The sequence below is a fragment of the Pocillopora verrucosa genome, chromosome 2 (genome assembly GCF_036669915.1).
Source record: "Pocillopora verrucosa isolate sample1 chromosome 2, ASM3666991v2, whole genome shotgun sequence".
Taxonomy (NCBI): Eukaryota; Metazoa; Cnidaria; class Anthozoa; order Scleractinia; family Pocilloporidae; genus Pocillopora; species Pocillopora verrucosa.
In genome coordinates, this window is record NC_089313.1 from 2880737 (window position 1) to 2951238 (window position 70502).

Below are 70502 nucleotides of genomic sequence, written 5' to 3' on the forward strand. Positions count from 1 at the left end.
TTTTGTGTCCAAACATACACTAGTGATATATAGGTTGCTTCTATTGGTCAATTCTACGATGAATCCTCTTGTGTACGCGTTCCTCAAAGAAGATATCAAGAGGGAATCAAAAGCTTTTCTTTGCCGTAAGAGGCACGTAAAAATACTTCCCTTCCAGGTTCATCCAGAGTTACAAGTTAGGACTGAGAAGATTTCCTTTTAGTAATGCTGACACGTCAAAGTATGAGATAATGCAAAATGGCCTGTGAACATTTTAAATACATTTGAATTTACTACTAGTTGTAGTGCTGTCGATTCATGGAAATAAAGCGAAAGGCCATTGAGCGATTTGAATGTTTTTACATGCAGTATTTCAACAGGTCGGTGGTTAACTTCACCCCTCAATCTGTCTCCTTCTCAAAATTATTTTTTGGTGCCGAAGACAGGCTAGGCCCTGTTTGGTTCAGTGATGTTTGGGCCATGTTGTATTTGCCCATCATTTAGATTAGTCCTCATTCAGTTTGTATGAGTTCATGGATCTTCTGTTGCCACCATTTTTAGCAAAAAAACTAAAGAAGGCTGAAATTGTGTTAATACAAGCTAAACGTGTGCAGATGAATAAATCTTTAGGATTGATACTTACGAATGCTGATGTATAAAACTTACAAAGATAAATTTCCTCCACTGCCAATTTCTAGCTATCATCTTTTAGGGGACAGATATGGAAACGCAGGAACTGAAAATAAAGAGAAACGAAAGAACGAAGAAAGGAAAAAAGTTACTATTTCAGTCCTCAGGAGCTACGCAATATTTATCATAAGGGTGCCCTAAATAAGTCATTAGCTTCAAAAGGGAACAAAACAGTGAGACAAATATACATGCGCTTTCCCTTTGTGGGATGCCGATATTATTAAGTTTTCGCAGGAGCAAATTGAATGTTTCCAACATACTTAGGGACAAATACACTTTAACGGTGCATTTGTTAAGCTACGTGTCGCATGATTATGCGTTCTTTTACCAAGTAGCTGTTTTACTCTCTGTTGAACAAAAAATAAGTGTCAAAAGTCTCTAAAAGTTGGTTCTCTTTCAATATGAAACCAACCTTTCTGCCAACAGCTGCATACATTTGAAGGGTCAATTAAACATGATTCCATTAGCTGTCAGGAATTTTCCATCGAATATTTGGAACGCCTCTGGAGAGCAAATAAAAACCTCTTTTTTCGCCGTTGCATATTTATATTAGCTTGCGAGAGCAGATGCCTTTTCAGCTTTTGACGTCAAAATAACACGCGGAAAGTTTACTAAGTGCTCAAAGTGATCAGAAAACTAGGAATGCTTATTCCCTGTTTGGGATCGTAAGCTGCTGTATCCGTCTTCATTTTCGTTTAGCACTCGCTATAACAATCCAAGAGACAGTCTTCTTGTGCATTTTTATGAACGAACATTTTGTTTTAAGCATTATGTACCCGGAAAAGTAGGATATATATATACTTTCGCTCCTCAGCCAACACTCCGGTGACTCGAGTGACATTTACACTGTTGCCATTCAGCAGAATATTGGATGAATTTGGTATTTCATATATGTTAATATTGCAGTTTAATCAATTAATCCACTCTTCTTCCTTCCACATTATCTTTATAGCAATTTTCTTCTTTTCAAGGCACAAAGTGATTTTATAAAAACTTTGATATATGGCAGAGAAAGAAAGTGGGAAAACTCTCCCATATCACAAGATATTTGAAGATCTATCGTGAGGTTAATAACTGTACTTGTTATCATATTCATTTCATGTTGCGGACTAGCAATCAATAACATAATCTGCGTCTCCTTAAATCTTCGTGTTCCTTCTAAACATGAAATACTGGCATTCCGTTCGTTAAATTTGGCCAATTCTACGCTAAATCCTCTAGTGTACGCGTTCCTTAAAGATGATATCAAGAGAGAATCAAAGGCTTTGCTTTGCCGCAAGAGGAACTAAAACTACGTCCCTTCCAAGTTCATCCAGAGTGACAAACTGCGTGAAGAATTCCATCTAACAATGAAGACCATAAAATAGGTAATGAACGAAACACGACCAATGAAGTTTGTCAAATTGGTTTAATTCTAACCCTAATTATGGTATAAAAATAATTCAGGAAAAAAAAGCGTTAGGCTACGGAAGGATTTCAATTCAAACAATTCAAGAAGCTATCTTCTTCTGCAATCTTGTGAGCAAAGAGCCTTTTTCTAGCGCTATATGCCCATTAAATGTAGAGAATATTTTAATTAGGCTAAGTGAAAGTTGTCCTATTTCCTTACTCTCTAGCGACGTAACTGATATTTCAGCTGTTGTCACTAAGCAGAGTGGTAAATCATTTATTTTCAGTATAGGCTACGAATTCAGTTCGATCGACTTGTACACTTTTCTTCCCTTCATATTCCTTGTCACCGAAGAAATTTTTTCTTTTCATAGTACAGCATGATATTATGCAAACCTTGACCTAAGGCAGAGGATGGCCTCCGGCAATTCATCAACTGAAGAAAAGTAGCAAATGGATTCTTATTCCGGAAATATTAATTTAATTTTGAAATATTAGGTGACAACTATGAATATACGAAAATAATGCATGTTAACTGCAGTTTAAGAAATGAATCGGAAAGTGATCTTCGCGGTAATGAACACTACTTAAGCGGTAGTGAAAATAAGGCCTGAAAAAAATCCAGACAAATCATAGTGACACTATGTTTGGTGATTGGCTGTCGAAATCAAACGTTACTCTTCATCGCTTTGCTGATTAATGTATTTGAATAAAAGGCAATGGCATAAAATGGGTATGCTCTATTAGTGTGCAAGCTTTTTGTTGTCCATGTTGACAAAAAGGTACATAAATGCCAAAACTGTGAGGAGAAAAAACTTAAAAAATGAATGACGTTACCTATTATTTTTAATTGGAGCGTTGCCAGAAACTTCTTTTGATTGAAATTTGTTGTCCAATTGCCATTAACTGATATCTTTAAGCTCTTTCAGCAGCCGCATGCAGAGTTGTATCAAAGTGGTCTCCTCCGACTCGCATCTGAAAACTCGTTCTACTACCTGATATCTGCTTTCTTCAACGCTATAAGTCGACAACCAAATTTACCGTATCAGAGCAGATTCAGTGAGACAACCAGTAAAGGATGAATTTTATCCGGTTGGTTTTTCTGTTTTTCACCTTCTTAAGTTTGGTTGGAAACAGCTGGGTTATTTTCATCATCGCAAAAAGGAGAAGATTACGGACAACAGCCAACTGGTTCATTCTTTCCTTGGCGGCGGCTGATCTGGGTGTTACTTGTGCATTTTCGACCTACATGATCTGCGAAGTGATTTTGGATAAGTGCAAGGAAATAATACGCGTAATTTTCGCCTTTTCCTTCGTGAACGTCTCCGCCACGGGGTTGATCGCTATGGTTGCGGAACGCTATGTAGCAATCGTGCATTCGCTGAAATACGTCCGTGTCTTCACGACCGTCAGAAGAACATTTCTTATTATTGGGGCATGTTGGGGATTTCCATTTCTATTTACCGTTTTGAAACGCGCCTTGCGTCTTGCCGAACGCAGACATTCGGTTGTAAAAAATCATATATTCGATATTATTTACACTTTGCTTTTTGTAGTGTTACCAACAGTGCTTCTCTTGACAGCACATTTTCATATCCTATTAATTGCTCGCAAACTATCTCTGCAAATGAGAGCTCTCATGAAACAAGTTAGATTTAATATAACTGCAAACTCTTTGAAAATAAAGGAAATTCGAAACGTGGGAGTAAAAGCATCCACAGTGAGGTTGGTTTCTGTACTTGTTGCTATTTTTACCGCTTGTTATGGAATACGATTATACGTCTTGCTTTGCCTTGACTTCAAAATTTGTTTTGTGTCCAAACATACACGAGTGATATATAGGTTGCTTCTATTGGTCAATTCTACGATGAATCCTCTTGTGTACGCGTTCCTCAAAGAAGATATCAAGAGAGAATCAAAAGCTTTTCTTTGCCGTAAGAGGCACGTAAAATACGTCCTTTCCAGGTTCATCCAGAGTGACAGGTTAGGACTGAGAAGATTTCCTTTTAGCAATGCTGACACGAGAAAGCATGAAATGATGTGAAATGGCCCGTAAACATTGTGACTACATTTGAATGTAATACTAGTTGTAGTGCTGTGTATTCATGGAAATAAAGCGAAAGGCTATTGAGCGATTTCAATGTTTTTATAGTATTTCAACAGGTCACCCCCTCAATTTGTCACCTTCTCAATTTATCTTTTTGTGCCGAAGACAAGTTAGGTCCTGTTTGGTTCAGTGTACATAAGTTCATGGATCCTCTGTTGCCACCACTGTCAGCAGAAAAACCTAATAAAGAAGGTTGCGATTGTGTCAATATGAGCTGAACAAGTGCAGATGAAAAAATCTTCAGGATTGATACTTACAAAAACTGATGCATACAGCTTACAAAAATAGTTTTTTTCTATACTGCCAATTTCTAGCTATCATCTTTTAGGGGACAGATATGGAAAGGAACCGTGCCTATGCAGGAACTGTAGCTATACGAAGGTAGACTGACAAAATGAAGAGAAACGAACGAACAAAGAAAGAAAAATTACTATTTGAGTCCTCAGGTGCTACGTAATATTTATTATAAGGGCGCCTTGAACAGTTCATTAGCTTCATAAGGGAACAAAACAGTAAGAAAAATATACATGCTTTCCCTTTGTGGAGAGCCGCTATTATTAACTTCTCGCAGGAGCGAAGTGAATGTTTCCAGGATGCTTAGGGACAGGGACACTTCAAGGGTACATTTGTTAAGCTATGTGTCGCATGATTGTGCGTTCTTTTACCAAGCAGTTGTTTTACTCTCTGTTTAATGAAAAATAATTGTCAAAAATCTCAAATTTAGTTCCCGTACGATATTAAAACCAACTTTTCTGCCAAAAGCTGCATACATTTGAAGGGTCAATAAAACATGTTTCAAAAGCTGTCATGAATTTTACCATCGAGTGTATGGAATGCCTCTAGAGAGCAAATAAAAACCTCTTTTTTCGCTGTTGCATATTTGTATTAGCTTGCGAGAGCAGATGCCCTTTTAGCTTTTGACTTCAAAATAACACGCGAAAAGTTTACTAAGTGCTTGAAGTGATCAGAAAATTAAGAATGCTTATTCCTTGGTCCGGGATTGTAAGGTTCTGTATCTGTCTTCGTCTTCGTCTAGCACCCGCTATAACAATCCAAATGGTAGTCCTCTCAAGCATTCTTATGAACGAACAGCCTGTTTCAAGCATTATATGCCCGAAAATGTAAGAGATATTTCAATGAAGTAAAGCGAAAGTTGTCTCATGGCTTGCACAATAAACAAAATATCGCTCCTCAGCCAACACTCTGGCGACTCGAGTGACATTAATACTGTTCAGTGCCATTAGCAGAATGTTGGATGATTTTGGTATTTCATATATGTTTAATTGCAGTCTAATCAATTGATCCACTTTTCTTCCTTCCATAGTATTCCTTGTCTTTACAGCAATTTTCTTCTTTTCAAGGCACAAAGTGATTTTATAAAAACTTTGATATATGGCAGAGGAAGAAATTGGGGAAGCTCTCCCGGTCACGGACATTTGAAGATTCACTGTGAGGTTGGTAACTATACTTGCTATCATATTTATTTCATGTTGCGGACTAGCAATCCATAACATGATCTGCGTCTCCCTAAATCTTCGTTTTCCTTCTTAATATGAAATATTGGCATTTCGTTTGTTAAATTTGGCCAATTCTACGCTAAATCCTCTTGTGTACGCGTTCCTTAAAGATAATATCAAGAGAGAATCAAAAGCTTTGCTTTGCCGCAAGAGGAAACTAAAACTACTTCCCTTCCAAGTTCATCCAGACTGACGCGTGAAGAATTCCAGCTAATAATGAAGACCACAAAATAGGTATTGAACGAAATACGACCAATTAAGTTTGACAAAGTGGTTTAATTCTAACTACAATTATAGTACGAAAAATAAGTCAGAAAAAAAAAACGCAAGGCTACGGAAGGATTTCAATTCAAGCAATTCAAGAAGCTATCTTCTTCTGCAATTTTGTGATCAAAAAGCCTTTTTATAGCGCTATATGCCCATTAAATGTAAGGGATATTTTAATTAGGCAAAGTGAAAGTTGTCTAATTTCTCTTACTCCCTGGCGACGTAACTGAGACTTCTACTGTTGTCACTCAGCAGAGTGATAAATCATTTAGTTTTCAATATGGGCTGCGAATGCGAATTCGATCAACTAGTACACTTTTCTTCCCTTCATATTCCTTGTCACCTAAGATATTTTTGGTTTCATTGTAAGGCATGATATTATGCAGACTTTGACCTAAGGCAGTGAATCGTCCTTGGGAAATCCATTAACTGAAGAAAAGTAGCGAATGGATTCTTGTTCCAGCAACATTAATTTAATTGTGAAATACAAAGTGACGACTGCAAATATATGAAAATCATATATGATCTTCGCAATAATGAACACTACATAAGCGGTAGTGAAAATAAGGCCTGGAAAAAATCCAGGCCTGTGCGGGATTTGAATCCCACGATATATGCGGTACCGGTGCAATGCTCTATCAACTGAGCTTACAAGTCAACTGGGATTTGGTCATTATGTTGGTTCATAATAAACCCGTGAAGTGATGACTGTAAATAAATGTGAACTGCGGCTTAACAAATAAATTTGAAAGAAATCTTCGCAGCAATTTTCAGGACCTATTTTTACTATTGCTTAAGTCGTGTTAATTACTGAAAAGAACTACAAAACGTTGGTAAAATGACTTCAAACAAATAATTCATGAGAAATTTAATACATGAATACAAAGCTACTCAACGCTTTCGTGCACGGCTATTAAAGACGTAAAAGGGGATCAAAAGCTTCCCTTTACCAACTATACCACAAAACCAATTCAAAACTAACGTCTCCCAGGTCACAAGACGTGTGAAGATCAACCCATGATAATGGTGAGAAAAAAAAGGAATAATACTCAACAAACGATTCGAGGCCTTGAAAAATAAACTCAAGTGCAGGGCAAATGAAGAAGCGTCTCTTTAAAGTTATCGTACGAACAAGATTGATTGTTTCCAAGGTAGCCAACGGATGAAGACTGATGGAGAGTGCATTCATCAAACCTAAAGTGGCTTAGCTGTGTCTTTGCATTCTTATTGTTCATTGAGTTTTTTCATTGAATAAAAATCATTTTAAAAATTACAAGGGTTTGTTTTCTGTAAGTTTTGAAAGCTTCCTTTCTGTCAATAGCTGCATACATTTGATGGGTAAAGACATCATGCTTTCATTAGCTGTCATAAATTTCTCAAAAAGTGATTGGAATTTTCAATGGAAGGGAACGCTTCTCGAAAACTGATGAAAAGCTCAATTTTTCGCCGGTACACATTCATATAAGCTTGCACAACAGTTTCTGTATTTCAAAATTGCTCGTGGAAGTTTAGTAACTGCTCAAAGTGATCGGTAAATTAAAAATGGCAGTTTGCTGGTCTGGGATTTAGGCTGCTACATCCGTCTATGTTTAGCACCACCTATAACAATTCAAGAAACTATCCTCTGTGATCGAACTCGAGCTGTTGCCATGTTAAATGATCCAAGATGCTAGGGACATACAATAAAAGCTCTCAATATAGACTGCGAATGAAAGTTGATCTATAAATCTACCTGTCGTCTGTGCATATGCTTTGTCACCAAAGGACTGTCTGCTTTTCAACGTACAGAATGATTATACAAACTTTCAACCATAAGGCATAAGATCACCTTTAGGCAATCCATCAACAAAAAGTAACCTGTGGATCAGTGTTCCGAAAACAATAATCTGATTTTTAATAGGCTAAGAATAAGCATAACGAACTTGGACAAATAATTTGAGAGAAAGCTATTTCAAATGCCCCTGGTAGAGTACACATTTATTTTATCGTGGGTGTCATGGAGAAAATAAGGAAAAGTCCATCAAATGTCAGCAGGTTTCCATATCAGTGAACGGCCACTTTATTTTCGATGAGCAATTTTCTGTTTTTATTAACACTCCTTCCTTTCGTTTTAACTTTTAATGAACTTTTAAGTAAGTACGTCTTGAGTTATTATCTTAGATATAAATGAATATTTAGTTTTGCAATGTAAAACTATACATTAATAGTTAAATTTAACAGTTTTTTAGAGGAATTAGAGTGGTTGTGCACAATTCTTTTAGTTGAGGTAGGAAGCCTTTGTTCCATTTCAGTTTATTCATAGCACCGGGGTGTGTCGATAATGTAATTTAAAAAGTCTTACTGATTGGCTATGGGTTGGCAAATTGTAAATGGGTTCAAAATTATAGCGAACTTTCATTGCACGGTAAACGATATTTGAAATATGTTTATTCTTGATGGAGGCAAGACACACCATGCAGATCTACCACGCCAAGTGCACATAAAAAGGGAAAACATATACACCATGAAACACCCAATGAGGACAGATTTATTTCCGCCTATTTCTTACGTGGTTTTTCATAACCATGTTTTTACTACGTCCTACTTTTTTGACGAAAACGCTTTTTACATCTAGGCTTATCAATGAGTAGCCCACGAGCTGGCTTTGATGCTACGTCACGACCAGCTCGTGTCTCATGGCTTCGCCGCTTCTGCCGCAGCCCTCGCAATGAAGCGCTTATCGAGGAATGTTCGTAGGCTTGAAAGTAATGAAGCAAAGATCCCAGCTGGTGCAGTGATCCATCTCACAAGTGTACCTCATTCATTGGGTATAATAAAGGTTATTCTGCATTGCCATGAGTTAAGCCTACGTAATTACCCCATAGGTGGTTAAGTTAAGTCGTACGACCGAACCCAAACAAATATTTTCCAAAAATAAAACCCTTCTGGTTTGCGCTTTGTTGCAACTTCTCAGTCTAAATTACGCTTACCAGAAGATTTGTTGCGTTGTATCAATGATGCTGCCATTTTACTAAGAAGGTATATCCAACGAGGCTGAGAAAAAATGTGTCACAAGTCACTATGTTTGGTGATGATGAACAGGTAATTGACTGTGGAAATCAAACGTTACTCTCGATCACTTTGCTGATTAATATATTTGAATAAAAGACAATGCCATGAAACGGGTATGCTCAATTAGTTCGCAAGCTTTTAGTTATCAATGTCGACAGACATGTTCATAAAGGAAAGCACTATATAACATCGTCCTAAACCAGATGAGCCCACGACATATCAGCGGCATCTTGTATGAGTATCCGCAGTTTACAATGTGACTTCCGCTTTTTCTTGTTGACGCGTACTCACAGTGTACTCGAGTGTTAGGAAGTTCGCGTAGTGCGTCTGAGCCAGTTTCTGCCAGATTTGAACAGAAAAACAGGTCCTTTGTTGGACTGTAATGATACTTTGATGGCGCTGTTAACGAAATGTTTGGCCGGTTCGTAAGTTGTCAACCTGGTTTCGGTTGATCTGATTGATTGGCAACACCTCTTTGAAAATTCTACACACCATCGACCTAAGCCTCATAGCTGCCAAGTGAGCAGAAGAAAAATGACATCAAAATACTCGAGAAAGATAAGTATTAATTTTAATTGCATTTGTGTTAAACTTATATGTAGAGAAATTTCTGAAGAGGTACTTAATCAGAAGTTTATCTCATGATAAGCCTTCAAACTTGTATTAAATAAATTGATGTACATATTTCACAATTTTAAGATGATTGTGTGATGACAATACACCGACGGTCAACATTCGAATATTCAGCTTGAGCTTCCTCCTAAATGTTAAGTATTTCAATTTGAACTTGTAGAATATAACCTATGGATTAAATGTGGGTCTATAAGTATCATCCATGAAATTCTTACAGGCAATTTTCATCATGATATTAAAGCACCCCAAACTCAAGAACAAGGAAAAATAAGTTACGCAGAAAACTGAGTTAGGCAGAAAACTGACGGAGAAATTCATAGTTTTCATAATTTTGAATTCATTCATAATTTTGAATTACAAATCATTCAGACCATAGCCACATATAGACTTTTAGATTGTCACTGCTTTTCTTTTGGTGATTGCATGATATGGTACCCGTCTTGACGTTCTTGGGAAAGGAACCATATCATGCAAGTCCAGGCAGTTGATGTAGTGTTTGCGCATTTTCTCTTGATCATATGACTGCGCTGTGGGGTCTAGGCCATGGCATAAATCTGTAGCAAATGCCAGTGCAAACAAGCCACAGTCATTTGAATTTGTTTGCTTTTGCACTCTTTCATTAGAAAAAGTGACTGTAGAACCAGTATACAATAGCATGCGACATGAATGATCAATGGCAACCGCGCTTACATTTTGATATAAGCTGTCATACACCTTGACAGTTCCAGGACTAGTAGCTATTGTGCTCAGGCAAACCCAGTGTGAGCCAGTGTTTATGATCTGTACAAACTCACTAATGGCTGGAGTGACTAATGCACCCACAATAACAGGGTCCCTTAGACCATCTACAAGAGGGAATTTTTGTTTTAGGAGGATCTGACCAGCATGTATCTCAGAATCACACAGCCATGTTGTCTTGTTTAAAATGTGATCCTTTGAATCTTCATACAGTGTCAGGGTTGAGGTTGGGTCCTCAGGGTCCTGAAGATGCAACCATGACTTTGGATCAGGAGAGCTGTCAGCAATAACTAAGACAGGAATTTGCTGGTTGTATTCTTTTGTAATGCCAGATGATAGGTTAGTAGAAGTTGTATCTTGCATTGAGTCATCACATATACCTGTGTTGATGGAGATAGTTGTGCTTTTGAGTGAGTGAGTGGCATTTTCTTTGATGAAGGGATGAGTATCTTGTTCAGCAGAGGTCTCCTTATTAATGGCTATTGCTTTCAGGGTGTCACTCTTTTTCCCAGGGTCCTGTGGATGCAACCATGACTTTGGATCAGGACAGTTATCATCAGTTAATGAGACAAGAATTAGCTGGTCACATTCTTTTGCAGTAGATAATATGGTAGTGGAAGTTGTCTTTTGCACTTTTGGTTCATCACATGTACCTGAGGTGATGGGGATAGTTGTATTTTGTGGTAAGGGTGTGATATTTTCGTTAAAGAAGGGTTGGGTATCTTGTTCAGATGTGGAGGTCATCTTCAGGGTGTCATCCTTTTCTTCTTTTTCTCTTTTATGAAAACCTCTTTTGGATTATTGGCAAGATTATGACAGATATTGAAACTTTTTTTCTGAGACTGTGGCAGAGTGGCTGGTTTCTTTGGCTGGCAAGGTAACTGAATAGGATGACTGTTTTTTCTTTTAAGTCTCAATCGGAGCGGCAAATGAGCATACTTTTTTTTTGGCACTGAGGACCTGTTTCAAGTGGTGCCTTTTTCGGTTTTGCCATGATGTTTTTCTTTGGCTGAGTAACCTCCATGAAGATACCATTTTCTGATGGCACAAGGGGACGGAAGTTCCCCAGTGCCTTCTGAAGGTCTTGCTTAAGTGATTCTAGGGCTCCACCATCAGCACAAAGGTAGGTGAGATCTCGAATTTCTTTCAACAACTCTCTGCAACATCTTCCTTCATTCTGCACGCTTACTGACTGTTTGGAGCTCTTCCCATCAACCTCTGCTTTTTTTCTGAATCTTCATGTGCTACGGACTCTTTGTACTTAATGTACATTTACTGCTATATTCTGTTGATCCTTTTTCTTTCTCTTTTGGGTTGAATCCTGCATTATGGTACAGTCAGTGGAGGAACATCCCTGGAAGATAAAGGTGGAACTACATTCGGATCAATCTGGAAATAGGGGCTTGAACTGTAGTAAGGAGACATTGCTTCCCATCCCCATTCTGGAAAATGTTTGTAGATAGCCACAAAATGCTTGCATGGCCAGTGATGTCTTTGCCAGTCAGGACAAGTGCAGGAAGGCATGTTGCTGCAATCACCAAAGTGCACATGGTATGAAATTTATTGTCACTTTGGCTTTTAACAAGGAACTGGCCATCTCCTTCTTGAGAGATGTCTTCTTTTGTTATTGATTGTGCATGTGTAAGGCGTTGACAGCAGTGGGTAATAAACTGTCTTGGTCGATTGTGTAACCACCTTGGAAGATGTGAATTGTACTGGCGATAAGCACTTGAGTTACGCATGTTATTTTCAGCATACCTAGGGAAGGAAATTATAATCCAGGTGATGTTATCAACAGAAGGTATGACTTGGTATTTTATTACTGACTAGTTCATACCACACAAGGAATGTGGCACTCATCTGTAAAATAGCCAAATGGGAAGTTATGTTGATTTTATATTACGTCATACATGCATATGTATTGGAAGAAATGATACAATCTTCATAATTTAAGTATCATGTTTTAGTTGCAAGAACATTAGAGAGATTTCTATTTAAATGGTAGTAAGCTTCAATAAGTTTTATTATTTGAACTCAATAGTATTGGGATCAGGAAGACAAATTACAAATAAAACAATATTCTAAATTATGAGTTGCAGTTGTTTGCAGTGCTATTGTTGTTGTTGTTTTGCTTTTGTTATGCTTTGGTCACCTTTGTGTGACCCAGAGTAAGCATGACACCTTTATACATCCTTCTCACTTGTAGAAAAAACTTTTATATATCTACATTCTCTGAAAACACCTTAGGCCTAAAATCATAGTCATGTGATATCAATATATAACACACTGAGATCTAAGGTCAAGATGAGCTTTTGATTCCTTACCTTCTGTACTCATTTGGCAGAAATTGTGTCACTAAAACTGTGATGACACCACTTAAGGTCTTGTCTCTATTGTCTGCAAGAAACTGGTGCTTATATGTCCTATTCTTTCTTTCCACACCATTGGTAGTGTTCACTTTCACATTGAAGCGGTCCTTCCTGTATGCCCAAACCCAGCGCTGCCAATAGAAACAAAGTGTCCAAGTAAACTTCATGAATATAAACTGCATGTAATCTGATTTTCACCTTGTGGATCTCCTTGTAAGAGCATCTTGGACTCATCTCAGACTCATGCTGAATGATTAATGGCCCAAAATGACATCATCCAAGGAGATGGCCTGTTTGATGTTTAAAGTCAGAGCGACAAGGATTTTAAGTGAACATAATAAGATGTGTGTAATTTTTAAGCCAAAAATCTTGAATTGTTGCTGGATAATTTATAAGGGATAATTCCACAATTATTATTATGTATGCAAGGGATACACTTGCCTGTCTTTCGGGAAGCCATGTTGTGTTCATCCACTTTTGGAGTCTTGTATTGGTCCTCCACAGTTCACTGTCTTGAAGATCTCTAAGTGCTAAATTGAAGTCCCCTTCTGTGGAAGTTCTTGCAAGGTTTCGCAAACTGTTCAGGAGGTTGTCTTTCTTGTCTTTGTTAATGCCATTCTTTGAGTTGTTGATCCACCGTACCCATGCTTGTTCTCGATGGAAATCACAAATATACACAAGACAGCCTGGAACAGTTATAAAACTGAGTTGTAAAATCTCTCTGATAAGAATACATGCTGCCAACCACTTCAGCTAACACAAGGCCTATTGTATGCTAAAAATTAAACTACCAACGAAGGGTGCCTAGCATGACCTGTGAGCCATGGAGTAAAATAATAATACTATTACTACTACTACTACTAAAAATAATACTAATAATGCTAATAAATAATAATAATAGTAATTTATTATTATCATTATTGTTGTAATAATAACATTGATTTTTTCCAGGAATCTAAAATACACATTGACCCTTTTGCTTCCAAGATCTCAATGTTAATTATCCTTACCATCATCTACACATTTTTCTTATTTTTTAATTGATTCTAAAAGATTTCCAAAACTTTCTAGGACCAGAAGCCTTTTTCCAGGACTTTCCAGTTGTGGAAATGCCAAAATAAAATTCGGGACTTTCCAGGTTTTCCAGGACAAGTATGAACACTGTTGATATTTTCATGAAATTAAAGTAATGATTTTGGAATGTCTGGAGAATTACTGGTAATTGGCAATAATTTATTGTCATTATTTTCAGGTTAGTCCTGTAAGAAAGAATTTTTTTTTTTTCTTTTTTTTGGGGGGGGGGGGGGGGGAAGAACTTATTCCTAATAAGTATTGCCTCTCTATATTTCCCACATGAAATAAAGAAAATGGTTATAAAATGGTTATTATCGATATTTACCAGTATATGTTTACATGCTTACTTGGAAACAGCCTTTCAATGGCATTGATCTCAGCCTCACTGAAGTCCACCATAAAGAAATCAGGGTTCCATGTTGGGTTCCAGTCCTTAATGAGCTGTAGAGCTTCATTAATGGCATCTGCATTTTCCAGCTGAACCACAAAAGAAGCAACAACACAGTAATCTACATTGGTTTTCACACACAGAAAGAATGTGGGGAGGGCATAGCGTGAAGTTTTGTATGTTGCATCCAGTAGGCAAATTTTTCACCACCATACTTTAAAAGCAGCTCTCTTTGCCACTTCGTCTGGTGAACAAGGAGGAGGTTGTTGGATGGATCACCTACTTATTTTAATTACATCAGTGCTGTCTTCTTCCTTCAGTGACTGTGGTTGTTGATAGGACTCACTATCACTTGTAAGGCAGTAAGGCCTGAAAAAGAAATTATCATCTGGGCTTTCTTCTTTCCACTTCTTGATTTTTAAGTCAAGGTTTTCTTGATCAATTTGTGAATGTCTGCACACCACTGTGGCATGATACATGTGGTTCCTGACATCCATGGTTGTTGGGAAGAACCGTCTGTTGGTTAGATCTGGAGGCTGTTGGCCTGTGAAAAGTTCCTTCTTTACATAATGATGCAGGTGCCGTTGCATTTCAGAAACACAATTAACACCACTTCCAACAAGCTCATGAATTTTTTTAACCAGTGTCTCATCAATAGGCTGAAGTAGCCCAGCAGTCTGATTACACAACAAGAAAGAAAGAATAATTGCTTTATTATTTATTCATTTAAAAAATTACACAACCTCATCCCCAGGTTTTCTTGGTCAACGGTTCAATAACCTGGAGCCAGCTGCTTTTGATGTCATTGGTTCAATATGAGAAAATTTTTTCCAAATTTGGTCAACAGCAGCTGGTTATGATGAAATATGCGAGTGGTTTTAACCTATCAGAAACAGGGAAATATTTTGAATGAATAATAATGCAAATTATACCAACATTACTATCGGCAGTCCTCTGGTAGGGCTTTTCAGTAATAGTTACAGAATGTTATAATTACAGATTACTGAACACTGTATTTTTTAAGAAAATCCATTTAAAAAGTCCATGACAGCATTCCATTAAAACAGTCCCAGTGGAAATCCCTCTCCGATAAAATTGTGATATTATAGTCTTGACATTGAGTTTGAGGAATAACTGCCAGTGTAGCTAAAAGAAGCTGTACATGTAGTACATTTAATTGGTCTTTTGTTGTGATGTATAATCTTTATTCATTCATTCTTTATATATTCCACATGACAGTGGAAGCAGCACAGTCTACAGTAGACTGATGATCTGTGTTAAGTTAAGTCACCTTAAATCCCCCACCAAACTTCAGTTTCCTGATTCCAAAAAAAATTTAATTGATGGCCAAGTACTTACCCTCCCCATGGGGTGAAATAAGTGATCCGTAGGTTTAGGAAGTAATATGTAAATACGCTCCTCTGTAGCTATTGTTTGCTTCTTTTCTGACTCTAGGGATGTTCTCAGAAATTTTGACATTGTCTCCCTTCTACTCTTTGTGTTCTCTGAAATCTAATGATACAATGTTTTAATTAAAATAATATTTGAAAAATTGGTTTCTAAAATATTCACTCTGTTTCCATTACAGGTAAATTTGTTTCAATTCTGCACAACGAAATGTCCAGGTTGTCTTATCATATGTCCACTTCACCTACATGTAACACAAGGCCCATGGGATTAAGCACCCTTTATTAGGCTAGTGATCATTCATGTTAATGGTAGTGCCCCCTGAACCCTTATTCAATAATTTAAATAAACTGACCTTATTTTCAGGATACTTGATTATTTTCCTTAGGTGGATCTTTGCTGGACAGTCACATTTCTTCGTATCCTGTACTATAAAGCGCTGTTTGGTGTGTTTATAGCAGTGATCAGCATTCTCCTTCTGAAACCAAATAGATTTATTGGATTGTTAGATAGAGCAGTCATATGGGAATAGTCAAGTTATCAATAAACTTAGAAGTAATGAAAAGTATCCTTAAAAAATAGTACTTGATTCCTACCTTGTAAACTGCAGTCACAGTGGTCCTTTTTTGCGACTTTGCTTATTTTAACAAATAAAATGTGATATGTCCTTTTACTTGCAAGTGGTAAAAAAGAAAACATTATTGCATGCTATTAGCCCTGAGGGAGAGGTGAGTGCTCACCAACTTGCTTAGAAAAATCAGTTGGGACTTACCACCTTGTTAGCTTAAGAGCAAATAGGTGAAGGTAAATCAATAACTATGTAATGCCCTATATATGATATCCTCTTTGGGAGTCCTTAAGTAATAATATCATCTTGTTTACATTCTTATTTAGTTAATTATTATGCATGCTTACATCTTTTTGTAGTCTCTTTTGAGCCTCCTTCCTTTTGAGTGCCTTATTTCTGTCTGGCCCATTTTGGCATTCTAAAACTTTGACCCCCACAATTTGGAATGGGATGCCATCAAAACTTAGTCTGCATCCTGTCATCTCCTGTGAGTCAGCCCATTGTATACGGTGGTTCTTAGCATTTTTATCTGCATTTTTTTTACTCCTACGTTTTTATGTGAGAAGAGGAACAAGCTAAGTTAGCAATACGATACATGTACACAAACACATACGTACATATGTACACATGGGTGCTTAAAATGGGGGCCTGAAAATCAAGCCTGCCCCACCCAGATGTAGCCCAAGGACTGGTGTAATGGATGGGGATGCTGGCAGCTGTGTGTCAATAGCACTGAGTAGGGTTTTGACACTTTAAGCTTGATCTTAATTAATTAAGCATTTCTTGCCAACTCTTGCTGCAGGCTCACAGTAAATTGACACTTGAAGCTAAGTTGAATTTTAATTACATTTAATTTTGAAAGTCTAACTGACCAGTGTAAACCGAAGAATAATGATGTGTACATGTGTATTCTTAAGATATCAATAATTATTGGAAAAAAGTTAAATCCCTTTTTTTATTTTGATTTATCTATATTTCATGTTAATAACACGATCTCACACGCCCCTGGCTTTAAATACCTATAGTGTCTAAATAAAGTTATACTTCACTTTACTTTACTGTCAGTATGGTTTGTTTTGTAAATCTTTACATGTGAGCTTACTTACCCAGCCTACTGCAATTTGAAAATCCTCCTGTTTGTTTAAATACAGTGAAGCGTGTCGTCGTAGCTATCTCGTACTGTTTTATGAGTTCGTCAGCGCTGCTTTCATCGTTAACATACCCGGAATAAGGGTCAAACTGTACGGTCCATCTTGAAGCCCAAGGTGTACTGTTATCAGCCATGTTTGTTCTTCTACCAAACATTTAGATTTCCCGCCATATTTACCCGCGAGCCGCAAAACATAAATGCATGAGTGTTAAATATTAACTGGACCACCCCTTGGCAAATATATTTATTAGTAGCAAATAAGATGTTGAACAAAAACCAAGAGATCATGGTCAAATAAAACGTAAAGATAATTTATTACAAACAAAAGAACTGTATGTTTGTTCCAATCGAAAGATTTTACAGTGCAAAGTTATGCAAATGATCTTTGACCTGAATCTGCTTTTGGTCGATGATAGCGAGGTCAGAGGATAACATCGACCGAAACTATTAGGCCGGTCATATTTAAGTGTCGATCCTCCTTTTAACGCCTTTATAACAGCTAGATTTTTTCTTAAATATGTGATCTAGACAGAAATTAGTTTGTACAAGTTATGGGAAGAATACTTTCGCAATAAAATATTGAAGAATACGACGCTTTATCGTCAGTCAGTCACACAGGTCACGGTCTCTTGATTCGCCGGAAACGAGCAGAAAAATAGAAGACTCTCGCTACGATTCCGCTGACGTGTCATGGGCTCATCTGGTTTGGGACGATGATATGTATTGCCCTCGGGGTGTTGTCAATTAATCAGATCGACCGAAACCAGGTCGACAACTTACGAACCAGCCAAACATTTCGTTAACAGCGCCATCGATCAAAATGTCATTACACTCCAACAAAAGACCCGCTTTTCTGTTCAAATCTGCCAGAAACTGGCTCAAACGCACTTCCTATTCCATGAGTACACTGTAAAATACGCTTAGTGCTTTCCGTTCATAAATGCTAAAACTGGGCAAGAAAAGCCAATGTGACGTCACCTATTATTATTAGTAGGAACGCTATCAGAGAGGTCTAAGCTAATGAAGAAAGACTTCTTTTGTTTGAAATTTGTGGTCCAATTACCATTAACTGATATCTCTAAGCTCTTTAGGCAGATGCATGTGGAGTTGAATTAAAAAGATCTCCCACTCGCATACTGTTCCATATCTCCTTTCATCAACGCTTCAAGTCGACGACAAATTTACGCGGTTATCAGATCAGATTCAGTAATACATCAAGAAAGGATGGATTTTATTCGGGTGGTTTTTTGGTTTTTCATCTTCTTAAGTTTGGTTGGAAACTGTTGGGTTATTTTCGTCATCACAAGAAGAAGACAATTACGGACAACAGCCAACTGGTTCATTCTTTCCTTGGCGGCGGCTGATCTGGGTGTTACTTGTGTATATTTCTCGACCTACGTGATTTGCGAAGTGATTTTGGATACGTGCAATGAAAAAGTTGCTGGGATATTCACCTTTTTCTTCGCGAACGTCTCCGCCATCGGGTTGATCGCCATGGTTGCGGAACGCTATGTTGCAATTGTGCATTCGCTGAAATACGTCCGTGTTTTCACGACCGCCAGAAGAACATTTATTATAATAGGGGCCTGTTGGGGATTTCCATTTCTATTCACCGTTTTGAGACGCGCCATGTATCTTGCCGACGGCAGACATTCGGTTGTTAAAACCCGTATAGTCGATGTTATTTACATTTTGCTTTTTGTATTGTCACCAACAGTGCTTCTCTTGACAGCACATTTTCATATCCTATTAATTGCTCGCAAACTCTCTCTGCAAATGAGAGCTCTCATGAAACAAGTTAGATTTAACATAACTGCAAACTCTTTGAAAATAAAGGAAATTAGAAACGTGGGAATAAAAGCATCCACAGTGAGGTTGGTTTCTGTACTAGTTGCTATTTTTACCGCTTGTTATGGAATAGGTTTTTACGTCGTGAGCTGCAACACCTTGGAAACTTGTCACGTGTCCGAATATATAAGAGTGATAAATAGGTTGCTTCTATTAGCCAATTCTACGTTAAATCCTCTTGTGTACGCGTTCCTCAAAGAAGACATCAAGAGAGAATCAAAAGCTTTTCTTTGCTTCAAGAGGCACTTAAAAAAACTTCCCTTTTAGATTCATCAAGAGTGACAAGTTTGGAGAATTCCTTTCAGCGATGCTGACACGACAAAGTATGAAATCTGATCATGCAAAATGGCCCGCGAACATTGTGAATACATTTAAATTTAGAACTAGGCGTAGTGCTGTTGATTCATGGAAATAAAGCGAAAGACTATTGAGCGATTTGAATGTTTTTATAGAATTTTAACAGGTCGGTAGTTAATATCACCCCTCAATCTGTCACCTTCTCAATTTATCTTTTTGTGCCAAAGAAAGGTTAGGCCCTGTTTGGTTCAGTGATGTTTAGGCCATAACTGTTTTTTTTCCCCCATCGTATAGAATAGTCCTAATTCAGTGTCCATGAGTTCATGGATCTTCTGTCAGCAGAAAAACCTAGTTAATATAAGCTGAAAACGTGCAAATGAATAGATCCTCAGTATTGGTACTTACGAAAACTAATGCATACCGCTTACAAAAATAACTTTCTTCTCTACTGCCAATTTTTAGCTATCATCTTTTAGGGGACAGATATGGAAACGCAGAATCGAAGGTAGACTGACAAAATGAAGAGAAACGAACGAAAGAAGAAAGGGAAAAAAAATGCTATTTCCGTCCCCAGGAACTACGCAGTATTTATCATTGGGGCGCCTTGAAAAAGGCATAAGCTTCATAGGGGAACAAAACAGTAAGACAACTATACATGCTTTCCCTTTGTGGAGAGCCACTATTATTAATTATAAGTCCTCGCAGGAGCGAAGTGAATGTTTCCAACATGCTAAGGGACACAGACACTTCAAAGGTGCATTTGTTACGCTACGTGTCGCATGATTGTGCCTTTTACCAAGCAGTTGTTTTACTCTTTGTTGAATAAAAAATAACTGGCAAAAATCCCTGAAATTTGGTTCCCGAACAATATAAAAACCAACCTTTCTGCCAGCAGCTGCATACATTTGAAGGGTCAATAAAACATGTTTCCATAAGCTGTCATAAATTTTTCCATCGAGTGTTTGGAACGCCTTTAGAATGCAAATATAAACCTCTTTTTTCGCCGTTGCATATTTATATTAGCTTTTGACTTCAAAATGACATGCCAAAAGTTTAAGTGCTCAAAGTGATCAGAAAATTAAGAATGCTTATTCCATGGTCCGGGATCATAAGCCGCTGCTGTATCCATCTTTGTCTTCGTTGAGCATCCGTTACAACAATCCAAGAGGCAGTCCTCTCATGCATTTTTATGAACGAACAGCCTGTTTCAAGCCTTATATGTCCGGGAATGTGAGAGATATTTTAATTAAGCAAAGTGTGACTTGCACAATAAACAAAATATTGCTCCTCTGCCAACACTCTGGCGACTCGAGTGACATTTATACTGTTACCACTCAGCAGAATGTTCGATGATTTTGGTATTTTATGTATGTTACTATTGCAGATTGATCAATTGATTCACTTTTCTTCCTTCCATATTATTCCTTGTCTTCACAGCAATTTTCTTCTTTTCAAGGCGCATCTTGATTTTCTAGAAACTTAGATATGAGACAGAGGAAAGCCTGAACTTCTGATAAACATGTCGTGGGAAAAATTGGGAAAAGTAAAGAGCTTATTTTCCCCATTGCTTATATCAGCTTGCGAGAGCAGATGCCCTTTCGGCTTTTAGGTCCAAACTAACAAGCAGAAAGTTGACTAAGTACTCAAAGTGATGGGTGAATTAAGAAAGGCCATTTCCTAGTCTGGGATCTTAGGTTAGCTGATGCATCCATTTATGTTTAACAACAGATATAACAACACAAGAAGCTGTCTTCTTCTGCAGTCTTGCGATCAAAAAGCCCTTATCTAGCCTTACGTGCCCATTAAATGTAGGGGATATTTTAATTAGGCGAAGTGAAAGTTGTCTAATTTGTCTTACTCTCTGGCAACGTAACTGACATTTCTATTGTTGTCACTCAGAAGAATGATAAATTAATCATTTATTTTTCAATATAGCCTGACAATTCAGTTTAATCAACTAACACTCTGCTTCGCCCCCTCGAGGCCTTGAAAAATAAGCTTAACTGCTGGGCAAATAAGGAAGAGTCATTTCAAAGCTATCGTACGAACGAGATTGATTGTTTCCAAGGTAGCTCACGAATGAAGACCCATGGAGAGCGCATTCATCAAGCCTAGAGTCGCTTAGCTGTGTCTTCCCATTCTAACTGTTTATTGAGTTCTTCATTGAATAAAAATCATCTTTAAAAAATTATTATGGTTTGTTTTCTGTCAGTTGTGAAAGCTACTTTTCTGTCAATAGCTGCATACATTTAATGGGTAAATAAAACATGCTTTCATTAGCTCTCAAAAAGTGATTGGAATTTTGAATTGAAGAGAACGCTTCTCGACAACTGATTAAAAGCTCAATTTTTTGCCGGTGGATATTCTTATAAGCTTGCGAGAACAATTTCTGTGTTCAAAATTGCTGGTGGAAAGTTTAGTAAGTGCTCAAAGTGATGGTGAATTAAAATGGCAATTTGGTAATCTGTGATTTAGGTTCAAGAAACTATCCTCTGTGATCGAACGGACTGTTGTCATGTTAAATACTCCAAAAATTGTTATTTTTAATGGGCTAAGAATAAGCATAACGAACTTGAACAAATAATTCCAAAGAAAGTTAATTCAAATGCCACTGGTAGAGGAATAAGCATGTTTATTTTATCGTGGGTGTCATGGAGAAAACAAGGAAAAGTCTATCAAATGTCAGCAGGTTTCCAAAATAGTGAACGGACAACTTATCTTCGATTAATAATTTTCTGATTTTTATTAGCACCCCTCTTTTCGTTTTAACTTTTAATGAACTTTTAAGAAAGTAAGTCTTGAGTTATTATCTTAGACATATATGAATATTTAGTTTTGCAGTGTAAAATTATACATTAATAGTTTAATTAATACAGTTTTTTAGAGGATTTAAAGTGGTGATGCATAATTCTTTTAGCTGATGTTGGAAGTCTTGGTTCCATTTCAGTTCATTCATAGCATGCGTTTCGATAATGATAATAAAAATATGTGACAAGGTATCACCGACACAAGACACTGTTTGGTGATGATCAATAAGTTATTGGCTGTCGAAATCAAACGTTACTCTCGATCGCTTTGCTGACTGAATAAAAGGCAATGACATGGAACGGGTATGCTCTATTAGTTTGCAAGCTCGTAATTGTCCATGTTGACAAAAGGTCCATAAATGCCAAAACTGTGCAAAAAAAAATAACACTTAATGACGTTACCTATTGTTGTTAGTAGGAACGCTATCAGAGAGTTATTAGCTGATGAAGAAGGACTTCTTTTGATTGAAATTTGTTGTCCAATTACCATCAACTGATATCTTTGAGCTCTTTAAGCAGCCGCATGCAGAGTTTTATCAAAGAGGTCTCCTCCGACTCGGATCTGAAAACTCGTTCTACTACCTGATATCTGCTTTCTTCAACGCTACAAGTCGACAGCAAATTTACCTTACAGGAGCAGATTCAGTGAGACAATCCGTAAAGGATGGATTTTATCCTGGTGGTTTTTCTGTTTTTCACCTTCTTAAGTTTGGTTGGTAACAGCTGGGTTATTTTCATCATCGCAAGAAGGAGAAGATTACGGACAACATCCAACTGGTTCATTCTTTCCTTGGCGGCGGCTGATCTGGGTGTTACTTGTGCATTTTCGCCCTACATGATCTGCAAAGTGATTTTGGATACGTGCAAGGAAGGAGTAGGCGTGATTTTCGCCTTTTCCTTCGTGAACGTCTCCGCCATGGGGTTGATCGCCATGGTTGCGGAACGCTATGTTGCCATCGTGCATTCGCTGAAATACGTCCGTGTCTTCACTACCACCAGAAGAACATTCTTTATTATTGGGGCCTGTTGGGGATTTCCATTTCTATTCCCCGTTTTGCAACTCGCCATGTATCTTGCCGGCGGGGTAAGACATTCGGTTTTAAATTTCCCTTTATTAGGAGTTATTTACATTTTTCTTTTTGTAGTATTACCAACAGTACTTCTCTTGACAGCTCATTTTCATATCCTCTTAATTGGTCGCAAACTTTCTCTGCAAACGAGAGCTCTCATGAAACAAGTTAGATTCAACATGACCGCAAACTCTTTAAAAATAAAAGAAATTAGAAACGTGGGACTAAAAGCATCCACAGTGCGGTTGATTACTGTACTTGTTGCTATTTTTACCGCTTGTAATGGAGTAAATTTTCACATCCTGATCTGCCACGCTCTCAAAATTTGTCATGTGTCCCAACATACACTAGTGATAAATAGGTTGCTTCTATTAGCCAATTCTACGTTGAATCCTCTTGTGTACGCGTTCCTCAAAGAAGATATCAAGAGAGAATCAAAAGCTTTTCTTTGCCGCAAGAGGCACTGAAAATTACGTCCCTTCCAGGTTCTCCAGAGTGACAAGTTAGGAGAAGATTTCCATTCAGCAATGCTAACACGACAAAGTATGAAGCGATGCAGAATGGCACGTGAACATTGTAAATACATTTGGATTTAGTACTAGTTATAGTGCTGTCGATTCATGGAATTAAAAGCGAAAGGCTATTGAGCGATTTGAATGTTTTTATACTATTTCAACAGGTCGGTAGTTAATTTCACCCCTCAATAAAACATGTTTCCATAAGCTGTCAAAAATTTTCTATCGAATTTTTGGAACGCCTCTAGAGAGCAAATAAAAACCTCTTTTTTCGCCGTTGCATATTTACATTAGCCTACAAGAGCAGATGCATTTTTCAGCTTCTTTTTTTCCAAATAACACGCGGAAAGTTCACAAAGTGTTCAAAGTGATCGGAAAATTAAGAATGCTTATTCCCTGGTCTGGAATCGTAAGCTGCTCTATCCGTCTTTGTCTTTGTCTAGCGCCCGCTATAACAATCCAAGAAATAGTCCCCTCGTACATTTTTATGAACAAACAGCCAGTTTCAAGCCTTACATGCCCGGAAGTGTAAGAGATATTTCAATTAAGAAAAGTGAAAGCTGTCTCATAACTTGCACAATAAACAAAATATCGATCCTCAACCAACACTCTAGCGACTCGCATGACATTTATACTGTTACCACTTGGTAGAACGTTCGATGATTTTGGTATTTTATATATGTTACTATAGTTGCAGTTTGATCAGTTGGTCCACTTTTCTTCTTCCCATATTATTCCTTGTCTTCAAAGCAATTGCAGTGCATTCATCCATTGTAAAGGTATACTTCATTACTTGGAGATAACAAGAGTAATTCTGCGTCCTCATGGTTTTAAGCGTGCGACTACTTCTCCTAACCCTTCTAGTTTGCGCTTTGTTGTCGATTCACAGGCTACATTGTACTGATAAAAAATTGTAGTGTTCTATAAATGACTTTTTTTGAAGCTACTCCTGGATTAGATTGTATGAAATATGTACGTTTGGTCAGGTTAGAAGTAATTAAGGTTATTATCTACACAATCCACTTTTGTTTGGTGACTACCACTGGGTGATTAGCTGAAAAGACCAAGGGCAACTCTGTTTGTTGATTGATTAATTTGAATGACAAAAGTGATAGCTTACAAAGGAAATTTTCTTTCTTATTTTCCAACTTTCTGGTTCAGAGCAAATAACAGCTGGTCAGTTGAGTGCAATATCTTCTTTATCGACTTTTGACATTAAAACGTATCTTTATATGCCTTCTTTTGTCACCTTCACCCATTCCTGGTTTGGACCCTGTACGATGAGAAGCAAAACTTCTGTCAACAGCTGCATCCATTTGATGGGTCTTGCTCGAAACATGCATGAACTTTCAACTGAAGTGAACGCTTCTCGACAACAAACAATTTCTTTTCGCCAATGCACATTCATATTAGGTAATTAAGTGTTAACAGCTGAGTTGAAAACGTAAATTGGCCACCGTAAAGAGTAAAAAAGCTGACGTTTCGAGCGTTAGCCCGAAGAGAGTGATATGTTAGGGTGACGAAGGGCTAATACTCGAAACGTCAGCTTTTTTATTCTTTACGGTGGCCAATTTACGTTTTCAACTCAACTGTTAACACTTAATTACCTGCTACACTCCCCCACCGACGCAGCACCGCAGTTTCTTTTGAAACTTACCCCGTTTATTCATATTCATATTAACGCGCGAGAGCAGATGTCTTTTCAGCTTCTGCTTTCAAAACTATACGTGGAAGGTTTAGTAATAACTTAAAGTGATCGGTAAAATGGTTATATGCTGCACATTTTTCTAATTGAACGAAGATCTCTTTATAGTCCATTTGAGTCCATTAATATTTATGGGAGATGTTTCGAGAACAATAAAGAATTAGTCTCACTAGATGGCTTAGAGATGGCAAATTGCACAGGAGTTAAAAGTTATGTGAACTTTAATTACGAAGTAAATGATATTGAAGAGTGTTCCTTTTTATCTTCGAAAGCGTAGAAGGAAGAAGAGGAACTATTTTTTAATTTAATAGTTAAATGTAAGATGCTTAAAAACACAGGGTGTATCATCCAAATGTTGGAGCCCAAAAGCGAGATGAACTCAGCTTTACGGAATGAATCCTGACATCAGAACTCAAATATTCCTTCCGAGTAAGATGACGAGCTCTTGGCAGGTTGGTGTGTTTTGTAACTAATTGTATTGTTGGTACTATTTCGCCGTTTCAAAAGCAGAATCCTAAACATGCGATCGTTCTTTTTAATTTCTTTCACATTTTCTTACGATTGGTCACATGGGGTATTCAGTCCTAAATGACCACTTCTTACCTGAAAACTGTGGCGAAAAAGCCATGTATTTTTAGTAAAAAAAAATTAGTTGTCCTGTTGCGATGACCAACCAATCAACTCGAAAATCGATTTCATATTGTAAGTGCAAAACCCATTGACTGCCTTTCTGGTAATTTTTCCGTCGATGTTGTTTTCGTCTACCTTTAAATGTTGTGGATATTTTACTTTCAAATAAATAATGAATTGAAGAATAAAATTACCAACGAACAAAATATCTCTTCTCGTAACGTATTCCATCGCTTTTACATCTCCAAATCTACTCTCAACTGTGATAACTTCCCTCGCTTAAAATCAACTCGAGATACGAGATGTCAAATCGGTCATAGATTGTAAAAGAGGTTTATGAGTAAAGAGCTTTTTAACTTGTCTTTGTTTATTTCCTCGCACCCTAATACATACAGCTAGCAGTGTTCGCAGCAGCGCGCCAAGAAACCCCGGCAGGAAAAAAGCTTCTAAAACTCCATTTCTTTAGTTAATGATCGCCTTAAACTAAATTGCTTTCTTAGCAATTAGCCAATTATGTACTGCAGGCGAAGGATGCGGTACACTTCGTTATATTTCTTTACGGGTCAATGTTCTAGAAAAAACTTGAGCGTTCTGCTGCGCTGTGTGATCCGTGAGCGTTTTCATCGTGGTTTGAACTTGCTGTTTGCGGTTTAATTCCCCGGAGTGGACATACCGTTACTATGTTTTTTTTAGCGTTTAAAATCGACTTTGATTAAAATACATGGTTTTGGTGAAAACCCTCATCCTTTTCAACTCCCACGACTGTCTTGTTGTGTGTATCAATAGAATAGGTAAGCAAATTTGCAATTAATGTTTCGCGAGGGGCTAGAGAAAATGGTTGACTCCACGAGAGTGAAGCCAACGCTTTTAATAAGGTCGTTTGTTAACTGATTTATTTGAATAAAAAAAAGTGATGCCTTAGACAAGGGTATGTTGTTTATTATTTGGCAAACTTTTAAACATCTATGTCAGCAATAATGCAGATACTGTCCAGAAATATGTCAGTGACGATATTTATAATTATTGCTAGGGCGGCTGTAACCGAGCAATTGGCTGGTGATGAAAGGACTTTTGTGATTAAAATTTGATGACAGATAAGCATGTAAATGACATCTTTAAACTCTCTAGCCAGCCAGCCATAGAGTTGTATTGAAAGAACTCGCCTCCGAGTGGCATTCTGAAAACCCTTTAATTAAACGCCCTTGCTTCTATCAATGCTCCAATGTAAATTTTCATCATCCATCCAGATCCATATACAGTTACGAAATCAAAAAAAGGATGGGTATTGACTGGATTGTAGGTTGGTTTTTCACTTTCTTTGGTCTGTTAGGAAACACCTGGATTATTTTCATCATCGCTAAAAGAAGAAGGCTACAAACGACCACAAACTGGTTCATCCTTTCCTTGGCGGTGGCCGATCTGGGTGTTACTTGCGGATATTTTCCAGCGTCCATGATCTGCAATGTGCTTGTGGATACATGCAACAACGGCCTTCGCCTCATATTCGCGAACTTTTTCAGTGAAGTTTCTGTCACTTGCTTGATCGCTATGATTGGTGAACGCTATATCGCTATCGTACATTCGTTGAGATACATCCATTACCTGACCACTTCTAGGGCAGTCACCGTTATCACGATCTGCTGGGCATTTCCTTTTCTTTTAGCCATTTTCCGGCTTATGGTCTATCTTGGCAGCGGTGAGGATTTAATCGCAGAAACGCCTGTATTCGCTTTCATTCACATCATGCTTTTTCTATTCCTACCAACAATATTTCTTTTCGCAGCACATCTCCATATCCTATTAATTGCTCGCAAACTCTCTCGTGAGATGAAAGTTCTTTTGAAACAGGTGAGATTTAACGTAGCAGCAAACTCGGTAAAAATAATGGAGGTTAGAAATGTAGGATTAAAAGCATCCACAGTCAGGCTGGTAACTGTGCTTGTTATCATATGTATGGCGTTTTACGGAATAGACATCCATCTGTCGATATGCTTTTATTTTAATCTCTGTGATGAGTCCTATTATGAAACAGTGGCAGCTGAAATGCTCCTCTTGACCAATTCTACGTTGAACCCTCTTGTGTACGCTTTTCTCAAAGAAGATATCAAAGCAGAATCAAAAGCTTTCCTTTGCTGCAGAAGGAAACTGAAACGATGTCCTTCTCAGCTTCATCCAGAGTAACAAGCCGCGAGATAAATTCATACCTCGGTGACTATGAAAATGGGTAAAAACTGACACACGACTGAAAATATCTGTGCTCAAGAGAGTCTTTGTTGCGTGCTCTCCCCAAATATGCATGATAGATGACTTTTTTGCATAGGTCTTTCATCGCCATCATTGTCCGAATAAAGGCCTGAGAAACAATGTAACTGCAAGTGATCATAAGATGCTTCGCGAAAACCTAAGGATTCCCCTGGATTGAAACCGATTAAAAGCAAAGAACTTGTAAACAACTGTACTTTCTCTATTGTAAGCCTTGAGCCATCTGTTACAGCGATGAGAACTGAACACTGAGAATTTGTGTATAATTACAAGAATGTAGAGAGACGAAATTAAACAAATATTAATGTCCATGAGAGAGGAGGAGGGTATGTGTACGCAGATTACGTAGTTTCAAGGACTAGTGGCTCCCGTCTTTGTGTTTTGTTGTCGCTTCGCAGCTTAAATATGCGCATAAAAATATGTTGCGTTATGTCATTCAACGACTTTTATAAACTGCAGCTCTGTAGGATCGCATGAGATATGTATATACGGCGGGTTAAAATGAATCAATACCGACATAATACATTTTGTCTGAGTGATTGGCTGACATGAAAGGAAGTAACTGTGTTTGTTGATTTATTTAAATAACAAAAGTGACAAAAAACCAAATATACAGAAGCCGAGCAAATATAATTTGCTGACCACACTTAACGATGTTAATAGGGCACAAGTCAGAGACCAATTGGCTCTCCAGAAAGTCGCACTCAAACGTGTGTTAAAAGAACTCACCCTCGTGTTACAATCTAAAAACCCGTCAATTTAATACCTTTGCATCCATCAACGCTCCAAACTCGTCGGCATATTTTCATTATCAATTCCAAATTCAGCCTCACAGCGAGCAGAAGATGGATATTCACTGGATTGCCGGTTGGTTTTTTACTTTCTTTGGCCTGTTGGGAAACACCTGGATTATTTTCATCATCGCTAGAAGAAGAAGATTACAGACAACAACCAACTGGTTCATCCTTTCCTTGGCGGTGGCCGATCTGGGTGTTACTTGCGGATATTTTCCAGCGTCCATGATATGCAATGTGCTTGTGGATACATGCAACAACGGCCTTCGCCTCATATTCGCGAACTTTTTCAGTGAAGTTTCTGTCACTTGCTTGATCGCTATGATTGGTGAACGCTATATCGCTATCGTACATTCGTTGAGATACATCCATTACCTGACCACTTCTAGGGCAGTCACCGTTATCACGATCTGTTGGGCATTTCCTTTTCTTTTAGCCATTTTCCGGCTTATGGTCTATCTTGGCAGCGGTGAGGATTTAATCGCAGAAACGCCTGTACTCGCTTTCATTCACATCGTGCTTTTTCTATTCCTACCAACAATATTTCTTTTCGCAGCACATCTCCATATCCTATTAATTGCTCGCAAACTCTCTCGTGAGATGAAAGTTCTTTTGAAACAGGTGAGATTTAACGTAGCAGCAAACTCGGTAAAAATAATGGAGGTTAGAAATGTAGGATTAAAAGCATCCACAGTCAGGCTGGTAACTGTGCTTGTTATCATATGTATTGCGTTTTACGGAATAGACATCCATCTGTCGATAGGCTTTTATTTTAATCTCTGCGATGAGTCCTATTATGAAACAGTGGCAGCTGAAATGCTCCTCTTGACCAATTCTACGTTGAACCCTCTTGTGTACGCTTTTCTCAAAGAAGATATCAAAGCAGAATCAAAAGCTTTCCTTTGCTGCAGAAGGAAACTGAAACGATGTCCCTCCCAGGTTCATCCAGAGTAACGAGCCGCGAGATAGCAGAGATAGCATAGGTCGTTCATCACCATCATTGTCCGAAAAAAGGCCTGAAAACACCGTAACTGCAAATGATCATAAAATGCTTCACGAAAACCTAAAGATTAAAAACATTTCTCAAGACTGAAACCAATGATATGCAAAGAACTTGTAAACAACTGTACTTCCTCTATCGTAAGCCTTGAGCCATCTGCTGCAGCGATTAGATCTGAACGCTGAACGTCTTTGTGTTTTGTTGTCGCTTCACAGCTTAAATATGCGCATAAAAATATGTTGCGTTATGTCATTTAACGACTTTTATAGACTGCAGCTCTGTAGGATCGCATGAGATATGTATATACGACGGGTTAAAATGACCCTCTTGTGCACGCTTTTCTCAAAGAAGATATCAAAGCAGAATCAAAAGCTTTCCTTTGCTGCAGAAGGAAACTGAAACGATGTCCCTCCCAGGTTCATCCAGAGTAACGAGCCGCGAGATAGCAGAGATAGCATAGGTCGTTCATCACCATCATTGTCCGAAAAAAGGCCTGAAAACACCGTAACTGCAAATGATCATAAAATGCTTCACGAAAACCTAAAGATTAAAAACATTTCTCAAGACTGAAACCAACGATATGCAAAGAACTTGTAAACAACTGTACTTTCTCTATCGTAAGCCTTGAGCCATCTGCTGCAGCGATTAGATCTGAACACTGAGAATTTGTGTATATTACAAGAACGTAGAAGACGAAATTAAACAAATAATAATTTCTGCAAGTCCATAGTCCTAATAGAATATACAGCGATATAGTATACAACCATGTGACTGTAGAAATTTAATACTGCATTTCTCAATTGCATCAACCCCGCTGATAATGGTTCGACTCATTTTAAATCAATACAGTGATTATTTGTATTTCTGTGTTAACAAACCATGCGCTTTGTATGAGATGAGGGCTGCGCACAAGTTTCGTGGTTCAAAGAAAAAAATAGTATGAAAGAACATTGTGGGGTAAGTATTTGACTATGGAGCCAACAGACCAGAAAACAAACCTTTAAGAAAACAAACCTTCATAGGGCGTCTTTAGTAATCAAAAGCTCGATTATGAAAGAGTTTCCCTTCGACACAGTTGTTTTAAAGCTGTACAACAAAAACATATCGATTCCTTTTATGAATTTCGGGATGGATGACAGCGAAAAACTGCCTATTATTGCTATTGCAGCAATAGATCTGTGTGTTACATGCGTCTTCATACCCGTAGTATGTACATATTCAGTACTGTTCTATGTCTGTATCTTGCTTCGTTACTCATATAAAAACAAGCAAGAGAAAAATACCTTGGGTAAAAAGGGGAAGAGTTTGAATAGCTGTCGTAAACTGGCCAATTAACACTGTCCATGAAAGAGGAGAGGAGGGTATATGAACGCACATTATGTAAGTTGAATGATCTGTATAGAGATTGGAATTCAAATTTAATAATTGGCTGACTCAAGAGGCTTGCGAGTTTTACAAACTAAAGACCTAAAAAAGGATACACTGGTTTTATATATTGAAAGCTCATAGGCTATACAGTGTCGGATCTAGGAGAGGGGCCCCGGGGCCCGACCCCTTCCACCCCTTTTATTTTGGTTTAAAAAAAAGAATCGCAAAAGGAAGAAAAGCCGGCAGGCCAAGCGACAAAAAAAGCGCCCCCCCCCCCCCCCCCCAGCTCAACGTCTGGAGCTCCGGGGACCCCGGCCCGACCCCTTCCACCCCTTTTATTTTGGTTTAAAAAAAAGAATCGCAAAAGGAAGAAAAGCCGGCAGGCCAAGCGACAAAAAAAGCGCCCCCCCCCCCAGCTCAACGTCTGGAGCTCCGGGGACCCCGGCCCCACCCTCTCCACCCCTTTTATTTTGGTTTAAAAAAAAGAATCGCAAAAGGAAGAAAAGTCGGCAGGGCAAGCGACAAAAAAATAAGCGCCCCCACGCCCCCCTCCCTCTCAGCTCAACGTCGTACGTGGACAGAAAAGAACGGGCTTTCCAAGGTATGATATTTTTATTTCATACATGCTGAGATTTACTCTGTGAAGTACGACGCGAACCACTGTGAAAATACATCGTTCGTCCAATCAGAGTCAAGAAAGATAACATTTTACAGTATAAATCTCAGTATGTATGAAATAAGATCTGATGGGTTGTGGTATGATGTGGTATGATGTGTTTTTATAGTGTTGTGCAAGATTAATTAAAAAATGTAAAATAGTCAAGTCTCAAGGAAATATGGAAATTTTCTTGACTACACAATCCTTTCTAACTTATTGCTATTACAAGGGAAGCTGTTGGAGAGCAATTTACTGATGGGATAGATTCCTCTTGTTTGAATTATCTTCCAAAGAGTATGTAAATTACAACTTTTAACTCTGTATCCAGCCGCACGAAGAGTTGCATTAAAAGTGACCGTCTCAGACTCGCTATGTGAAAACCCTATTATCAACATCGCAGTGATTTACTTTTCACTCTGCCTATTTTATTACACATGAAGTCAATTTCATTTTAAAAAGGTCACTTTTCGCCGATGAGTATTTATATTGGCAGCAAGAGCGGAAGCCTTTTCAGCTTCAGCGTTTAAAAAGTACGCGTGGAAAGTTTAGTAAGAGCTCCTTTGTCTTATCAAGCTGTACTAAATTACCAGCTTCGCGCCTTCGTTTCCTTTTAAGTATAAATGAACTTTGGGCTCCAGTGAAGTTTGATATGAATTGATCTTTTATAATAAGGATTCATTTTAGTCACAAATGCATATTTTGTTTTGCAAAAGGAGGGATTAAAGCGGAGGCAAATTATTTTCAGTTAAGGTAGGAAGTCTGTGGTCAACAGGAGTCCATTCATAGCAGTTGTATCCCTAAAAGTATAAAATCAGTCTCACTGATTGGCTAGGCGTTTGAAGAGTAAAATACATCAAATCATGTTTGTTCTTTAGGGCGCCAGGGCTAAGTAGATCTAACACGCCACCTGCGCGTAAAAAAGGAAAAGAAAAACATCCTCAGTACGCAATATCTAATAAGGGCACTAACATTTTCCCCTTGCTTTTTATACAGCCTTTCATATCCATGCTTTCACTGAGACCTATTAGTTTGAAGATATCGCTTTTAACATTAATTTAAGCTTAACAATAAGAAGTCTGCAAGCACGTTCTAACGTTAGGCCGCGACTGGATGGTATCTCGTCAGTGGCTTCGTTGCTTCTGCTGTGGCCCTCATGTCTAAGCACTTATCAGGGCTGTTTCCAGACTGAAGGGTACTGAAGCAAAAAAATCCTGGCTAGTGCAGTCATCCATAGCACCAGTATACTTCATTGCTTGGGGAAAACAAGGGTTGTTCTCTATCGCCATGAACTCATTCCCCCCCCCCCCTCCGCTACCCCTTCTTTGGTAGTTAAGTTAAGTCTTGCGGCCATAAAAAAAGGTTTATTCTCCATTAAAGGTCTAGCGGCTCCCGTCTTTGCGTTTTGTTGTCGCTTTACAGCTTAAATACGCGCATAAAATGTGTTGTGTTATATCATTCAATGACTTTTAGAAGGTGCAGCTCTGTAGGATCGCATGAGATATGTATATATGGCAGGTTAAAATGAATTATTACCGACATAACCCATTTTGTCTAAGTGATAAGCTGACATGACAAGGAGTAACTGTGTTTGTTGATTTATTTAAATAACAAAAGTGACAAAAACACCCGAATATGCAGAAACTGAGCATAAATAAATTACTGAGCACACTTAACGACGTTAACAGGACACAAGTCAGTAATTGGCCGGTGACTGCCATTTGTTGTCCGGTAAGGATTAGGATGATTTCTCTAAACTCTCCAGCAAGTCGCACTTAGACGTGTATTAAACAACTCACCCTTAAGTTACTAACTGAAAAATCCGTCAATTTAATACCTATGCATCCATCAACGCTCCAAGTCGTCCATAAATTTTCAATATCAAATCCAAACCTAGCCTCACAACGGGTATAAGATGGATATTGACTGGATTGTCGGTTGGTTTTTTACTTTCTTTGGTCTGTTGGGAAACAGCTGGATTATTTTCATCGTCGCTAAAAGAAGAAGATTACAGACGACAACCAACTGGTTCATTCTTTCCTTGGCGGTGGCCGATCTGGGTGTTACATGCGGACATTTTCCGGCGTCCATGATCTGCAATGTGCTTGTGAATACATGTAACAATGACGTTCGCATAATAACCGCTTTCTTCTTCCTAGAAGCTTCCGCCCTTTGCTTGACAGCCATGATTGGAGAACGCTATATCGCTATCGTGTATTCGTTGAAATACGTCCGTTTAATGACGACCAAAAACACAATTATTATCATCGCGACCTGTTGGGCAATTCCATTTCTTTTAATCGTTTATGAACTCATCATCTATCTTACCAGCATCGATTATTACGCTATAGGAACACCTATATTCGTTGCTATTTACACAGCACTCCTCCTAGTTTTACCAACAATACTCTGTTTCGGGGCACATCTTCAAATTCTAGTAATTACTCACAAACGCTCTAGAGAGATGAGAGTTCTTTTCAAACAGGTTAGATTTAACGTAGAGGCAAACTCGGTGAAAATAATGGGATTTAGAAATGTTGGAATAAAAACGTCCACCGTAAGGTTGGTGACTGCACTTGTTATTATATTTATAGCATGTTACGGACTAGAAATCCGTGCGTCAATTTGCACTTACTTCAGTCTTTGTAATGTATCTGATCATGAACTAGCAGCAACAAATTTGCTCCTATTGGCCAATTCTACATTAAATCCTCTTGTGTACGCGTTCCTTAAAGAAGATATCAAGAGAGAAACAAAAGCTTTGCTTTGCCGCAGGAGGGAACCAAAACTACGTCCCTTCCAGGTTCATCCATAGTAGCAACGAGCTGGAAGAATTCCTTCCAGCAATGCCGACTAAAAAATAGGAAAAAACTGGGACGCGACTGGAGAATTATTGCAAATAGTCTTAATTCAGTGAAGCAAATAAAGGTTGTTTAATTTGCAAGCAATATCGCTCTTCAGGTAACTTTATTGACGGGTGGTCTGTTGTCATTTATATATTTCATTTATTTTTCATGGCGTCAGGACATGCTACTCAGATCTATTACGCCAACTGCGCATAAAAAAACGAAAATATACTCACCCATGCTACACCTAATTAGAACAGCATTATTTCCCCCTGCTTTTTCGCAGCTTTTCATTTTATGTTTTTAGGAAGACCTGAATACATTTTTGAAGAACACGCCTCTTACACCTGGGCATAACTGTAATACTCTATGAACAGGTTCTGACCGACGTTCAAGCTCGACTAGTTTTTATTTCATAGCTTCACTGCTTCTGCCGTAGCCCCCGTGTCGATGCACCTATCAGAGGCTGTTTGCAAGTATAGATTACTGACACAAAAACTACAGCCAGTCCAGTCATCTATCACGTAAACGTACTACATTATTTGTGGACAACAGGGACATATTTTGCATTGCCATTAATTAAGCCTACTTTTTCTGAAGTTAAGCTACATTTTGCGAACGGAAACAATCGATTACTTTCCATTAAAGGTTGAGCTGCTCCCAACTTTAACATTCTGGTTTGTGGTTTGTTTGCAGCTTCTCAGGCTAAATAACACCAGTAGAAAATGTGTTGTGTACTAGCAGTGATGCTTTGTTATGACGTTACTTACTCTGTTGCATAACAAAAAGGACATCTTATAGCGTTCTTTATATTTTGCAAATTTTAGCCATCAGTTTCCTCACTTATTGTTCTGAAAGGGCGGCTGTGGTGATATGCTTTTATTTTAAAATTTGTATCTAGCTACTCATAAAAAAGTAGCATTTCATTTGCTAGTTCTGGCCAATTCTACGCTAAATCCTCTTGTCTACGCGTTCCTCAAAGCAAATATTAAGAGAGAGTCAAAAACTTTCTTCCTCTGGAGGACTCTAAAACAACATCCCCTTCAAGTTCACTCAAAGTAACAAGCTAAGGTTAGAGAAGTGTTCATTCAAGCAATGCTGATTAGAAATTAGATAATGACTGAACAAAAAACTGGTAGCCTTTGTAAAATAGATTTGAATTTAATCCTAAATGTAGTAAAGCGAAAAGCCACAAAACGATTTCTGTTGTCATTCAGTTGGATAGAGCCTTTTCAAAGTTATCGTAGGCACGGGATCGATGTTCCGACGTAGCCAACGGATAAAGAACCACAGAGCAGCCACAGAATATTGCTTGGTGATGCGTTTCTATTCTACGCGTTTGCTTAGCATTTTGCTGAATAAAAGTTTTGATCAAAGTCTTTGGGATGTGGTCCTTGTACGATGAGAGAGCATCATTTTTGCTAAAAGCTGAACGCATTTGTTGAAATAATGAAACGCACTTCCATTTGCCGTCATGAATTATTCACTGAGTGTCTCCAACTTTAATTGAAGAGAAAGCTTCTCGACAAAAAACAAAAAAACCCATTTTTCGACGTGCATATTCATGTTAGACAGCACTGAGAGATGCCTTTCTAACTTCTCCGTTCAAAATTCTACCCTAAAAGTTTAGTAACTGCTCAGAATGATCGACAAATTGTCCTAGAATCGAATTTTGGGCTGCATTATAAGTCTTCGTCCAGCACCGGCTAACAATTCCCATTGAGCAAACTTGTGATCTATCAACCTATTTCTGGTTTCATATGCCGGAAAATGCGAGGAAAATTTCAATTAAGTAAAGTATAGGGTTGTCTAATTTGCAAACAATATCGCTATCCTGTTAACACTTCAGCGACTTCCTGACAATTGTCAAGTTCTTGGCATCTAGTAGAGTGATAAATCATTTTAGTCTTCGATATAGACTTCAAAAGCAGTTTTATCAACTTACACACTTTTCCTTCCTTGCCGCCATAGCACTGTTCTTCTTTTTAAAAAAATGGCGTGATATTATACAAAGTTAAGCATTAAGGCAGGGGATCAACTTTTGACTCACAATCCATTAAGAAAAACCAGCAGGTGCATTCTTATTCATATAACAATTTTCTAATTTTATTGTACTAAGGATAAACATGATAAGCACGGACAAATAATTCATGAGAAATTTTAAGCAAATGTCATTGGTAAAGGAACATTTTTATTTTACTGTGTGAGTCAATGACAGAAAATTGAAAAACTCCCTCAAATGTCCGTAAGTTTGGCATCTCAGTGAACAGCCAGTCTTTTTCAACAATTAATTTTTGAGTCTTTTGAACCCAAAAAACCTAGTTATTTCCTTTTTTTTGACCAATGCTAAACAAAAAATTCTAACTTCGGTTCGTCTCTTAATTTCGTTCTGAACATTGATCAAATTTTGATTACAGCGAAATTTGATTCTGAATAATTTTCTATATCTAGGCACCAATCTTAGATGACATCAACATACTTCAAGTTTTGCAGTAGAAAGTTATGCCTATGTACCTAAATATATAGATATAGGTGTTTTAAGAGAAATGTTGCACTCTTTTTTTTAAGCGGTAGTAGCACATATATCGTCTATTTGAGTCCGTTCATTATAGGTGAGTCGATTACTAATAAAAAAGGTTCATTGATTAGCTTAGCGTTGGCAAACTGCGTATAGGAGTAAAAGTTAATGCGTAATTTTATTTACAAAGTAGATGATATTGAAGGTGGTTACTCCTTACAGCTCTGGACACGCTACGCAGATATACCGCGCCAACTGCTTCATAAAAAAGGAAAACACACTCATTATGACAACACCTAATGAAGGCAGCATTAATTTTTCCCCTTTTCATTGATACTGATTTCTATATCTATGTTTTCACTAAGTACTTTAGTGAAGGAAACGCTTCTTACGCTTACGCTAAAAAATATGTAGCTTATGCGTGAATAGATCTTGTTGTTACGGCACGACTACCCCGTATTAATGTGTCTTCGCGGCTCATGTCACAACCTCCATGCCGAAACACCTATCAGGGCCGGTTTGCAAGCCATAGGGCGCAAGAAAAGAGATACCAATGGTTTTTTTCTGCATAGCCATGACATAACCATTATTGGTTTAGTAGAGTTCTGTGACAAAGAAAAACCACCGAGGTGGAGTGACTATTAATGGGTAAGTTAATTATCATTTTGCAAGCTAATATCATCCGTTTCTATACGAGAAGATCTCAAATTGCAAAAACTGTTCAAAAATATATCAGTGATGTCACCAAATGTTATGAACGGCCCTCAGGGAGTGATTGGTTACCAACAGAAAGATCTCTTTTGTTAAATTGTTTCTGGCTGTTATAAACTGTCAATTTGCAAAGTGAAAATCCTTCAATTAATTACTCCTCGTATTGACATGCTTCCGTTGACGTTCCTAGTTACAAATTAATTTTCAGTGTCAGATCCAGATTAAGTCACACAGCCAGTGAAAGATGGTTATTGACTGGTTCTGGATCGTAGGATGGTTTTTCATCTTCTTCGGTCTGGTTGGAAACATCTGGGTCATTTCAATCATTGCCAAAAGGAGAAGATTACAGACAACCACAAATTTGTTCATTCTTTCTTTGGTGGTGGCCGATCTGTGTGTATATCTGTGTGGCGGATAAATGCGATTACGGCGTTCGTATAACATTCGCCTTTTTCTTCAGAGACGTTTCCTCCATGGGCTTAATTGCCATTGTAGCAGAGCGTTACATCGCTATTGCGCATTCGTTGAAATACGTCCGTGTGTTTACCACCACCAGGAGAACATTCATGATCATTGCAATCTGTTGGGTAATTCCATTTCTCTTTAATGCAATTTTTCTCAGCAAAGCTTCGATTGAGAAACGTCTGCATTTTTTTGTCATTTACACAGTGCTCTTTGAACTGTTACCAGCTCTTTAACTCTCAGCTGCACATCTGCATATCGTGGTAATTGCTCGCAAACTCTCCCTCGAAATGAAAGCTCTTTTGAAACAAGTTAAATTCAACATAGCAATAAACTCCATGCAAGTAACTGAAGTTGGAAACGTGGGCCTAAAACTTTCCACAGTGAGGTTGGTAACTAATCTCGTTATCATTTTTATAGCACATTATGGATCTCCACATCTGGATCTGTAGTACCTTTAATCTTTGTAAGGTTTCTGAACGTGAGGTGACAGCAACTAGTTTGCTCTTGTTGGCCAATTCTACGTTAAATCCTTTTGTATACGCGTTCCTCAAAGAAGATGTCAGGAGAGAATCAAAAGCTTTTCTTTGCTGCAAGGGGCACGTAAAACTACGTGTCTTAAAGGTTTATCCAGAATAGAAAGATATGGGCCGATTTCCTTCCAGCAATGCTGACTAAAAAATACTACCGAACTTGTTAGATGTGTTTTAATTTAGCACATTCTTAGGTTGATCAGTGGAGACAGCTATTTGCCGCCGTAATGTGTTGTGAACAAGTTTCGTTTTCTATGGTGTACACTCTGCCTGGAGCACAATTCAGGACGTTTTCCTATGAGTCTCTTGTTGCTGTCGGTGTCAGCTAAAAGGCCTGAAAAAGCCGAAAATGTGATCATTAAAGGCTTAAAGAAAAACGAATGACTTCTAAAATCCTCAGCATGATTGAATCTAACAATGAATAAAGAGCTTGTAAACAACAACATTCTCTGTTGCGAGCCTGTAACCATATATTTCAGCGAATAGATGTCAAAAAGGCATAGAGATTCTTATATCAGAACATAGGTAAAGATAATTAAATCAAAAATAACTTATAAAAATCTTAAATGCTGTTAAGAAATACAACCATGTAACTGCAGAAATTTAATCCTGTTTTTCTCAACAGTCATAATCCCCTTCTTGGACGGCAAGCACTTATGAAAATTTTATCTGCACAAATAAGAATCATTTATATCTTGGTCCTGACGAACCATGTGATGTTCATGAGATAGGCATCTTAACGAAGTAATGGACCTCACAGAGAAAAATATAATTCAAATTAAGATTATCAGGAAAATACAAAGTTTATCAAACAATTTGGCTTTAAAGCAAACAAACCGGTGTGGAGGCCTTTATGGGACATCTTTGACAATCCGACGGTCGATTAAGGAAGCGTTTTCCTACCTGGGAATTGTTTTAATGCTGAAGCGAAAAAGTCATGCTGAAGTTTGACCCATTGTTTACCTGACGCAGTTTAGTTATCTTCACAGTTCTGTAACGTCAGTTTACCGTCCACACTCTCTTTCGAATCGTGTTGAGTCATCAGAGTAATGTTTAAGTCTAATTTGGATAGGTTGGCAAAAATAAATGATAATCTTTTATTTTTTCGTAGGCCTGGCTTCCAAGCTTTCTTGTATTCTCTTTTGCCTAAGTTTCTCAAACAATCTTTCCACTGACTGCTCAGCGATTAATTCCAGTCAGTAAGAGGCTATCATAAACTGGCTACTTAGCGCTGATTCAGTATTAGTCTTTCCAGGAGAGGAGGGTGAATGTAAAATGTTTGTGTAGGATGTGCTATACTTCTTTATGCAGATTGGAATTTAAATGACGGCTTCAACCAGCTGACTACAAGAGGCTTCACAAAGTGCGTAAACTGACAGAGAAGTGTAACACATGCGCCGGCGCATATTCAGACGAGGATGGTATTTCACTGGTTTTTGGATCGTAGATTGGTGCGGAACACTCATTATTTTCATTATTGCGAAGAGAAGAACACAAAAATGTAAGCAACTTAGTATAGAATAAAAAAAATAAGATAATAAAAAATAATAGAAAATGGGCTTGTTCTTTCTTTGACGGACTCCGATGTCAGCATCATGAGCGGATGCTTTCCACGAAGGTTCTGTGATTTTTCACATTTACGTTCTGTCCTACAAAAACGCTTTTGTCCTGTATTTCCTAAATACATATCTTTGCGTTGACTGCCACGATTTTTGCCAACATTCATTCGCTTAATTAACTCCGTGTTATTGAGACAAAGTCAACAATAATCATCATCTCTACGGCTTCTTGGGGGAGAATTCTAAGAATTTTCACTGCGCTTCGTCTTACGTGCAAACAACCCTTCATGGTCAGCCGAAAAAGACTGCAGATATTCTCCGTAGCGGGATTTGCAACCACACCAATCGCAGCTACTCTAAAAAATTTGCTCGTTTCCCGTAAATTTGCAATAGAAATGACAAACTCTTGTCTTGATTTGATGTGGCGGCAAAATTGGTGAAACTAATTTTGTAAACCATCATTAAGGAGGTTTATTCTTCACTTTCTGATTTTCGATGAGTACAGAAGAAGTTAATAATCTACCTTATGAACTTTGCGTCGTTTCCGTAAAATGCCATGACGAACTAATAAACATTGTTAGAATGTAGCCATAACATTTCTTGAAGATAGTGAGGCTGAAAGCGTTGTCATTTATCCGACGCAGGCCAGGAGGAAAAAAAACAATTGCAGTAATTCAACCCAAACTTCCAAAAACAAAATCTGAGACACTGGCAGAGCCGACTCCATCAATTAACTCCGCGAGAATGGTAACTTTATCCGCTTTTGGAACAAAGATGAGGGAGAGGACGTCTTAAAAGATAGTCGCTGCGAAAGGCCTCCTCACCGTTAGTCTTTGAAAGCAACTAGGTTTTTGGTACTTTGAGTGATTAAGGAAAGGATGTTGAACTTACTAAGTTGAGCAAGAGGCATCCTGCGTGTGCACTACAAAGTTTTTTTTTCTTGAACTGAGCGAGCTTGTCGTGCTCATACAATTCAGAGAAATGACTGAAGAAACAACGAGCAACTTAGTCTGACTCAAAGTTGGCGGTTATCGTCAATTTAACATAAGCACTCAGGCCTATACTGCTATGGCATATAAATGTGAAATTAAGGTGCAAGGCTGTAAAAGCAGACCTGTTGGAATAAGCCTGATGATCGTGGACACGCGTAGTTTTCGTACGCCGCCAATATTGTGTTACAGGTGTGTTGGAAATGAAAAGCAAAGCTAAAAGTCAAACCAAATAATTTAAAGGACAAAAGATGCTGATTTGTGATAACATAAATTATAGCCCTGCCGGTATTAGAAGATAAGACTAGAAGAAATATTATGGCAGATATTTTGACGGTCACACGAGTAACTACAACACTGAAATTTAGCCAACATTCTATTATTCACGAAAACATTGCCACTAAGTGTCATTTTTTTAAGTTCACCACACCGGCATGAAGCTGTTAAGTTGTATTTTTTTAAAAGAAGACAGACATAAGTGGAATCTGAATATTTCTGAAAGATGGTTTTCCCTTTATTGTTTGTCTTTGGCTCTGAAAAAAAAACAAACCACGCAAGATTATCAGTTAGTTGAGTCTCCTTCGAACAGGTTAATTTCACTTCATTAATAAAAATTTTATCAGGAATAAAATCATCCCTGATAGTAGATCTAGGAAAATTGATTAATTTTAGGTCATTAGGCGCTAAATTTGGCATGACTCATACAGAAATAGACTGAAATAAAGGATAGCCACTACAATGGCGAAATACACGGCGCGATTTCGAAGGTTCAAAGACAGATTTTTATTGAAGTTTTGAATCTCCAAGAATAGCTTATTTTCCTATCTCAAGAGCCAATAAAAGACACAATCAATTACCGAGGTGCTATTATCTCCTACGCTGTCCTTATGATAAAACATATGTCATAAATATATCGGAAATTAGGTAGACGCACATACACGACCTGGTACAAATATATAAGTTTATTTTGGAACCAAATACGTTCAGTCTCTTTTCGGTCCGGTTTTTAAGATTATGTATGCAACTTCACGGTTTTAATTGTCATCACTCCATGTTTTTTCATTATGGCACAGGTAGTGCATGCACGACGTAGAGTTTACTTAGGTGGTATGAATAATATATCGCTCCATGCTAATTCGCGCTTGATTTATAATAATAATTACCATACATCTTTGCCATAAGATTTCCAAGTGAAAATTTCTTTTACGGCTTGTCGTACTGTAAACCTGTAAGATTAGTACTATTGAGATTTACTTCTGAAATGGTATTTTTGCTTCCTTCAGAGGAAATGCATATGAGTCATGTTTGCGTAAAATGGAAGACCAAGTCACCTGTCTTGCCTAATAAGCTTTTATTGGCGCAAATGTTTCTTGGCAACTGTGACAGCTAAGCTGAAAAATAAAACACAACCGACCGTGTGATCGGCTTTGCAAGGATCAGCTTGAATAATTCGTTTAAAGCAAGCCTAAATCTCGAAGATTATGCACTAGAAGAAAATCATCTACTTGTTTCGAATTATTTCTACACAGTGCCGACCGTCTTCGTTTCTCCCTCAACGAAGTATACGGAACATCCATAGAAGCTTTTGGAAGTTCCTCTCTTGCGTTTTCAAGCGAGTCGATTAAAATTTGAATTTGTGGCATTCCTTGCAGAGAGTATGCAGTTTCTTCGCTTTGGTCTCGCTTCTTGTTTGAAGCGGTTTTTTCCTTAGATTCATAAATACTTATTGATGGCGGCGAATTTGATCGCTGCTCATTCAAAACATGTGTATCTTGCTCAAATGACATAGATGAATTGACATTCAAGTCTATTTCGCATCGACTTACAGGTCGTCTGCCATTTGCAAGTGTTGCAACCGATAAACCTATTCTTTCTGATTGTCTTGTGGCTGTAGTAGAGCCTTTTCTTCTTTCGGATTGAATTCTGTTATTATTCTTTTCGTAGGCATGATGTTCGCTTTGTAAATGTAAGCTGTTTGAATTCAATCTCTTTTGAATTTTACCCGAAAATTCCTCACTTCTGATACACGTGTGTTGTACGACGTCAGCTCTTGATTGCGAGTCAATAGGATATTGCCCACCTTCTGTTTTTGAACGCTGCCTTATTAGAAGTGCATTGCAGCCTTTACAACTGGATTTGTAACTATCAGATCCCACAGGGCTACTGAAAGATCGTTGAGGGATTCGCGGTTTAGATCGAAGCTGATCTTTCCCCAGAGTTTCGCGTTTTTCAGCTAAGCAAGGCCTACCAACCACTTGTAAATGCTTATCATATTCACCGCTCGAGTCCTTTCTTTGCTGAGCTACGAAACTGGAGAAGTCTACGTTTTTATGCGATTTCCCCTCACTGCTTTTCCTGCTTGTATCGCGACTAGCAGCTGACCCGTTCGACGACGCAAATGAAAATCTACGCGCGTTGCTCAATCTTCTCCCGTGTCGTGCGTTATCCTGTATCGGTGGTAAAACAGAAAAACGCGTGAAAGTACCCATATTGTAGTTGAGATTTAACAGAGGAATTTTCTCCTCAGTTTCAGATTCACCATTGCTCTTTTCTAGCTCGTCATCGGAAAAAACGGTCTTCATGTTTGGGTTTTCGTCGCCTAACGGCCTGTCTTCTGTAAGCTTTGCATATTCAATTTTCGGTAAAAACAGTTTGTTTCCTTTGGGTATTTGCGACCTGGTGTTCATGGCGATAAAACTGTGGTCTTTTTGAATCTGTAAGTTCAATACTATTTGAGTTTCATGACGAACCACAAAAGGATTTTTGCCACTTTCCTTCCAACCTCATTTTACGTGTTTATAATTCCCCCGATGCACCATCTGTTTTGTAACATTATGTTGATCAAGTAGATCACGTGGCACTCTTTTAATGAGCAGTTGTGAACAAGACGCCACAAACATAAATGAATTCGGCATTCGCATAGAAGTTAAATACGCATAAAGAGAGCTTCTTCCCTATTCGTCAAAATAATCTATAACAAATATTTCAGTTCACTATTCAAGTTTGCACGCAAACTCTCGTCTTAAATTGAAACGAGAGTGAAGTTGCATCTCGTTTTGATCGAAGTTTCCCCGAGACGTTTTTGAATAATTTTACACAATTCTAGTGTGTTTCGTCCCATTTTTTCAAAATTAAATTTAAACGAGGATTACTTACCGAAAACCCGATTAATTAATTCATTTTAAAATTTTAATAGTATGAATAAGCATTGGCTGACCATTCGAGTTTGGATTTTGGAAATACACATCAAACGATCATATGAACCAAAATCAGTGATAAGTGATTAAAATAGGAATTTTTTTAGTATTGAAAAATTTTTGGGAGATGCATGACATTGTTTTTAAAGTAATGGTGAAGTCAAATATGGTATTCTGAAGCTTAAAGTAATTATAAGTTGTGCTAAATGTATTTATACGTGGATCGACAGCTCTGCCTTTTGTCAGTAAACTGCTGAACCACGTTTTTGTAACTGATGATTTTGACTGTCTATATTGACCGGTAATTATTTAGTTAATGAAGTGCGCTAAATCAAGTATTTTATCATTATCATTATGCCGCTTTTTTTTCTTTGAAAAAAAAGAAAAAAATCGTATCATCCCCTGAAGCTATTATCTACAAGATAATATCTTATATTACCAGCGGCGGGTCCAGAAGTTGAGCTGAGGGGGTCCCCGGTTTTTTTTTTCGCTTTCCCTGCCGGCTTTTGTTCCTTTTCTTCCTTGATGTATTCAATAGTGCTTCCATGTTCAAAGATGGTTTTTCTTCTCAGATTAGTTACGGCTAATGGTTGTCATGCAATTAATATATTGAGAAACGATAACAAAAAAATCACTTTACAAGGTTAATTTCACCTTCATAAATCTAAGCGTTTCTTTTTTAAAGCAACATTTAAAACTGTCATTCCGTTCACCACGGGGCCAAAGAAGCTAAGAACATCCCCATTATGTTGGGACACCTCACACAATACGAAGTATGCTGTCAAGCGGGTCTCAATGGGGTGATGGTTTTTACGGCTAACAGTTAACACTATTTCATTGTTGTCACCAGAAACTTCCCTTACGGTTAACTTCTTTTACGACCGTCGGTTAAAATTTGTCAATTTGTACGCCTAGAGGCTAAATTTTTTTGTTCGTTTTACAGCTATCGGTTTACCCCATTAAGACCCCCTGTTAGGCCTAAAATTAAACCATTCTATAGTGTATGATACTGATTTTTACGTGTTTACGAATATCTCTCAATGTTTTCCACTGAAAAGTAACAGGAAAGTCAAAAACTGTCTATAATGTAGAATCCATTTCTTAGCCAAAAATATTATAAGTAAGTGTAAATAAAATTTGCCAATTGGTTTTGCTCTACCTGAAAGGTAATATAAAATTTAATCTAAATATATATATATATAAATATATTCTCTTTAATCCACGTTCTGATTATGCAAATCAAACTCATTTATTAGTTGTTATGATAGTTCATAACAGACTAACGATTTAACAACAACAGTAATAATTTATTACTCTTTTAATGAAAGCTCTCCCGCTGACTAGGAAAAGAGTTTGATTGACGATAGTCGATATTGAAAAAGATTTCGTGATATTTAATTGTTTTTTTTGGATTTAAAAAAAAAAAAGCTTGCGGATGAACTTAACATGTTTGTTAAAAATTAAATTGTTCTGCCATTAAAGCTAAAAAAAATCCAAAATAATTCCTGTTGTTGTTGTTTTTTTTTTGTGTGCTTATTTCAATTTCGCCCTCTCTTCGGTCACATGAAAGTATGGACCGCCTTTTAACTTGGAAGAAGAAAAATAGCAGACAGTAAAAGGTGTGACAAATGAAATTTTCCACCCTTTTAATGCGAGACAAACCCAAAATAATTCTGGTTTTTTTTTTTTTGGTTTCAATTTTGCTATCACTTTGGTCGCATGAAAGCATGGATCATTTTTCAACTTGGAAGCAAAATATGGCAGGTGGCCACTTAACCCTAAATTGAAGGCGTGTTCGCTTCCTGTAATTGAATTCTTGCCAGTTTAGATAAATAATTTCATTCAAGCGGTTCTTTTTAAAATAGGAATGCATCATGAAAAAAGCAGGATCGATTAGACTGTCGAAAACGTAAATGTTCACTCTGCAAAGTGCATCATTCGATTACAAAATAGGATTGTACCAGAATATTCCTACGTTATACATACAAACAGGTGCAATAAGTTTATTCAGTAACCTCACCCAAAGTCTCCTGTAATGGTCTATAATGAAATACAACCGTGGGATATTTTGCGTCGCTTGCAAGCGTGAGAAAAATTAACTAAAAATTGTAGTCGAGAAAGGTCACTTTAAACCGCATATTAATTGGTACAGCTGGATCAAAAATGGAATCAAAAAAGGGCATGCGGAACTCACATGGATTGGGCAGGAAAGGAAATCTACCTCTAAAGCCATTTCATAAAGACCAATTTTCACTTCAACTGTCTAATACCGTAGTAAATATGCAGGAGATATCATCCTTCCGCCTAATCAAATTAAAAATACCTCTCCAGCTGATAAGCGCGAGTGATTAAATAGCCAAACCATCCACAAATCTTGTGTAAATGATAAGAGATAATATTAGTGGTAAATGAGCTGAAAACGCCGCAGGTTTGAAATACGATTGATAATCCGTTTTAGGCCATTAATGCATTGATATACACTTTGCTTCGGGAAAATTTTAAGTGTGAATTGTTAAGTAAATAAATAAATCCTTAGTTTCTGGAGGCAAGCTTGGAAGTTTTTTGGACGCTTTTTGAACGCCGTAACGTCTTCACCTGTCACGTGTTCAAACATGGGCACCATCTTAACCCAATGGAAATTACAAAGTGGCCATGGAAACTTTGTAATTTTATTTTGCGCCAAAATTAAAGAGTAATTGCCAACAATGATATCACGAGAAAGAGTGAAGAGTGAAATCGCTCATGATGTGATTACTGAGTAGAATCCGCTCCTAGCAGTTCTCAGAGATCCTGAATGTGATCTGCTATCCTTTCCGAAACGAAACACGGCTCTTGTCTCGTTCTTGATATCCTGTTTTAGGAATGCGTATACAATCGGATTAAGAACTGAGTTAACCATAATTAGCAGAGAAAAGAATGTTTGGACATCGTCAGGGACTGCACAAAGGTTATACGGGGCTTGACAGAATGTGACGTAGATTTCTGTCCCGTAGCATACTACGAATATAGCAACAACTGCAACCACTAATTTTACCGTTGACGATTTCAACCCAATTTTAACTGGTGCGTTCAGTATTCTTGCAGAGTTTGCCGCCACGTTAAATCTAACCTGAGTCAACAGAACTGACATCTGCTTCGAAACTCTTCGGGCGATGAACAAGATATGCGAGGTTGTTACGATAAGGATTATCGTTGGCACAATTTCAAACAACAGCGTATACATGGTGATTATTACGAACTCTGCCTGGGCAGAAATCTCATTGTAATACAGTTCGTATGCCCATCTAGCGAAGATGAGAACACTCGGAACTCCCCAAGATGCCACAATGATAGTGATTGTTTTTGCAGCGGTCATAACGTATACGTATCTTAATGAATAAACGATGGCGATATAACGTTCCACAATCATCGCAATCATCGAGAAGGTGGAGGCTTCGATGAAAAAGCTGTAGAAATTAAAGCGAATGCTGTTGTTACATGAGTGAACGAGTATGTTGCAAACAAAAGATGCTGGGAAATATCCACAAGTGACGCCCAGATCGGCGATTGCCAAAGAAAGAACAAACCAGTTGGCTGTTGTTTGTAATCTTCTTCTTTTCACGATGATGAAAATAATCCAGGTGTTTCCCAGGAAACCGAAAAGAGTTATAAACCAACCAACGACCCAAAACCAGTGAAGAGCCATCCTTATTTTGACATCAAAGGTTTGATTCCTGAGACGATTTTATCACAATGCCTCAGAAATGAATAAATACCTACGTTTTCCCTTAAAATTATTACACCTCTGGGTAAAAATTGTCATAAAATGTGAAGATCGTATTTTTCTTTCTCCGTTTCTAAACGGTAGCTTATCACGACGTTATTACCTAAGAAAGTTTCTTTCAATTTCACTGAGAAACCTGCTGAAAGCTTACAAATAATTATGATCAAATTGAGCATAAATTTTAATTGTTAATTCCCGCCTTTTCAATGAACCATACCTCCCCGCATTTCACGAAGGCTGGAACAGTTGTTCAGCTGAAAACAATTGAAAAGGAAATGATTTTCTTCAAATAATCTCCTCCTTTGCGTGGATGTGAAAAGTGTTATTTGACAAATGACACTATTTGTTAAATAAAAATGCACAAGTCAAATCTCGTTTCATCCCGAAACATTTGTTAGACCCTAACAGAACGTTGCTGGACAACAGGGAATTCATTTTGCATGATATTTTGAGAAGAAGCAGCATACAGGGAGATGTTCTATTTTGTTCTCTTTACACACACAAAAAAAACCCTTGCTTCTAAGTGGCATGAAACAATTAACTGTGCTAAGGTCCGAAATTTGCATTAACTTAGGATAATCAAACAAACCTACAGGTAGAACAAAGGTAGACAACTACAAAAGACGAAAATTATTTACACAAAAATATTTAAAAAAAAAGCGTTGAAGCGGTTATACATGCCATTTGAAACGCTAGTTAGTTAAAAATAGTTACAACGATTGCAAAACCATGATAACAAAACTGTACAACATTCTAGTAATAAATGAACTGACTTAAATTAAATCTTAGTCTGTTATTATAATTTTAAGTTACCAGAAATTACATTGGAAAGTTATTATACAGGACTACATAAGGCAGCTTTATCTTCTATCTTTCGAAAAAAAACAACAACGAGAAGGAAAAAAAAAAGGAGATCTCTATCCTTGACCACTTCGAGAATTTTTCAGCCAATTTCAACCATGAGCGATACTCATTTGCATTTAGCTATAATATGATATTGAAAGACGCTGACACCCTACACACCCGCGCAGTTTATCAGAGAGTTGAAACAAGCGTGAAGAACAGATATATTCATTTAGTTCGTCTTGGTCGTAAAAGATGTCAATTTTCGCTATTTAACCCCACACTCAAAACGGCAATACCTCAACCGGTAGCCTCGAGGTAAATGAAGAAATTTACTTTTGAATTTTTATCTTCTCACTAGAATGAATAGAGCTGATATCTTGAAGACGGGGAGTTGGCGTGTAATCGATAGGATACGCAGATTCGCTCCGACAAGCAAGTTTTAAAGGATCGATGTGCAAGCGATGAAAGTTTAGAAATGGTGTGGAGAAAAGAGGAAAACATCTTAAGCCACAATGACAAATGACGAATCAAAACCCAGCCGAGCAATTACCGACCGCATACTCTACTGCTAAACTAAAGCGAAGTCCTCGGCGAGCGACGAGGCTATATTATGCTTAGTTCTCAAGGGTCCTAACGTGTACTAAGATCGACATTCAGTGCTTCCAATCTCGATAGGAGTCAGCTCCATCAAAAAAGAAAGCTATTAAATCCTTTTCGAGGAAGAGTGTGCACTCTTCTCCTATTGAAGCATTTTACTGTAATTTTCTACCGCACACTGAGAAGCAACTGTAGGGTTTAGGTCAAACTCCACCTCCTGTGTTCTGAGGGTGAAAAGTCAACAGAAAGGAGAGAATTGGAGAAGAGGCCTGGAACTAGAGTAATCCAATATGGCGGAGTACTTTGGCTATCACCTGTGAAATTCAGGTTCATAGTTCCAGATTATTCTAGGAATAGAAAATATGACTGATATACACAATCAAGAAATTACTGGAAAAGAGACGGATTCAACGACAACATGGATTTTGCTGCAGATAGCTGATTCAGGTATGAGTATATCAGCCAGTACGTAAATTGTAATTGGAAAGCTGATGTAAATTACGTGCAGGCTTAAAAGCGGTGTAATTTGTTTAACGAAAAAAAAAACATTATTAGTATTATTCATTACAAGTTATTTTCAGAAAAATAGTGAAACAATACTCCTTTCAAAGCGAGAATTCAATGATATTTTCAAGATTATGTCGGTAAACAGCTGAATAGACGTCAAGTGTTCCACGTTGAAGGCTATAAAAAGTAACATTTTAAAGCTAAGATGAACATATTACCTTGCCTCAATACCTTTCTTTGATAACGAGGTGAAATTTTTGACGGGATATGAAATGTTTGACGTTTTTTCAAATGATTTTCGACTAATTTTTAGACAAAGCAGGTTAGTAACAAGTACACCATGTTCACGAGTTTTGTTGCAGCAGCAGCAGCAGCAGCGGCAACCGCGTTTTCTGGCGCGTAATTTAGGCGGGAATTTTCAGGCAGATGTGAACCAACTAGATTCAATTATTTCAGTATACAGTACTTTAAAACCAGCTTATGGTCTCGCAAATTCCAGAACAGCAGAGGAAATTTAAAACAAAAACTTATGAAACATTGTAATCAAGCAGACAAGTAAAGAGAATAAAGAAAAATATCAGTTAGGGGATTGTAAGTTGATTCAACACCAAATTCTCCAAACTAACATCACAAGAACTGTATGGTAGACATTAAGGAGAATTACTTATGAGATCTTGGGGGTTAGATGGTTAATGAAAGACTGAAACTAATTGCCGTACAGTCTTACAGTTTTAGAGCATTAACACATTTCTTTGAGGCAATTATGTTTGAAAGAAGACAATTGTAAAATTGATAATAATTATTATAAAACATCTCTAAAGAAGGTTTAAAAATATCCAACTTTATTCAAATGATGACTGGTTGACATATGGCTGAAGTAACAGTTACAGTAACAGTAACAGTAACACAAAACTTCTGGTGAGCAGAAAATATATATCAAAATTATCTTCTCTAGAATTATATCAGTTTCATCTTTTGATTGGTAGCATTTCCTACTGGAGGATTCTCACATAGTTTTGGATTTGAATCTGCAACAAAACATGGCTTTGTAACAGAGTATAGTAAGTATGAAACAGAATGCAGTGTTCAGTGAATTGTAATATTGGAGTACACAATGTAAATATATGTTAGCAACTTTAAAATTTATGTTTGATGGTAAAGAGTAGGTTTTTGTTGCTGTTTCCATGTTAATTTTTTTCTTCTTCCTTTTTAGGTGCATTCAAAGCTTTTTTGTTCTCTTGCCTTCAAAACACAGGTAATACTTGGTGAAAGCTACCATTAATGACTTTTATCATTTAAAAAAGGAAACAGTTCTTTGCACTTACACATATTACCTAGTTTGGCAAGTTGTCTTAATGAAACATTAATCCAAAATTTCTATAAACCAGAAAATGTTTTCATGTGCTGTCCACTGGTGATGCAATGTTATAGTACGGGCTGTGATCACATGCCTCCTCTCTCGTTTGGGAGAGCACATTTAAAATACAAGTTTGTAACCACTTAAATCCTATGGAAAATTCAGGTTGTCAGTTCACTATTTCTGATTTTTCTTCAGTTAAACCTAGTTTAGCTATAAATATTTTGCTGGTGTGAATAGGTAGGGTATCAGACCAATAGAAGAAGTTTAATGGTTAATACTCGTTTTCATTCTTTTCAGCTGTGCTTTTAACTACTAGTAAGGCAGAGGCCATGTAAAGTAAACACTCCTTTCTCTCCTCACCACAAAGAGCCATTGATTTGCCTTTTCTCACAGCCCCAATGTTTTGTCCTCTATCTGCAAAGCTATAGTTAAACTAGAGAGCTAACTGAAGTCCTTCATTTCAAATCTTTTAGCATCATTCAGTCTCTCTTTTGTCAATGAATCACACAAGAATTGCCATAATGTTGAGCGGATCAAAGAGTTGGATGGAATGGTTCAAGCTTACCTCAGTAACCATGTAGCGAACAGAGCAAGCATCAGGCAGGTCAGTTATACATTATCTATAATAAATCTATTATACATTATTGATCAACAATAAAGCTCGCTACATATCTTTATTTTGAGGTGAATAAGTTGTTGATTCTGTATAATTTTTCTTTATTTTATCAACTAAAAAAACTGGCATTTGAATAGTAAAACTTGTTTAGCATAAGAACATGCATTTGTACCCCTAGTACTTATCTGCATATGTGTAATTAACCATTTCTTCCCAGTAGTGATTAACCTGTTACTTCTCTCTATAACATCCATACATTATCCAGCAAACAGGTAATGAGAATACTCAAACTAATCAGGTGGAAGTTGTTATCTTGATTTAACTCCAAATTCTCATGAATAATTTACAAGAAAATGTGTAGCTTGTAAAAGGGAGAGTTAGCAATAGATCTTAGGGGTCAAAGGGTTACTAGTGTTTAGGAGAATAAAGCTATCCATCAAGCATCTCCTGCTCCTCTTACTTAAGGCATAATTTCTTAGACCACTAACCCATGTAAGAAAATTTGAGAACTTCAATTATCTATTTGTTAAGTACTATGTAGCTTACAAGTCTCAACTGCTTGTTTCTAAGATTTTCTTTTTTATAATTTCTTTTTTATCAGAAAAGCTATTACTGGTCATTAGAAGTCCCAAATTATTAGGCCATTTTAAGTCTCTCAGATTGAAACTTTGAAAAGGACATGATTAATTGTGATGTGTCACCGCATTACAAGTATCTAAAGCTTTTGTGGTACCATTGTTTATCAGGGAAACTCCTTACTTGACACAGCTTGCAAAACATTTGGAAAACAAGAAATGAAAAACTTACAGGTATGTTCTAAATGACAAATGTTTGTAGTTATAAAAATACAACTTACATTTCTGCGTGGCACTGAGGTAGTATGTGTCTCTGGCAATGTTTTTTTCCTTTCTTGAGCCCATTATTTATGTTTTAAAAGAGAAAGAAAAGTAACAAGGTAAAGAACATGATAGCACCTCACTATTCCGCCTTGAAAGACAACACCCCTACTTAACAGGAATTTTATGAAGACAAGTTATCAACCTTTCACGTGTCTGCAACAAGGATGAAAATCACGAAGTGTTTTTTCCTTCAAACTGTAGAAGAACGTTGTAAGATAATCAAGAGATGAAAGTGCCCTGTCAGTAGTACTGATAGTCGACAGTAAACATCTGTAGTTTTGGGGAAAATTTCTGGTATAAATTTCAATGATAAAATTTCCGTCTCATTCCACGGTTCATGAAAGGTGGAATCCTACTTCCTAACCCTCTCCCTCTTGTCCACTCCTCCTCGTAACTTCCGTCCGACCCTCTTCAGCGCTGGGAAGTACCGAGATAAGCTGCGGCTAGGTGGTCCAATACGCTCCAGAACAGGCCTTACCTATAACTGCTTTATTTCAGGTCCAACTCGAGAACAAATGCCTCTTTGGTCACTTTGCCGTTGTGTTTGGCTTCATGTGCGGCATGTTAAACCTCTCTGTGGTCCAAACACAACAACTTTTCCTTTTCTCGACTCTCCGAACGGTAATTGCCAGTGCTGTGAGACTTGGTAATATTGGACCGTTACAGGTACTTGTAGAACGTCAGGTTTTGGGCAGCTACGAATAACAATACAAGATAAATATATGACAATAGGTGATATCTACATTTGTCGCGCTCGTTCTTTTCATCCCACTTTCATATAGTCGTCCTTTACAACCGTTTTTCCCTTTTTTTGTACGGGGAGGATGTCAATCATGATTTCCCCTTTTCGTTAGTGGAGGGGTGGGAATCGTTGTGTGAAATTCCCCCCCCCCCCCTTCCAAAAAAGAAAAAGTTTCGACAAAGACTTCACATTGAAGAAAACCTGTGCAGTTAAGGACAAAGTCAATCTGAGACGGATTCTGGAAAATCCTACGTGTGCTGAAATCTGGATGCAGAAGTTACACATGAATATGGCTTTGCATAGTCTGTGTTGGCGTCTTATCATACGTTCTGAATCCCAGGGGTGCTAACAGAAAGGATGCCACGACTACAGCTTATCTTAGTTATGGGAAAGAATGTCCAAGGAATACGTAACGTGTCTTACAATTACATGTTTTGAATTCTGACGAGAAGGCTATAGACAATCGGCTGTTTCATGACTCCTCAATGATAATCCCTTGAGGATTCAAACACTGGCACGGAATGCCCGTATAAGAAGTGAGCATAAAAACTCAAGGTCTCTTGTGTACGGTTATTGTTGTAGTTGCAGCTCCGCTAATTAATGCGGTACTATATTTTGATTCATGAACTTTAGGCTCAATCCATCCAATTTGAAATGCAGAAGACAGCAGAAGAAATAAGGAAAAAGTGAGTATCGTGAGCGGAATACTGGTCTGAACACCAAACTGGTGGACGCAACACAGCCTTTGTTTTACTTAGGTTTTTGGACTTATGTTTGTGAATGGATTTTCGACTTAAGAGTTACCTTTATTTGGATTTTTACTGTGTTTGACGCCTTTCGCAGCAGTGTCTATTGTTGTAGAACGAGATCAACTACCACAACAGGTGTTCAAACTAGACGAAAACCAGGTCATCTGACCATTAGCCCACTTATTTACCTGAACTGTTGTTTTTATACATTCCTAGGTTCGAAATGACCACCGTGGAGGAAGCAACAACAACAGCCCCCGTTGCTGACTTTCTTCAGGGTGCTCACGACAACCTGTTTTCAAAACTTTTCTACTCGTGAAAAGAGGCATGGAAATGTCGTTAATTCCGAATGACTGGTCGTCAATGTAGCGCCTCTAAATGAAACAGGTCGAGGTAAAAGAACTGCAAGTTATGTGAAGTTTTCGTGGTGAATAACCAGAGATCTCTACACGTTTTGTAGGGGCTGTGATCGAAGCAATAACGTGTCTCGAGCGCCGGAAAGCTATAGCACGCGAGGGCTACAATGCGGTCAACAAGGCAGTGATCCATTTGGGTAGTCCACATAAATGTAATAAAAACATGGAAAACTGTGTATGACTTGCATCAAATACCAAACTTGACTCTAATGACCCTGATGGTGACTTTCGCTCAGGTTGATGAAGCGTCAGTGACTAATATCGACAGCAGTCAGAATACACGATTATGCCGAACTTTATTAAATCTCAACTCTGGAAATTAATCTTTACAAAAATTTACAAATATTTAAATCCGATTGCGCGAAAAAGCTATTCGTTAAACTATGTTCATAAGTCTTAGTCCATCTTCTATAATTTTTTTTTATATCACAAAGTGCTCAAAGTTTTCGTTTGTGAAGTCGCTTTCGTCAAAAGACAATGAAGACATGGAATAAGTCAGAAGTGGCCTTCCCGAGTTATCTGACGCTGCCCTTTTTCGGAGACCCGGAGAGGCTTCGTCTCTGTAATACGTCTCCGAAGACTTTTCGGGAATCCGATAAAATGGACTGATTGGTGAACTCGGAGAGGTGTCGGGAAGACTGATCTTTCGATCGATTGGAGACACTGGAGGCGGGCAATTCCTGATTGAGTTGAGAACACCTCGGAGTTGTACAAACTGCTTCATAAGGTTCTGGTCTTGCTGCTTGAGAAATTTCTGTTGGATGAAAAATTAAGTTAGAGAAAAGCGGATGCTTACTTTCTTGACAGTTGAAATTTGAACATGTGTATTCCTAGAAGTTACGGGAAATTTTTTATATCTTAGCTCAAACGAATGAGATGTTAGAGATAGAAGCGTTGATGGAGCTAAGATTCTCAGAGCAGAAATTAGAGAAAAATGCATATAAGTTGTTTCCCGTTGCCTACAAGCAGACGCTACAGGACACGCGTTTCTCCACCCGCGGAAGGACTCGAGACGAGTCGAGAGAGTTCTACTCTTTGCAGCGCATAGCTTAAGGCTCGTACTTTTCGTCGGGCGAAGGCACACTCGTGCTGAAGCGGTTCCTGATCCTCTTCGCGGGCTGTGTTTTCTAGAACAGATACAAGACATATCTTTCTCCCCATGGGTTTTGTTTATTTGTCTCAATCATTTTTTTTTCTCAGTGGGCAATCACCCCGCCCGCAACAATTCAATCGTCACCGCCATCACAGTTTGTCAAGAATTTCAAGGAGCGTAGCATTTTTTAACGTTCAAGTACATAACACTTCCAAGCTACTATCCACTGAAATTGAAGATGGACAACAAGGTAACCCCTTACTTCAAATTCATCTATTTCCTCAATATCCTGCTGTGCGAAGATCTAATGTTTAGTTTTCAAAATCTTGAAAATACAAAAGCTTGTCTGATATTTTCAAGAGATAAGAGAAACGTTTCTGCTCCGCCCAAGTGACACGCGCAATCATAGACTTCAGTAACACAAACACCACAGGAATTTTTCGAGCAGAATCGATTGATGCAGGGTTTATTCCTAAACGCACGTGTCTCCATTGAAAGGTCATTTATTTGGGGCACGGTGGCGGGGAATAATTTAGGCTATTATTATTGTGGACAGATAACATCAGTGGAAAAATATTGTTCCTGTGAATGAAAACAATTACAGTCGGGAGGAAAGTTATCAAAGCTTAATTGCATGTATATGAATCATGGGTTGAAAAACATTTGCGCCTTAGTAACCAAGATGTCTTTTACGATATTACGAGTAAATCCCAATACCGAAGGGGCGTTAATCTCAAGTACAGCTAAATGAATTTAATATATTGAGAGACCTTAATTTATAATCTCCGCGATTAGCCATAATTTTTCTTTATAGCACGTATCTAGATTATCTTCGAGTATGACATTAAAATTAAATAACTTGTTAAGCGCTTACGATTTCTTTCACAATCCACTTGATTGCCGCGTCTAGGTCTGTTTTGCGTTCGTGAAACGTCTTCAACTTTCGCTCTTCTTCATTCAAACAAAATGCGGGTCTTTCCGACTCCAGAATCTCATCAACGGAGCTGATCATAACGCTCGGCTGAGTTTCTGAGTCCTCCTCCTCGCTCGTACTCTCCGTAGATTGCTGTTCTGTCATGAGGAAAGACATAATTTTGTACGTTTAGGATTACAGGTAAGCCCTGGTGCAACATACACCGAGCTATGAAAATTCCTGTGTTGACTGGATCGCACTAAGTGATAATTACCGAAGCGGTAAGTCTGTCCTTTCTAATTCTTTGTGCAAATAAATGATGAGTTTGACAAATGATGACCCTAGGGTTCTAATCAAAATGACATATCAGTGTTGACTGAAGAAGTACTTGCCTATGAGTCAGCTTCGTGTTTCGACGTAATTGCTCTCTTGTTACAAGTTATGACGATTTTTATTATTGTGTCAAAACTTTTCTGCAAAGTAACCGGATTTAGCTAAAACCTGACGTTTATTCTGGGCACATTAATTCAAATTTGACGTAATTTAGGTACATCAGGCGTGACAGCGAGATCCGGCAAGAGACACAAGCAATGTTTGTATTGACAAAAAGCTACAATGATGTTTCAAATTGTGTTGTGTATCAAACCTTGTCCCTCCGACTGATCGCCGTAATCTGACCACAGCCAATAAAAATAGATCGATAACTTTACGTTCCTCTATCTCCAAGATTTGATCAATATGCAGCCTCTCCTTACAATTCCAGTATATCTTGAAATAAGCAGTTGATAAGAAAAGACGAACCTATCAGGCTATAAACACTATCTTTACGACCAAAATTTCATCGTAGATTTACAATCCAACGTATCGCAGCTTCAAGAGAGAAATAATACAATGATTTTTAGAGTTAATCGGCTAAGATTCTGTTGCGTTATTCAAGTCGTGTGCTTTGTCATAGCTACGTGGTCTATTCTTAGTCCCCCCGGGCCTCACATCGTTTTTTCGGAACAGTGTTACGCACGGGTCGTAGTAGCCAGGGGGGGGGGGAAGGTCCTGAATACCCCCTGCCCTGCTGGTGAGAAGAATTTTTAATAAATAAACGACGAAACCTTGAAATTCAGGAGGCGAAAACGCGCGTGAACCGAGGAATCAACACGCATGCATAGCAGAGGATTCCCATCACTAACAACTCATTTATTCTTATTCTTCAAAATCTTGCTAGGGGTAAAACACAGCGTTAATGTCGCGAAGACAGTCGAAAAGGTACCCTTGATAAATCCCAGTGTGACTCCACTCCAACCCCCCTTTTTCAAAAAATCCTTGCTACTTCCCTGGACATCTCTTTAAAAAGCCCTACTTTGAATTGAAAGAAAAGTCGTTCTCGGATTTCATCCCGAACTTATTCTTCTTAAAAGCAACTATTCAACTTGCCCTCCATTTCTGAAAAGAAAGGACGTAACGCTGTCATCACCTTAATTACATACCAAGCCAAAAGACTGAAAGCACGCAGAAAACATAACAAGCAATTAAGAAAAAAAATACTTTGTAATCATTTTACCGGATGGCCACCCAGACTTCGAAATACAAGAACGAGGGACTTGCCTCCCACACGTGGCCGAAAAGGTTTCGTACACAAAGTGACCTTGTTGAGCTGGAGCTTAGGCCGCTTGTGGTTAAGAAAGGAAATCGTTGTTGATACATGAGAAATACAACCTACCGACTGTAAAGGTCATAAGAAGAATGGAAATGATCACAAATTCAATAAGCTTCTGATAGTCAAACAAATACTCCTTGTCAGTACCGTGGGGAATATAGAAAGAACAGTATGGATAATGAAGGGCATGGGCAGACAAACGTGTGGGTTTCAAGTTTTACGTCTGCGTAGAGGAAGGGAACTAACCCTTCCTAAACAGCCACGAAATCACTTGAGTCAACATACAAAAGAAAAAATTTAAATTGACTTCAGCCACTGGAAAAGTTTTATTAGGGCGGAATTTGAGGATCAAATGTTACGTATAAAGCATATCCCGCAATCACTTGAAACGCTGCAAATTACAGCAAATGTAAGAAATCAATTACCGTGTCTAATTGTTGACGTCAATCTCATAAGGTTGTGAGCTCGCGAATCTTCTACAGAAGAAATGCGGCTCAAAGGAAAACAAAATGAAATCGTTAATTCCCATTATTCGTCGTGTAAAATGTCTCAAACGGGCCTTTGTTATCTGTATTCAGCAACTTCGCTCGAACAGACGGTTAGCGCACGATTCGGCTAGTCAACTTATCATGACAGTGTATAGTGTATCTGATTAACTTCGTTTGATTCAAAGACCAAATCCCCCCCATCCCCCATTCTCTCCCCCCCCCCACCTCAATCTCCAATGAAGCAAAAGGAAGTTACGCGGGAAAATGAGGTCGGAAAACAAAATGGAGATTAGGCTTTACATGGTCAGTTTTAGCCGCCTTGTTTATTACATAATGGCTGTCGTTTAAAAAAAATAAAAATTTCATTTGCATTACAATTGGCCTTACCATGAAAAGGCCATTGTCTGAAACAGGTCTTTGTTGTCTGCCTTCAAAGGGCTGATGCTCGAAACTTCGACTACGCAAAATTCGCCAGGGCGATCAGTGTCTCCCTCGATCAAGCTCGAGTAAAGAGTATGCTAAGTAAGTCTTCTAGAGAATCAGTGCCCCCCCTCTCCCATAAGGAGAAACTAGAGTGGCTAGTGGGGACTGAAAGCAAGATGAATATTAGGCCCCTGCAGGAGCCCATTATCCCTGACGTGAAGGTAAACATTACACATGAGTGAAGATTACTTTAAATTAGTGGTATCCTGTTGTGAAGAAACGCTCTTGCTGAAGTAATAATAACCTATTATCGGAACATTGAGATAGGAGATTTTTAGCATGATCGTGGAGTAAAAGTAGATAAAAAATAACGATAAAAAAGTCTTCTAACGAGCCCCTCATCGAATCCCACACCTTCAGACTCACGCCGGATGCTCCACCACAGAGCTACAGCTACATTGCTACGATCAACAACGTCAAGAGACGAAATTGTGTGGGTAAATAGAAAAGGAGAAATGGTAAATGCTGGTATATCTGAACCTGCTCTAACATCGTAAGTGACCCCATTCATCTCGCAGAATCCCGAGCAAGAATAGGTCTCAAAACGAACAAAGATGGCTGGGCACCTCCCATTTTCGAGGCTCTTTGAGAGCCAGGGTCCGTCCAGTTATCGAAGGTAAAAACCATTTATTATTTACCACCCAAGGGGGGAGGGGGGGGTTTGAATGATTTTGGCTATGTCGCAATGAAAACTACCTTATCCCACCATAAGGCTCTCTAATATTCTTGTGATCTCACTCATTGGCATGCCCCTTTTACACCCTGTCGGCGACCAGGCCTTTTCCGATTGTGCTCGGCAACTTTTGAGCAACTTTTGGCGTTTGGAGCAACTTTTAGCAGTTCTAGGAACCTCGAGTAATTCTGCATTTTTGAACAATTTTTGAGGAAAATGTAGATTTAGAGCACATATCAAGCTCGAAAGACTACTTAATGATACATTAACATACTTCAATAGGCCATTTTATAGTTGTGTACTTAAAGTTGCCAGGCCTTTGATTTGGAGTGAGGCTGAAGTTGACCGTGTTGTGATACATATGAGACCAGTATTTAGTTAGCATGATAACAAAGTCATTTACATTTGAAAAGTAGCAAGGTTTGTATCATAACAAAGTCACCCTTAGCTCACTCCTGTTCCAAAGCTTGGCAACCAAGCACGCAACTGTCAAATGAACTATTTATGTAAATTTCTTGCATGTTTATCAACCTTTCGAACACAAATAAACCATGTGTTTTGTTCCGTTAGACCTAAGTGTATCCCTAAATTTCGCCCATATTTGCACATCAGTCTTAAACACGTTTCAAGCTATTTTTATAGACCGATGAGAGCAATTATAAGAGGGAAGGAAAATAAAGCTTTAATTAACATTTCTATAAATATATCCAAAAAATTAGTCAGCAATTTGTGAAATTTAGATGGCGACTTTTTGGATTTTTCGCAATTTTTTATAGCCTACTTGTAGCCGTACCCTCCCTCTGCCAAGATGAAACGGAGGCGAGGTTCCGTTTCACCTTGAAGGGAGGGGAGGGTACGGCTACTCGTTGGCTAAATTTTTTAGCACGACTTTGCCATTCCAGCAAGCATCTTTTCGGCATTTTACGAACACAATCGGGAGACTCTTACTGGCGACGATCGATCCTCGGTTCCCCGCTGAAAACTATGTGATTCTCAAAATCCTCTAAGCCCCCCTCCCTTGCCCAGGCGATAAACAAATAATGCCCCCCCCCCCCACTATTCCTAACTGTCATTTATGGCTCAAAGATGAAGTAAAATACCAAGAAATCTGAGTGAACTGTTTCGACCCTTGTTACTTTCGCAACCATCGGCCTATTCTTCTTACCGATTTATGGGGGGTCGTCGATTTTCCGAACGCTCTATCATCGACACAAACAAATTTACTCAATTTTTTTTTCTCTCACAAATGGGCATATCGAAAAATAAAAAGGAGAAATACGTATATGTTCCATTGTTATTGTTGAAAAGAAATAAACTGCTTGGGTCACAAGTGTCGCCACGTATGCGCTCTTACTTTACATTGGATTAGTTGAAAGTGTCACGCGATCATAGAGCAAATATCTCCGTTTTCTACCGTTTTCGCGCGACAAAGAAGAGATATCATTTAGTTGAGAGTGAACTCAATACAAGACCCCTTCTTACCAGGGCTTTTTTCCCCAGCAGGACGGCGAACAGCAATTTGATGTCACTGAAAGCCCACACAGACCCACTTTAGCATTCTAACCTCAGCTGGCGAGTATAGTTACCACCTTTTACAAAGATATATCAGTTTTCAATACAGCGGTGTGTTTATCCATTCATCAATCAAAACTCGGTATCAGTTATCAAGCGTGGTTTCACAAGGGTAGCTTAAAAAGGAAATGTATAAATTGTCGTCACAAAGCTATTGACGCAGCTACTCCCTGTCACGCGTATGAACACGGAAAAAATACAAGTACCTATGGACAAATAGATCTTGATTTAAAACATTTTTATTGCCACGAAGACAGGTATCAAAACCAAAAACCTACAAAAAAAAAAAAAGAAAAACTGTAACGGCTCGTAATAACAGCGAATCATTTGAAAAATGCCTAAAATCGTGACATTACCAGATACAAACTCACTCGAGCTCATTAATGATTAACGTTTCATTAAACACATGAGAGGTGAAACCCTATTAGTATACATAAAGAATACATGGCTCGCTCTTTAACAGAATATAACGCTTTGTTTGGCGATGCTTTTAGGGTTTCAAGCACTTTAGAATCATTATCGTCAGTAAAAATACCAAAAATAACAAGAGTTATAGGCGTTACGAAGAGATGTATTACAATGCTTTGATATCTTACGCCAATGGAGTCACTACTTGGACTGTATCTTGATCTTGAAGCCTTTAAAAACAAATTCAGTCACTGAGATAGTTGGTTGAGAATACCTTTATGGGCAACATTTTTTTTACGCCGCACATCGATCAAGACCGAGCGATGGACATGGCTCCAGGACTGCCTTTTACTTCTTGGGCTGATTGCACCAGCATGCAAAGAGGACAACAGCAAGTCGCCAGAATATCATTCAGGAACGTGCCATCGATGCCTTTCTGTTCCCGGATCTTAGAACGGATCTGCGCCATGAAGAAGATGTTTGCCAGCGGAACAAAAGTGGCCAGTCCACAGAGCAGGCAACTGTCTCCGACCGCCTCGGCGTTCTTGCCAGCCGTGTAGCAATGACAGAAGTGGGTAACGAGACATGTGCCACAATCATCAAAACAACCGAACAATCCGTGAGACCACTGTCTTGCCATGGCGAATCCAACTGAATCAAGTTCAGCGAAAAAAGATCGTTAAGATACAGGAGTTGAACAGATGAATAAACAGAGCTGTGACCAGCTTGCCACGCCGTAAATTGGAGACAGCGCCTATCGCACCGGAAGTTATACCTGCTTTCTCAGAATGGCAGCACCAGCCTATTGATTGACATATGCCACAATGAAAGCCAATCGCAGTTTCGACGACGTCATAGTAAAGTTTTCCACGGATTCTTATAATAGGGGAGATTATATAGTTAAGGCGGTGAAAATTATTTATTCAGCTTTAAATCGAAGCCAAATTAGCATAGAATATAAGGAAAAAAAAATACTCGGCAGGGTGCTTAGCAAATGTAATGTTTAAACAGCTTACAGGGTTCTTAATCAAATTTATCGTTCGAGCGAATTTGTTTGCAATCGTTTAAATTAAAAAAGGAGATTTTTAGGTGTGAAAGTAATAATTTGAAAAGAGCAGAGTCGTCATAACCGACCGTTGAAAGAACACAAGTTTTGCGCTGCGCATCTTAAGATCGTGACCTGTTTCGATTAGTATCCCTAAAGGTGTGGGAGGGGAGACTCTCTTACAAACTGACGAGATCATTTCACATCAGGAGAAAAATTTGGTTGTATATACGCTCTGAACTGTCTTTACGGTGATATCCTAAAACCGTAAACATTTTTCTTTTTCAAAAAAGAAACAAAGGTGAGAAATAGCTTAACGGTGATGTTTCTACCTCCCTCCCACCCCTCCCCCCCCCGATCGATCCACCCCAGTAATCATGATGATCGATACTCGAAGCGAGCAGAGTTGATTAACCACAAACAATACCCCTCGATTTATCATGATTTAGAAAATATCCGTGTGCGTCTTTGAAAGGTCACTCAAGGTAGGCTACCCGCGACGAAAGCCCTAAGACTTGACGCGATCTTAAATAAAGTTGTCAGAATTTAATATGACGGGAACTTTTGGGAATTTCAAACTGAGAGATATGTTAAAATGCAGAAAAGCATCTCAGGCTTGTATTGCACCCGAAGGAAGTCGTCTGAATAACAATTAGCTTGTTTTATTCTGTCCGGAAGCACTACTGAACCCTGCTCTCAGTTGAGAAGGCGTCGTTCTGTTTCGTTCATGTACAGCTTGTTGCTTTGTTTCGGCAACCTTAAAAATATCGCCGAGTTTAAGTGCGACTTTCATGTCAGGCTTTTTTTTCGGACAGGCTGTTTGATAATTTATTAGCGTCTTTTGTTCTTTCGAAACAGGAAGAACTGAGATCCTTTCAAGAACAGGAAGAAGCCACTTAACGTTTGTCAAGTTCAAGCGATTGGTATAAGTTTTAGCTCGGGCTACGTGCTCTCTGCAACAGTAGGCGTTCAAGGCAGGTGACAGATGTTTCCGTTTCGGAGTTTCAAATGGTCACTCTCATATGAAGGGACCCCGTTGCACGAAAGAGAGAATATATCTCGTGAGCCTGCTTCTTTTGGAGTTCAGCACACAGGGGCGTTTTACTCCAATTAGGCAGAGATATTGCATGCAACTATCACACGCACCTTACAAATAAGAACAATTTAAAGTTGAAGCAATATTTCCGCTTGACGTTTCGTCGTTACTTTTTCAGCGACGGGTGTAAATTAATTTACTAGCACAATGATAAATCTCTTCAGCAACTTTTCTGAACGTATTTATAATATTATTCTCTTATTTCAAATTAAATTTCCGCCTTTATTTTTTCATACAGCAAAGGACACAACGGGGGTAAAACCACCCTAAAAAAAACACACATAAAACTCATTACTTCCCACGATACAACCGATCATAAATGCTTTCCACCAAAGAAAGCAGAGATGGAGAAGGAAAATCATTAGTACCATGAAAGTATTACGCAGGGACAAAGAATATCGTTCATATATCAAAGTACTTAAATCTTTCAACCAAATATTTCTCTATAATGAAAAAATAGTCGCATCTCTTAGTTTACTATTTTGAGCGAAAATACTAACTCATGCGAAAATACCGTACGCGTACCCTCCCCATGAAATAATCTATAAATATCATATCAAACAAATTTGCTGAAATCGGACATTACTGACGATGAGAGCGAAGAGATTAAGGCCTCTCTCTCGATATTTCATTTTTTTTTTTGAGGAAATAGCTTTTCGTGACAAGCTCAAAAGGTCAACTTCATGAACAAATCCAAAAAATGTAATAAATAAAGATTGATCACATCACGGCCCTCTTTTCAAAACCATAATTTACGATGTTTCAAATGATTAGTTTTTCCCAATTTTCATGTAAAGATTTCAAGTCGCTGTCAGTATCTGAGCAACAACGTACCTACACCCCACCCCCCCCCTCTCCTCCCCCCCAACAACAGTAAACTGACAACTGGTTAGAATTGAAGTTGGGTTAAGGAAGGGGTAGGTGCGCAATTGCTCAGATGAGATAAGTGATCCAATATTTGTGTAGCTTTAATATTTAAAACTAATTTTCAAGAAAACACCTCTCTAAAAGCGTAAATTGTACATCCTTCCCCTGAGCTAGAAGTGAACTCGTTGTCTGTCTATCATCGTATGAACCCAAAAGCACCGACGATAGGCAAATTGACAACTGACGTTTGAACGAGAAAAGATTGGGTCGCGAAACAGCCTTTCTAGTCGATCTGGCCCAGCTTGTTTTAAGGCTGGATAAAACCATTCAGCGGTTAAGCGTTTACAAAACAAAGCATGCTATCCGCTGGATGGTACTTTAGCCAGTAGATAGCGTTATATCCACCGTTTGAACAACTAAGGCCTGGTGCCCAATCTTTCCTCGACTTAGTCTCTCGCTCCATTCATCAAGAGAAAAGCAGATTCCTAGCAGTCTACAAGCGAGGAAATGGAAAAGCTTTGACTGTTAGAAGCAGAGCAAAATATGCAGAGCACTCTGTGGAGAGATATCGAGACTTTCGAAAACTCTCTGCATCAGCGAGATATTTGCTTTAATAGAGACAACCCCTTTTGAGACAAGTTCATAGTTTACGCATCTTGAAATATTTGCCCTGAAATTTTCAAGTTCATAATCTTCAATCCGTCTAAATCTTCTCCATCCTAAACAATCCTTATTCCCCCGTTTTTTATTCTTGCCTCTTCTGTACTTTTCTATCTCACCAAACTAATATTTCGTAATATCTTTCCAGTTTCAGGAAATTTTTCCACACCGCAAAAAGACATCTCAATATCCTGGCATAACTCCCTTGCGCCATGATAAATAGAACTTCTCATCTCATATCAAACGTTTTCCATAAAAGGAGTTCCCTTTTGTCTTCGTAAGAACAACTTTAAATACTGCGATCCATTTTGAGCAAGCCATGCGTTGATTCGTGTTTCATTTTTACTATAAACATTCAGAAAAATCCCAAGAAGAACTATGAAACCAGACCAAACGTAGCTGCAAAGATAGACAAGGTAACTACCGTTAGAGGAATTACAACGACCAATCACAATAAGAGGAAAAAAAACAACGAATAAGGATTAAAAGTCATTACACGTGACCGTCGAAAAGTGCCGGGGAAAACGCGTCTGATCCGTGTCAAGCGATAGAATCGCATGTGACAAGGTGCGTTTGGCTTGACACACGAAGTTATTCATGAAAAATTGAAAAACCGTGTTTGTCAAGAAAACATAGAGCTCAGTTAAGGTTTCCTGCCAGCACACTTACTGAATCGTGAATGGTTTTGCGAAGAATATGAAAGATAATACCATCGTCACAGCTTTCCGGCCAGTCGTCACTGAAAAAGAACGAATCACCATGTAAGGATTTATCGCGCACGAGAATTAATTCGGTATTAAATATCCTTAGGTTGTTTTAGAAGATGAATAGCAAGCTCTTCATTTGATGTTTACCTGTAACAGCGAGAAGAGCACCGAACGCTTTTATAAGAGTTAAGACAAATGTTATTCCTAGATATCCAGAGATTGAGAAGAGGAATGATAATCCGTAGGCTTGGAACGGATTCTACAAAATAAATAAATAAATAAAAATATAAAACTCAACAATTAAGTTTTCGTCATTCAACTACCGATACACAACCCAGAAAAATCTTTTTTTTTTGGTTAATCATTTTGCAAATCGTGCGCTACGTTTTGGCGCTTACCGCACGCACCATCGAACCAATCAAAATGTAGCGTACAGAACAGGCATCAAATTTTTTTGCGTTTGACAGTTGAGAGGATGAACACGCGAGGCGAGACATGCACGAGATGAGGAGCGCGAAAACCAAATGCGTTTTTTTTTCGCGTTTCTCATCTCGTGCGTGTCTCGTTTCTCGCGTTTGCCTCCGTCCCTCTGAAAAACGCAGAAAGAGGACGAACGTCCTCCTAACTGAACATGCAGGCCCACCACATCTCCAGATTTTCCATAAAATACAGAGTCTAAAATCAGTAATTGAATATGTGAGACCAAAAGCCACGTTAACAATTCATTACTTACTTTCCTCTCACCTGTGCACAAAATTTGAAAGCTGGTCCAAGCCCGCCAGAAAATATCAAACCAACGAAAATATAAACAAATCCAATACTGTAAGAATACAATACCTAAAATAAAAACAAACGAACCGAGCACTTAAGGGTGAAGTCCTAAGTATGGAGATTGATCACCACAACCAACTCACACTTAGCTTTATGAACCTTACCCCTTCACTTCCCAGAAGTGATTACCACGTAACTTCTCCCTATAATATCCATATATTATCTACCAAAAGGTAACGAGAATACACAAACTTATCAGGTAGAAATTGTAATCTTCATCAAACAACCAAATTATCTTGAAAAATGGGTCTTTGCAAATAAATGTGTACACTTACCACTTCTGTGTTTGAGCTCTTGTGTGCCTTCATGGCCTTCTCTTGTACATTTCCAATAACAGCGTCAGCACACAGGGCCATTGAGATCAAAACTACCCCTAAGAAAAATAAACTGTTCAAAGCAGACATCCTCTTTATTTCACTATGTATAACCCAGATCATGAATTGCCTTATAGATAAAGATTGTTAGAAAATAATAATAATAATAATAATAATAATAATTATTATTATTATTATTTATTTTTGGTTGATGACATGGGAAGTGGTGCCCAATCTTCTGAGCAAATGAGATATGGAAGCTACAGCTTACCAGTATGGTTGAACTCCGGTTGGACAGTGCTGTCTGCTAAGGTGAAGAGTATTAAGCCAATGCTCATACTCAGGCAAGCCAGAAAATCAAGGAGTCTGTAGGATTTTCCTACAGACAAAGAAAAAGGACAACTTTCCAAGAAGTCTTCTTCGAATTAAAGCATTGCAATTCATTCTGAAATGGAGCCTAATTACATCATAACTACTGAAAATATTTTTCAGAAAAGTCTTTGTAAAATGATGGCTAAAGCAACTGTCTTATAGTTATATCTCAATTCCAGGCAACATTTTATCAATCACAATTCATTATTACCTTGTATAATAATGCCTCCAACCATCACTGGAATTAACTTACAACATTTAAAAATGACCTGAAATCAATGAAAATTATCAGGGGCAAATTTAGAAAACTTTGAGTCAATAGTTTCTCAATTTAATAAATTAGAGTTACTTAATCTAGCCCTTTACACCCTAACATCAGTATGCATATTCTCCATACTGTTCTCTAGAAATTTCCTAAGCTTCTGACAAGGAGAATTTGTTTTAATCAACAATTAAGAGCTTCCTTAGTTGGTGATCATTTCCTTTATTCTTGTAACCTTAATGTGTGATTTGGTGGTGTTATTGTAAGGAGAAATCAGATGCTTATCACCCTTAGAGGACAAAGGGTTACTCTGCACTGTTTCAATAATGCCTGAAATTAGTGGTTTCATCACAGAGAAATTGGAAATTATCTTGCTTAATGATTCTCAATTTGAAGTGAATTATGTTAACCTTTAACTCCCAAGATCCAATTATTAATTCTCCTCACTACCTGCTACACATTTCCTTGTAAATTGGTTATGAGAATTTGGTATTTGATCAAGATAATATCCTGTACCTGATAAGTTTGAGTATTCTCACTACTTGTTTGCTGGATAATGTAAGGATACTCTGGGGAGAAGTGACAGGTTGATCACTTCTGGGAGTTAAAGGGTTAAGGAGTTAATAAAATATAGAGACAATGAAACTTAAAATTATTTTTATTTTTAAATTCATTATGATTCCTGTACCTGTGTAGGATAATTTAAATAGCTAAGAGATGTATTAGAGAGTCCCATTGTGGCCACAGTCAAGAATGCTAAAAGTGAATATGTCTTCAGAGGAATTCTGCCAACAAGAAGAGGACAAGGATAAATATTATGGATCAATATCAGTATCTGGGTAACTGCCCACCTACCCCTCCCCTAACTCAACAACAGTCAATTGATAACAAGTTAGGGTTAATGTTGGATTAGGGGAGGGGTAGGTGGGCAGTTGCCCAGATACTGATATTGATCCAATATTATCGTACATTTAAGACTCAATATGAAAAATTTGTTGGTTGAGAGCATTCAATCAAATATACAATATTTAGCATCAGAAGTTTAACTGATATTTGGAATAAGTCAAGTTCAAAGTCTGCCTAGTTTCCAAGCCCTTTGGCCATGTCGAGTCCTCAGCCTTTCACAAACTCAGAAAGAGGTGTTGTTTTTAAAAAAATGTATAATAAAACAAGTTTTGAATTTGGTTTTTGTGCAATATCATGAATTATCAAACCTTGTGTCTGAGTTGTCTAACCGAGCCTTTGCCTCGACAGATAACCTTGGACCTCAGTTTTGCTAATTCATGAAATCAAGCAAAACTGAATCCAATAACTGCTTAATGTTCAGATACCTTCATTTAGTTAAGGCTAAAGGGTAATAACTCCTTATACTTACTTTCTTGTTTTGTCTTTTTTAAAGCTGGTTTCAAATATTCCAAATATTGAATACCAAGCAAACTGGACAAGAGTGAGATACCAACCAAATGGTTTCATTCCTGT

General features: G+C 38.1%; 11 protein-coding genes and 1 pseudogene across 11 annotated transcripts in view; 6 read left to right on the forward strand and 6 right to left on the reverse strand.

The window, feature by feature from the left end:
- The first annotated feature begins 3136 nt into the window (after window positions 1–3136).
- LOC136278991 (melanocortin receptor 5-like) lies at window positions 3137–4102 on the forward strand. The gene has a single exon (XM_066162324.1). The coding sequence runs from the start codon at window positions 3137–3139 to the stop codon at window positions 4100–4102; it is 966 nt and encodes a 321-aa protein (XP_066018421.1).
- A 10184-nt stretch (window positions 4103–14286) lies between these two features.
- LOC136278992 (calcium-responsive transcription factor-like) lies at window positions 14287–17300 on the reverse strand (annotated as a pseudogene).
- Window positions 17301–18551: 1251 nt separating this feature from the next.
- Window positions 18552–19442, forward strand: LOC136278993 (adenosine receptor A3-like). Its single transcript, XM_066162325.1, has one exon. It carries the CDS (start codon window positions 18552–18554, stop codon window positions 19440–19442), a length of 891 nt encoding a protein of 296 aa, XP_066018422.1.
- An 8035-nt stretch (window positions 19443–27477) lies between these two features.
- LOC131770387 (adenosine receptor A2a-like) lies at window positions 27478–28380 on the forward strand. The gene has a single exon (XM_059086094.2). It carries the CDS (start codon window positions 27478–27480, stop codon window positions 28378–28380), a length of 903 nt encoding a protein of 300 aa, XP_058942077.2.
- An 823-nt stretch (window positions 28381–29203) lies between these two features.
- LOC136278994 (alpha-1A adrenergic receptor-like) lies at window positions 29204–30209 on the forward strand. Its single transcript, XM_066162326.1, has one exon. The coding sequence runs from the start codon at window positions 29307–29309 to the stop codon at window positions 30207–30209; it is 903 nt and encodes a 300-aa protein (XP_066018423.1). The 5' UTR covers window positions 29204–29306.
- Window positions 30210–34058: 3849 nt separating this feature from the next.
- LOC131770388 (QRFP-like peptide receptor) lies at window positions 34059–35093 on the forward strand. Its single transcript, XM_059086095.2, has one exon. The coding sequence runs from the start codon at window positions 34194–34196 to the stop codon at window positions 35091–35093; it is 900 nt and encodes a 299-aa protein (XP_058942078.2). The 5' UTR covers window positions 34059–34193.
- Window positions 35094–42478: 7385 nt separating this feature from the next.
- On the reverse strand, window positions 42479–44700 carry LOC131770412 (uncharacterized). Its single transcript, XM_059086121.2, has one exon. It carries the CDS (start codon window positions 44581–44583, stop codon window positions 43351–43353), a length of 1233 nt encoding a protein of 410 aa, XP_058942104.1. The 5' UTR covers window positions 44584–44700; the 3' UTR covers window positions 42479–43350.
- A 3133-nt stretch (window positions 44701–47833) lies between these two features.
- LOC131770389 (QRFP-like peptide receptor) lies at window positions 47834–48778 on the reverse strand. The gene has a single exon (XM_059086096.2). The coding sequence runs from the start codon at window positions 48776–48778 to the stop codon at window positions 47834–47836; it is 945 nt and encodes a 314-aa protein (XP_058942079.2).
- Window positions 48779–50580: 1802 nt separating this feature from the next.
- LOC131770414 (uncharacterized) lies at window positions 50581–55764 on the forward strand. Its single transcript, XM_059086122.2, has 8 exons — window positions 50581–50746; window positions 51793–51867; window positions 52020–52061; window positions 52640–52770; window positions 53529–53591; window positions 54180–54347; window positions 55057–55109; window positions 55389–55764. The coding sequence occupies exons 1-8, from the start codon at window positions 50662–50664 to the stop codon at window positions 55489–55491; spliced, it is 720 nt and encodes a 239-aa protein (XP_058942105.2). The 5' UTR covers window positions 50581–50661; the 3' UTR covers window positions 55492–55764.
- A 109-nt stretch (window positions 55765–55873) lies between these two features.
- On the reverse strand, window positions 55874–57862 carry LOC131770415 (uncharacterized). Its single transcript, XM_059086123.2, has 2 exons — window positions 57556–57862; window positions 55874–56342 (listed from the first exon to the last, which is right to left on the reverse strand). The coding sequence occupies exons 1-2, from the start codon at window positions 57769–57771 to the stop codon at window positions 56010–56012; spliced, it is 549 nt and encodes a 182-aa protein (XP_058942106.2). The 5' UTR covers window positions 57772–57862; the 3' UTR covers window positions 55874–56009.
- A 5317-nt stretch (window positions 57863–63179) lies between these two features.
- Window positions 63180–63509, reverse strand: LOC131770402 (uncharacterized). The gene has a single exon (XM_059086109.2). The coding sequence runs from the start codon at window positions 63507–63509 to the stop codon at window positions 63180–63182; it is 330 nt and encodes a 109-aa protein (XP_058942092.2).
- Window positions 63510–65213: 1704 nt separating this feature from the next.
- The window catches only part of LOC131770401 (adenosine 3'-phospho 5'-phosphosulfate transporter 2), a 6972-nt gene continuing 1683 nt past the window's right edge, over window positions 65214–70502 (reverse strand). The window contains exons 2-10 of the mRNA XM_059086108.2: window positions 70399–70502; window positions 69712–69808; window positions 68973–69030; window positions 68661–68768; window positions 68351–68448; window positions 67989–68081; window positions 67392–67503; window positions 67207–67276; window positions 65214–66936 (exon numbers count right to left, since the gene is read on the reverse strand). The exon at window positions 70399–70502 is cut by the window's right edge and continues 15 nt beyond it. Of these exons, the coding sequence (XP_058942091.2) occupies window positions 66777–66936; window positions 67207–67276; window positions 67392–67503; window positions 67989–68081; window positions 68351–68448; window positions 68661–68768; window positions 68973–69030; window positions 69712–69808; window positions 70399–70502 (900 nt within the window). The 3' untranslated portion in view covers window positions 65214–66776. The remainder of the gene's footprint in view (window positions 66937–67206; window positions 67277–67391; window positions 67504–67988; window positions 68082–68350; window positions 68449–68660; window positions 68769–68972; window positions 69031–69711; window positions 69809–70398) is intronic.

Coding starts and splice junctions, on each gene's coding strand:
- LOC131770414 (XM_059086122.2), top strand. CDS start 50,662: ATGACTGATATACACAATCAAGAAATTACTGGAAAAGAGACGGATTCA. Junction 53,592..54,179: donor AAGAAATGAAAAACTTACAG/GTATGTTCTAAA, acceptor GCTTTATTTCAG/GTCCAACTCGAGAACAAATG. Junction 55,110..55,388: donor GCAGAAGAAATAAGGAAAAA/GTGAGTATCGTG, acceptor ATACATTCCTAG/GTTCGAAATGACCACCGTGG.
- LOC136278994 (XM_066162326.1), top strand. CDS start 29,307: ATGGATATTCACTGGATTGCCGGTTGGTTTTTTACTTTCTTTGGCCTG.
- LOC131770388 (XM_059086095.2), top strand. CDS start 34,194: ATGGATATTGACTGGATTGTCGGTTGGTTTTTTACTTTCTTTGGTCTG.
- LOC131770415 (XM_059086123.2), bottom strand. CDS start 57,771: ATGTCTTTCCTCATGACAGAACAGCAATCTACGGAGAGTACGAGCGAG. Junction 56,343..57,555: donor AGTGGATTGTGAAAGAAATC/GTAAGCGCTTAA, acceptor TTCATCCAACAG/AAATTTCTCAAGCAGCAAGA.
- LOC131770387 (XM_059086094.2), top strand. CDS start 27,478: ATGGGTATTGACTGGATTGTAGGTTGGTTTTTCACTTTCTTTGGTCTG.
- LOC136278993 (XM_066162325.1), top strand. CDS start 18,552: ATGGATTTTATTCGGGTGGTTTTTTGGTTTTTCATCTTCTTAAGTTTG.
- LOC131770412 (XM_059086121.2), bottom strand. CDS start 44,583: ATGAACACCAGGTCGCAAATACCCAAAGGAAACAAACTGTTTTTACCG.
- LOC131770389 (XM_059086096.2), bottom strand. CDS start 48,778: ATGGCTCTTCACTGGTTTTGGGTCGTTGGTTGGTTTATAACTCTTTTC.
- LOC136278991 (XM_066162324.1), top strand. CDS start 3,137: ATGAATTTTATCCGGTTGGTTTTTCTGTTTTTCACCTTCTTAAGTTTG.
- LOC131770402 (XM_059086109.2), bottom strand. CDS start 63,509: ATGGCAAGACAGTGGTCTCACGGATTGTTCGGTTGTTTTGATGATTGT.